Source organism: Mesoplodon mirus (genome assembly GCF_964341445.2).
Source record: "Mesoplodon mirus genome assembly, chromosome: 17".
Lineage (NCBI taxonomy): Eukaryota > Metazoa > Chordata > Mammalia > Artiodactyla > Ziphiidae > Mesoplodon > Mesoplodon mirus.
Window position 1 is genome coordinate 48,434,490 of NC_138993.1, and position 72,089 is coordinate 48,506,578.

The window sequence follows — 72,089 nt, forward strand, 5'->3', positions numbered from 1 at the left end:
GCCAGGAAAATTAAGATATTCACATGCAAAAGAATGAAACTAGACACTTATCTTATACCACTCACAAAAATTAACTTGATACAGATTAAAGATGTAACTATAAGACCTGAAACCATAAAATTCCTAGAAGAAAACATTGGTAAAAATTCCTTTATATTGGTCTTGGCAATGAGTTTTTGGATATGACACCTAAAGCACAAGTGAAAAAACCAAAAATAAACAAGTGGGATTGCATCAAACTAAAAAGCTTCTGCACAGCAAAAGAAATGATCAACAAAATGAAAAGTAACCTACAGAATGGGAGAAAATATTTTCAAATCATATATCTAATAAGGGGTTAATATCCAAAATATATAAGGGACTTAAACAACGCAATAGCAAAAAAACCCCAAATAATCCAATTAAAAAATGGATGAAGGACTTGAATAGATATTTTTTCCAAAAAAGACATTCAAATGGCCAACAAGTATATTAAAAGGAGCTCAACATCACTAATCATCAGGGAAATGCAAATCAAAACAACAATGAGATATCACCTGATACCTGTTAGAATGGCAATCATGAAAAAGACACGAGATAACAGGTGCTAGTGAGGATGCTGTGAAAAGGGAATCCTTGTGCACTGTTGATGGGAATATCAATTGGTACCACCATTATGGAAAACAGTATGGAGTTTCCTCAAAAAGTTAAAACTAGAACTACCATATGATACAGCAATTCCACTTCTGGGTATATATCTGAAGGAAATAAAATCACTGTCTCAAAGAGATATCTGCACTTCTGTGTTCATAGTAGCATTATTTACAATAACCAGGATATTAAAACAACCTAAGTGTTTATTCATGGATGAATGGATAAAGAAACTTGGTATATAAACAAAATAGAATATTATTCAGCCATAAAAAAGAAGGAAATCATGTCACTTGCAAGCACATGGATGAACCTGGAGGGCATTATGCTACATGAAATAAGTCAGACAGAGAAAGACAAATAATATATGTTCCCACTTACATGTGGAATCTAAAAAACCCAAATTCATAGAGAACAGACAGGTGGTTGCCAGAGACCAGGGTTGGCGGTTGGGAAAATGGGTGAAGGTGGTCAAGAGGTACAAACTTCCAGTTACTATAAGAGAAATAAATCTGATGATGTACTGTACAGCATGGTGACTGTAGTTAATAATACTGTATTGCAAGTTTGAAAGTTGCTGAGAGAATAGATTTTAAAAGTTCTCAACATAAGAAAAAGAAATTTTTTTGGTGACAATACTATTTTTTATATTTAAAAGTTGCTAAAAGAGTAAATCTGAGACATTTCCTCATAAGAAAAAATTTGTAATGGTGAGGTGATAGATGGTTAAACTGAATTTATTGTGGTAATCATTTCACGATATTTACATGTATCATTATGATGTACACCTTAAGCTTATATAATGTTACATGTCAATTAAGTCTAAATAAAACTGGAAAAAAGGGAAAAATCTAAGTAAAAAAATAAGGCAAACAGCTAGAAAATGCAAAAAAAAAAAGCCACGATAAGCAGATAGTATTCACTATTTCAAGAAATATAGCTTATACTCTTTGTATGTTATTAAAAGGCAAAGACTCTTAGAAAGATTTAAAATGCAACTATATGCTGTTTTACAAGGGATGCATTTAAATGATATAGAAAAGTTTAATATAAAAGGGCAAGAAAGCATTTTTACACAAATGCAGACAGAAAAGACAAGCATAACATTCTTTGTTTCAAGCAACAAACATTAAATAAGACAAAAGGCACCATTTAAAATTGTTAAATGGAACAATTCTCACTGTAGCTCTTGGAGTCACGATTATTATTAAAAATAATATAGCATTACACTACTTGAAACAAAAAATTTAGAAATGCAAAGGATAATGAAGAGAAATAGAGATATGAGAAAATTAACGGAACCTCCCCAGGCTCATTCACAATGATGCATATATGCCCTATTTTCTTGGGCAGTTTCGATGGAACATGACCCATCCAGTTCCTGACTGAGTTTTTGAGTGAACAGGCTCAGATACTTATCTCAGGTTAGGTTACATCCTGTTCTAATCATACTACCCTTATTAACAGCTATTGTAGAGTTACCAGCGTTTACAGAATGGAATTTTTCTCTCCAAAATCAGTTCTGTCTTGGGCGCTATAACCCATTTAATGGTAACAAAATTCACTCAAGCTACCAAACTATAGGCCTGACTGCCTTGACTTTGCTCATCCCTACAAATCTATCTATGGAATCTGGCTCTTATTCTCCTCTTCACTATCACTGCCTTATTTTGATCTTTTTTTGGCCGAATTCATATTGTCCCTGGCCCTGGACTCTTATAATCCTGATCACACCACCTTCTTTGGAAAGCTCTGTTGTTTTCCTTTGCCAAACTATAGGACCAAAATCCAACTTGTTATACTGTTATAATATCCTTAACAATTTTCTCTTCTCCCCAGATCTGTCCAGATTTATCTCTCATCATTCTTCTTCTAATCTTCAATTCATTAAGACGTATGTTATTGTTTTGCTAAAATTTTTACAATTAACCAAAACAACAGACCCACTTATAACTGTCCTTTCAATTGCTATTCTCTCCTTTTGGAATAGCCTTCTCTGACTCTTTTTTATTCGTTTTTATTTATTCTTTAAGATGCAGACTCAAATGTGTCCTAGTCTCAGAAACATTCTACAACTTTCCTGAAAAAATTCGGCTCTGTGCTGTTCATATTCATTTTAATATCACTTAATCAGCAGATTTATATATGATTTTATCCAGCTGCTGATCTGCCTCCTTCACTGGTAGTGAAACTGTGGAAGACAGCAGGGCCTTATTTACATCTGAATTATTAGGTACTGGCTTTTAGAAGGCCCTCAATAGGTATTTTTAAATGCATAATAAGAAATATGGAAATTTTAAAACTTAAGGGAGGTAGCGGACTATAATCTTGCAAATGCTGACCTTCTGTATTTATGATCTAAACACTGTGGACTGGAGAAGCCCAAACCACCAACTGTTGTTTACAGGTGAGGTGAGCATCAGTCCTGTTTGTTTTTTTGTTTTTTTTTTTTTTTGCGGTATGTGGGCCTCTCACTGTTGTGGCCTCTCCCGTTGCGGAGCACAGGCTCCAGACGTGCAGGCTCAGCGGCCATGGCTCACGGGCCTAGCCACTCCGCGGCATGTGGGATCCTCCCGGACCGGGGCACGAACCCTTGTCCCCTGCATCGGCAGGCAGACTCTCAACCACTGCGCAACCAGGGAAGACCCAGTCCTGGTTTTTATACCTACTATTCTGGCATAATTATGAGTAGAACCCCCTTTCATGCTCAAAAGTGTCCCAGTTTGAACAATGTTCACTATATGTATACACAAAATGAGTTTTTAAAGACAGTAATTTTATAAGCTTTCATTAAAAAAAATCCAGTAGATAATAGCTGCCACTAACTCAGACAATTTCTATCCATTTGTTCATTTACATTTAATGTAACATTGAAATGATTGGATTTAAGTCTCCCATCTTGGCTTTTGGTTTTTATATATCCCATTTGTTCTTTGTCTCAGTTTCCCTGATCCTACCTTCTTCTGAGTGAATCCTATACTTTTTAGTATCTCAAATGATTTTTAAGTTATATCTCTGTGAGTGTGTGTTTGATGGTTGCCCTAGACCTGACATGGTTATTACTGTAAGTAATAGTAAGCTGCCTTGATCAAGAAACCTCATGCCTGCATCCAGAATAATATCAATCAATCATTAGGAAATATTGCCCTCTCTTAATCCCCATTACCCTAGTCCCATTTCCCTCTTCTTCCCACTCGTTCACGCCCACCCACTGTAGTTAACAAATACCTTTAGTTCCTGATTTATACTTCCTGTATTTATTTTGCATAAGTGAACACAACATGTATAGTTTCTTTTTTTTGGCCATGCTTGTGGCATGCAGGATCTAAGTTCCCCCACCAGGGGTCGAACCCATGGCCCCTACGGTGGAAGCATGGAGTCCTAACCACTGGACCGCTGGAATACCCATATAGTATAGTCTCTAACATCCCCTTCTTTCCTTCTTGTTTTAATATAACAGCTTTGTCGACACATAATTCTCATGCCATAAAATTCACTCGTAAAGTGTACATGCCATTGGTTTTTAGTGTATTCACTCAGTTGTTCAACCATCACCACATTAACTTTGGAACATTTTCATCACCCCAAATAAACCCTGTACCCATTATCAGTCACTCATCATCCTCCCCGACTCCCAACCATAGATAACCACTAATCTATGTGATCCTTGATAACTAATTTCTTGCACTTAGCATAATATTTTCAAAGTTCGTCCATGCATGGATCAGTACTTCATTTCTTTTTATGGCTGAAAAATATTCCATTGTATGGATATACCACATTTTATTTATCCATTCATCAGCTGATGGACATTTAGGTTGTTTCCACTTCTGGGCTATTATAAATCATGTTGCTGTGAACATTTGTATTCAAATTTTGTGTGGCTATGTTTTCATTTCTCTTGAATACATGAGTAGGAGTGGAACTGCTGGGTCATTTGGTGACTTTATGTTTAATCTTTTGAGGAGCTGCCAGACTGTTTATCCAAAGTGACTGCACCAACTGCATTTTACATTCTCACCAGCAGTGTTGTAAGGGTTTCAATTTTTCCACATTTGCCAACTTGTAATTATCTTTATTATTATATAATAATAGTATATAACTTTATTATGGCCAAGCTAGTAGTCCCTTCTTTCTTACATGAAGTGTAGAACACTATAGCTCCTCCTTTGCATTTCACTTTTCTCATTTAACAATATACCTTAGCAAAACTCCAAATCATTAGAGTGGAACCTTCCTTATTCTTTTATACCTGCAGACTACTTTGTTATGTAAATATATCATAATTTATTGAATGATTCTCCTATGTATGGATATTTGGTTTATTTCTAATATTTTAAAAATACAGTTGATCCTTGAACAACATGGGTTTGAACTGCATGGGTCCACTTATAGGTGGATTTTTTTTTTTTTTTTATAAACACCACAGTACTACATGATCTGTGGTTGGTTGAATCTGCAGATGCAGAACCTCAGATAAGAGTGTCAACTGTAAAGTCGTGCAGATGTTCAACTGCACAGGGGTTGGTGCCCTATGCCCCCTGTTCAGGGGTCAACTGTACAAATAATGCTGCAATAAATAGCCTCATACATAGGTATTTTTATATTGTTAGAAGAGTGTCTTAGAATAGATTCCTAGAAGTGGGATTTCTGAGTCAAAAGGTAAGTGCATATGTGGTTTTGTTAAATATTGCCACATTTTTCTCCCGAAGGGATATAACAATTTCCCATGAGCAACGTATGAGAGTGTCTGTTTCCCCACAGTCTTGCCAATAGAATGTGTTGTCTTGTTTTTTGACTTTTGCCAGTCTAATACATGAAAAATATATCTTAGTATTGTTTATATTTCAATTTCTATAATTTGAGTGTGATCAAGAAATTTTCAAATTTAAGCTTCATTTTCAAATCTTTTTAGTGAGTTTTCTGTTCATCCCTTAATTGTCTTTTAAAGAGGTTAATAAATGACAAAAATGTCTTTCCTATTTATTCACATGCTTACCATTTCTAACACTCATCTCTACTTTCTATGGATCCAAGTTTCCATCTGTTAGCATTTTTTCAGCTTGAAGAACTAGCCTTAGCATGTCTCTTATTATAGGTCTGCTGGCAACACATTTTCTCGGCTTTTGTTTTTCTAAAAAAAGTCTCTTTGCCTTCATTTTTTTTTTGCGGTACGTGGGCCTTTCACTGTTGTGGCCTCTCCCATTGCGGAGCACAGGCTCCGGACGCGCAGGCCCACATGGCCCATGGGCCCAGCCGCTCCGCGGCACGCGGGACCCTCCCGGACCGGGGTATGAACCCGCATCCCCTGCAGCGGCAGGCGGACTCCCAACCACTGTGCCACCAGGGAAGCCCGCCTTCATTTTTTGACAGACATTTCTGCTAGATATAGAAATCTAGGTTGCCAGCTATTTCTTCTAGTACTTTATGTTGTTCTGTTTTCTGGCTTAATACTCTCTGACAAGAAGTCTACTGTTGTTCTCATCTTGTTCCCCTGTCTGCCTCTAGATGGTGGTATACAACCCTGGACCACTTGGTGCGATCTCTGGGAAAGAGTTTTCAGGTGGGTGTAGTCCTGTATTGTGTCTGTACCACCTTCAAGTTTTTATCTGTCATGATTGTCTACACTGCCATGAAATGCTTACTAATGGTTTGACTGGTTACCTTATCATCCTGCTATTTTTCTAGGGATGAAAGTAGACTCAGGTCTTTTCTTCCATGTGAAAATTTTGTTACTTTCCGGAATTTTGTTCATTTAAGTCTCTTTGTATACTCAATTTTGTGATGAGTTAAAACAAATAAGAGACTGTGATTTTGTAGCTTCCCCAGTTTGTTAGTATGGGAGCAATGCTGTCTTTGTCTTGTGATCTGGATCTAATGGAGCAGAAGTCCATGCCTTCCAATGAAAGTGTTTGTAGTTACTCAGTTTAGCTCACTTGTACACAGTCAATGTTTGCTTACTTCACAGGACTCATTAAGGCCTTCTGTTGAGATGTGACCACCTTTTATTTTATTATAGGAAATGTGAGTTGTAGCAAAAAGATGTAAATTGTAATTGTTAAACCTAGAGATAATTCAATCTATAGTCTCCTACTGGTAATCAAAGAGTGATTGACTTTTGCTTTCAAAGCTTAGTATTGTCAGAAGTGTGGTGCTCCAAGGACAATGATGCTTCAAGGACAAAGGATGACCCTGCCTGAAAAACTGTCAGTGTTACACCCCATACCAGCCTCTTAATTGCCCTCCCCGCCACGTTGCCATGGTTACGAAATTCCTGAGCCCACCTGGGCAATGCCCACCTGGGGAATGGGATCTCTACCAAATGAGGAAAGGCATCTGCCCTGTCCCACTCCCACCCTATAGAAGGAAGGTATATGTACCTCGACCAATCAGTAATGGAAATTACCACCTCGGACCATTCCTTTGTTTTCTGGCTATAAAAACTGATCAACAGCACATGTTCGGGCTCTACTCTCCCAGACTACTAGGAAGTCGGCCTGCTGTTCTGGCAGCAACCCTTACCTCTAATAAATTCTATCTCCTTTACATTCTGCCTTGTGTCTGGAAACTCTTCTCCAACCCACGTTTGGACCACGGCATTTGGTGGCCCGTACGGGGATCTCCGGGGAGATCTCTTTCCCCACGTCCTCTCCTCATTCCTTGGGACACTCTCTGAACAGGCAAGCTGCCGTAGAAGCAATGGAGGAACTGTGGTCAGGGCCACACCCTTGTGTGTTCCAAAGGCTCCGTGGCTCACTTCATCCCAGTAACTGCCTCCGAGAACGGGTGAGGATCCCTCTGTCTTCCTTCTGACTGAGGACTGGGCCGATTGGTATCGTGCGGGCACGGGTTATTTAAAAGCCATTAGGGCGCCTGCCTCTTTGAGGACTCCTGTGAAAGGATAAGGGGGTCACGGAATGGACCAGGCTATTAGAGCGTCTGCCCCCATCAAGACAACTTCCGTGCAACACGAGGCACATCGTGGACGAAGCAAAGCACAAAGCCCACAGTCCCTTGGCCACGGCCTCCTCTGTAGGGTTAGAAGGCGGAATCCTCAGTCCTCTTTTCTGTCACTTCTGCTTCTTTCTCCTTGGCTTGGATTGACTCCAAAGGACCTTGCCGCCTCTAGATGGTCCCGAGAGCCCCTTCCCATCCCTGAGAATCTTCTAATAGCGACTCAATTTCCGGCCGGCTTGCGGGAATTCCCCTCTCTGGTCACTGATGCCTTAGTCGCACTGTTCTCACTGGTGCCTTAGTCACATGGAGATGACACTGAGACAAAGTGGGATGCCCTTTTGCCCGTCAGTGATTCTCAGTATGCCTATTCTATGGCATTGAGGCTAAGAATGGGTTCAGGTACGTCTATTCCCTTAGACTCACTTCTTGGTTGTATTCTCAGGAATTGGAGGGAATTTGACCCAGACAATCTCAGAAAGAAGAGGCTCATTTTCTTTTGTAATACAGCTTGGCTCCCATACAAACTGGGGGACCAAGAACAATGGCCTCTTAATGGCACGCTAAATTACAACACGATCCTCCATCTTGATCTCTATGGTCGGAAACTAGGAAAGGATTCCGAGGTTCCATATGTCCAGGCCTTCATGGCCCTCAGTCAGAATCCGAGCCTGAGGGACTCCTGTCACATGTGTCTCTCCATTGCCGCTTTAATGCTTGTCCACCCCCCCTCTCCTCCTTCAGCTTCACTACCTCGGCCCTCCCCATCTCCCCATCCACCAGGTATCTTGGATGAGCCTTCTTGTCCCCGGTCTCCCCAGCCTCCTCCTCAACCTTCTCCCCAACCCCGACCTGCGTATCTGGAAGCAGACCTTCCCTCCCCTCCCCACACTCGGTCACGAGCAGCCCAACGCTCTGAATCGAGTCCCAATATGCTTCCCCTACAAGTCGTTGCTAACGGAGATCTAGGCACTATCAGAGTTCACGTCCCCTTCCCCATGTCCGACCTCTCTCATATTCAAGGGAAATCGGGCTCCTTTAGTCAGGACCCTTCCATGTTCATCAGGGAATTCCAGGCCCTAACTATAGCCTTTGACTTAACTTGGCCAGATATTCCTGTGGTCTTAAGTACCTGCTGCACTCGTGAGGAAAAGGCCAGGATCGGGGCCTTGGCTCAGGCCTGGGCAGATGAGACACACGCCCAAAATCCTAATGAGAACCAAGCAGGGGCAGAGGCAGTCCCATGGGCAGACTCAGGATGGAGACACCCGGCAAATGAAAATGGCCAGCAGGAGGGCTCACTAGGAGAAATTACATGATGACTTGTCTACTAGAAGGCATGAAAAAGGCAATCATCAAACCTGTCAATTATAAGAAACCCAGAGAAGTCCACACAGGAACCTCTGAGAATCCAGCCCTTTTTCTGGCCCGATTAGCAGAGGCTATGAGGAAATACAGCAGCCTAGACCCTGAGACCCCTGAAGGTCAGGCTATACTTGCAGTTCACTTTATAAGCCAGGCAGCCCCAGACATAAGACAGAAATTACAGAACCTAGAGCAAGGGTCACAGGCCCCATTTTCTGTCCTATTGACGTGGCCTTTAAGGTCTTCAAACAGTAGGGAGGAGCCTTCTAGGAACAGACGAGAACTGAGAGGAGGGAAAATTAAAACAGCACGCTCAGTGTATGGCTCTTGCTATTACTCAGTCCCGCCCAATCAGGGACCCACGGGAGCCCCTTCTCTGTCTCAGAAACCACCGCTGACCTGCTACCAGTGCAGTCAGCAGGGGCACACTGTCAGGAACAGCTGCACCCCACCACCCGATACCCCATGCCCTTACTGATGCCAAAAGGGCCACTGGAAGAGCAGTGGTCCCTCCCACCCTCAAGCAGATGGGCCAATTCCACAATCACTCAACACCCGGGGTATTTTGGGTCCCGGCCCCCTGGGCCGAGGTCAAGGCCGATTGCCCCTGTCGGTGGTTTTGACCATCAGGATCAAGAACCAGATTGTGCTCTAGATCTGGGGCTCCTGGAGGCGGATGACTGAAGGTGCCCGGGGCTCAGTCTACAGGCCCCTATGTTCCCCATAAGACCGGAGGAGCCCCGGGTAACCCTGGATGGGGCAGGGGCTACTATAAACTCTCTAATTGATACAGGGGCTACTTATTCAGGCCTGACCTCCTTCTCTGGTCCCACTCACCATTCCTCGTTCCTCCTAACAAGGATGGGAACAGGCTCAGCAGGACTCTTCAACTCTATTTTCACTGCCCGACAGCTCTCTCTTGAACTCACACAACGGACTGCCAACCTTGCAGCTCAAATTAATACGCTACTAAATTCTCTAGCAGAAGTGGTTTTACAAAATAGAAGAGCTCAGGACCTCCTAACAGCTTATCAGGGAGGGACCTGTGCAATATTAAAGGGGGATTGCTGTATTTTCGTTAACCAATCGGCAAGGTAGAGACCAATTTTGGGGCCATGTACTTTTAACCTCCTTGTTAAGTTTGTCTCTTCCAGAATACAACAAATAAACCTCCAAATGGTGATGCAACAAGAATACCGGCCAGACAACACTCGTACAACTCTTGAACAAGTTGCCATCACTTTCCATGGGGCCCACACTCCTCCCTAGATACACCCTGACAGAGAGCAGGCAATGGGAACCCAGACCCCACGATGACCCCACTCAGCAGGAAGCAACCAGAGCAAGTTCGTTGCCCTTTCTCCTAACAAAGAGGTTCCCGAATGCCTGAGAGGGAATTAGGCAGTTAGGTAGATATGAGCACGGTATCCAATAAGGCCCAGGAATTGGCCCTATAAATAAAAAGAGGGGGGAATGTGGTGTTCCAAGGACAATGGTGCTTCAAGGACAAAGGACGACACTGAGTGAAAAAGTTTCAGCGTTACACCCCCTACCAGACTCTTTTTTTTTAACGTCTTTACTGGAGTACAAATGCTATACAACATTGTGTTACTTTCTGCCGTATAACAAAGTGAGTCAGCAATATGTATACATGTATCCCCATATACCCTCCCTCTTGAGTCTCCCTCCCATCCTCCCTATCCCACCCCTCTAGGTGGTCACAAAGCTCTGAGCTGATCTTCCTGTGCTATGCAGCTGCTTCCCACTAGCTATCTATTTTACATTTGGTAGAGTATATATGTCCATGCCACTCTCTTACTTTGTCCCAGCTTACCCTTCCCCCTCCCCGTGTCCTCAGATCCATTCTCTACATCTGCGTCTTTATTCCTGTGCTGCCCCTAGGTTCTTCAGAATGATTTTTTTTTTATATTCCATATATATGTGTTAGCATATGGTATTTGTTTTTCTCTTTCTAACTCACTTCACTCTGTATGACAGACTCTAGGTCCATCCACCTCACTACAAGTAAATCAATTATGTTTCTTTTTATGGCTGAATAATATTCCATTGTATATATGTGCCATATCTTCTTTATCCATTCATCTGTCGATGGACACTTAGGCTGCTTCCATGTCCTGGTTATTGTAAATAGAGCTGCAATGAACATTGTAGTACATGACTCTTTTTGAATTATGGTTTTCTCAGGGTATGTGCCCAGTAGTGGGATTGCTGGGTCATATGGTAATTCTATTTTTAGTTTTTTAAGGAACCTCCATACTGTTCTCCATAGTGGCTGTACCAATTCACATTCCCACCAACAGTGCAAGTGGGTTCCCTTTTCTCCACACCCTCTCCAGCATTTATTGTTTGTAGATTTTTTACTGATGGCCATTCTGATCCATGTGAGGTGACACCTCACTGTAGTTTTGATTTGCATTTCTCTAATGAATAGTGATTTTGAGCACCCTTTCATGTGTTTGTTGGCAATCTGTATATCTTCTTTGGAGAAATGCCTATTTAGGTCTTCTGCCCATTTTTAGATTGGGTTGTTTGTTTTTATGATATTGAGTTGCATGAGCTGCTTGTATATTTTGGAGATTAATCCTTTGTCAGCTGCTTCATTTGCAAAATTTTCTCCAGTTCTGAGGGTTGTCTTTTTGTCTTCTTTATGTTTTCCTTTGCTGTGCAAAAGCTTTTAAGTTTCATTAGGTCCCATTTGTTTATTTTTGTTTTTATTTCCATTTCTCTAGGAGGTGGCTCAAAAAGAATTTTGCTGTGATTTATGTCATAGAGTGTTCTATTTTCCTCTAAGTGTTTTATAGTATCTGACCTTACATTTAAGGTCTTTAATCCATTTTGAGATTATTTTTGTGTATGGAGTGTTCTAATTTCATTCTTTTACATGTAGCTGTCCAGTTTTCCCAGCACCACTTATTGAAGAGGCTATCTTTTCTCCATTGCATATTCTTGCCCCCTTTATCAAAGATAAGGGGACCATATGTGCGTGGGTTTATCTCTGGGCTTTCTATCCTGTTCCCTTGATCTATATTTCTGTTTTCGTGCCAGTACCATACTGTCTTGATTACTGTAACTCTGTAGTATAGTCAGAAGTCAGGGAGCCTGATTCCTCCAGCTCCGTTTTTCTTTCTCAAGATTACTTTGGCTATCTGGGGTCTTTTATGTTTCCATACAAATTGTGAAAATTTTTTTCTAGTTCTGTGAAAAATGCCATTGGTAGTTTGATAGGGATTGCATTGAATCTGTAGATTGCTTTGGGTAGTATAGTCATTTTCACAATGTTGATTCTTTCAATCCAAGAACATGGTATATCTCTCCATCTGTTTGTATCGTCTTTAATTTCTTTCATCAGTGTCTTATAGTTTTCTGCATACAAGGTCTTTTGTCGCCTTAGGTAGGTTTATTCCTAGGTATTTTATTCTTTTTGTTGCAATGCTAAATGGGAGTGTTTCCTTAATTTCTCTTTCAGATTTTTCATCATTAGTATATAGCAATGCAAGAGATTTCTGTGCATTAATTTTGTACCCTGCTACTTTACCAAATTCATTGATTAGCTCTAGTAGTTTTCTGGTAGCATCTTTAGGATTCTCTATGTATAATATCATGTCATCTGCAAACAGTGACAGATTTACTTCTTCTTTTCCACTATGGATTCCTTTTATTTCTTTTTCTTCTCTGATTGCTGGGACTAAAACTGCCAAAACTATGTTGAATAACAGTGGTGAGAGTGGCAACCTTGCCTTGTTCCTGATCTTAGTGGAAATGGTTTCAGTTTTTCACCATTGAGAACGATGTTGGCTGTGGGTTTGTCATATATGGCCTTTATTATGTTGAGGCAAGTTCCCTCTATGCCTACTTTCTGGAGGGTTTTTTATAATAAATTGGTGTTGAGTTTTGTCGAAAGCTTTTTCTGTATCTATTGAGAGTCTCATATGGTTTTTACCCTTCAATTTGTTAATATGGTGTGTCACGTTGATTGATTGTCATGTATTGAAGAATCAGTGCATTCCTGGGATAAACCCCATTTCCCACTGGGAAGTTCAGGTGTTTTGTGCATTAGCTGCTGTGGACTCCGTGCTTGGCACCCTGCACTTTCCTTCACTACAGCCTCGTGTCACTATACTGGCTTCACTGCGTGTGGGCAAGTGGACCCAAGTTTGGTTCAGTAACACTTAAAAGGCTTTAGAAGGTATATCCCACTTTAAATATACTAAAAGATTATACAATTTAAGATTTTATTATCTGCCTCTGGTTGAACCTCTTTGCTTAATGTTTTCTGGAGGTCAAAAAGAGTGGTTAACTGTCTACATTGACTACAAAAAAGCTACTGCTCATTCTAAGCTACGTCTATAGGTTTTTAGGAGGGTATTCCTGGCATTTGCTGCGGTTGGCTTCTTCAAATTTAAATGGGAACCAAGATTCAGAACTGGTCTTGTTGGACCAGTGGGTAGACTCTGGAGCAAATAGGCCATTGGTAAAGCTAAATCTGGCTTTAAAGCCAGATACTTTAAAGCCTTGGGGGCATATTTAGAAGATCATAATTGTGGACTAAAAACATCTTAAAGCTGTTTTCTCATAAGCCAATTCATAGTGAACTTTCTTAATTTTTTCCCTGAAATATCTTAATAATAAGTCTTCCTTAAGGAAAGTTTATGTAATGTCTATGTTTTGACTTATTTTATAGAATGCCCAAGTAATGTTTAACAAAGACTTTCTCAAGTGCTTACTACTTTGAAATCACTGTATTAGAGGCTACCTTTAATTTCTTTCTCAATGTTGTCCATTTTGAAACCTCCACTATTAAATATTTTGGTGTTATTTCCAATGTCACTCATTTTCTCTCATAATAAGTTTGATAACAAATGTTGATTTTTGAGGTGTTACATTTGATATCCATGTGTCCACACAGAATTAATATGAGTATTGTGTGTACTCAAGGAATATTCTTTGTCCTTAATTCTTCCAAGCTTAGAGTACTTGCAAGAATATTTTGGTGAATGATTTAATCCACGGAACATATGGGTCTTAATAAAAATTTACTGAATGGGTAAAAAAATTAATAAGTTTGGACTGATTACCAGTGCATTAAAAAGAGTGGAGAATCAAGAATGGGAATATAACCACACTTTTTTTGTTATTTTTTCTTAAAATTATATCAAAGGAGTGAAAATGCAATAGTTCACAGTGTCATTATAATAGTGTGGGTGTATTTTCAGCATTTAAGAACTACTAGTTGAAATACATTGTGTGGGATATTATTTCTACAACTGGAGTTTTGGAGATAATTCAGAAAATAAACAAATATCAGAGACCTCATTTGATCACATGGAGAACAGTAAACAGGAGTTCTACATTTTCCCCAGGGCCTTTTTCATGATTAAACAGGAATTATCCATCCAGGGATCCTGAAATAAGACATTCAATTAGAGTACCTGCTAACTCATCATGAAACTGACAAAGGAGAGTTAAGCATAGTGGTTAAACATTACCTAAGATTGTTGGAAAAGTTTCTAGGCACTCGTTTTCACAGCAGAAAATGTAAACTATGATAATCAGTAACAGCACTATTAATGGTTAAATTCCTTCAATATTTTGCAGTTATTAGATTCTAAATAAGCATAATTTTGTACCCTGCTACTTTTTTTGTGTACAAAAATTTTACTTGGCAAGACAGTGTTAGGTGAGATAAATGAATGGGTTATTCTTCATTCTCTTTAACATTATGAAGCCAACAAATATTTTACTGAAGTATAGAATACCTTATTCATTATTAATCTGTGTCTTATGTTTGTGATATTAAAAATGAATCAAAGTGGTTAGCTTCCTGGGTATCCACTCAAAATTCTGCTCATTTAAACTATGCATTATAAAGGAGGTTTTGAACATTTCAATAATTCCTAGGAGAGTCACTTTCTAGTTAAGGTACAAGTAATTTATATACTAATGTGAGTCAAATCATTTGGGGGAAATCCTTCCTGAAAGTTTAAACTTGACCGTGAGTACTGCTTTGAGGACCTTAATTAGAGAAGTAGACCTGCATTATTTAAACCCTTCCTATATAGACCTGTATGCAAATATATTTTTCAGGTATTCAAAGGAATTAAGAAAAGTTCTTGCAAAAGCCAACTTCAAGAACTTTGGAAAATATTCATAACTGAGTACAAATCTGCAAAATTTGCCTTGATTTTAGCTTCATTTATGAGTTTCTAACTCATCATTTGATGGCTGACTTGGGAGGTGTTGGTGTTAGTGGCGTGAATGTGAATCTTTAATCTCATGCTGGGCATCACTTCCTGTTTTTAACCCAACCCTCAAGAAAAGGGCTTCAAACATCACTGTTCTGTTTTCTTATGCTTGCCAGTGAAAAACATCATCAAACAGACTAAATGAAAAACAAGATTTCCAAGAAATATTTTCTAAATAGAACAGCCAATTTCACTGATGGATTTAAAAAAAAATGGTAGCCAAGCTTTTCTCTTGTCATTATTTCACCACCATTTCCAGATATATTATTCAGTACTCTCAGTTGTAAAGTTCTTGAAGCATCTTTTCAGCTGCTAATATTTTATGTTTTCCTACACTTCTCAACTTGTGATTAATGAACAAAGCATGTACACATAATTCCTTTAAAATAAGTATAGCACATGGGGGATTTTAGAAAATTCAGGGATTTTCAAGTAATTGAGAGCTTTGAAAAGAGCACTTTAGAAGTCAAACCTTGGAATCAGTTTGTAGTGAGGGAACTATAAGCTTTCTGGTAAAGAGACAAAAAATGGAAAGCAAGAGAATTCTTAATATATCAAGATGACTCAAATCAGTCCAAAAAAGCGATTTCTTTCTTGAATTGAGTAACTCAATATTCATAAGAGAAAGATCTCTGTCTCTCCACCCCATCATGACCCACACACATATATCCTGCTTTTTAGCCTTAGCAGTGAACTCTTCTATAATTAACTTCTTTTATGTATGTATGAAATTAGTCATGTCTGAAATGGACTCCAGGTCTCTGGATCCTTGCTTCTCTTCCATGGAATTACTGGGAGACTATGAACTATTGTGCCATGAGGGAAGAATATAAAGGCCAATTTATTAACATGTGTCTGCATATATCTTGTTATTATTTGCAAGTCTTAATGCTAACCATTCACTTCAAGTTTTATAGGATGTAATCTGGTACATGTAAATAAAATTCAGGGTTCTTGAAACAAAATCATAAAAGTAGCATATTGCAATCAAAGAGCAGATGTTTTGTGATGTCAAGCTGAGTATTTATGGTCTTGCTTCAAGCCAATCACTGAAACTGACAATTTATCACAAATTATTTGACTATCTAAAGACGTGATTTCATTAGAAAAATGTTTAAAACTTTACTTTTCAAGCAAACAAATTTAAAAAACTCAGATTTTTATTCTTATGGAAAGGAAAGAAACCCAGTACAAGACTGAGGTAGAAAAATTCTACAAATATATTCAAGAGCCTCTGATTAGTAGTGACTAGTGACCCATAATAACTAGCTCCCAACATCTCTTAATTAGATTGTGCTAAATACTCCAATTTACCCGAAAGTTAAAAAAAATTACTCTCAATTTGGTTCTTGCTAATTTAAATGCTCAATCAAAGTGAGTTTAGTGATTACATTTGATATATAAAGCATGTTTGATGAACCTTTTGTTTATTACTTGATCCTGGAAGTGTTTCCAGTTTATTCCGGCTCTTTACAGAAGGGCTCAGAAAGGAACTTGAGAATTTACTTTCTGTAGACAAACATATCGCTTTTACTTTTTATTTTAAATGAGGTGGGAAAGATACTATTATTCACCATGTTTCTCTTATGTTAAGACATAGAAGTTCATAATTGAGTAGAACCATAAATAAGGTCACTTAAGTCTAAACGCTTATGTGAAACTTGAGCCCTCCATTCCACATACCTAGCACCTTGTTATTCTGTCTCTTCTGGAGTGTTCCATTAGCATATTAGTCTGATCCATCTTTAGAGAGTTGTATCATTCACAAGTTCACTCAGATTTTTGAGAGCCTACCACATGACACACATAGTCCTAAGAAATGGAGATACCACATTGAACCAAACACAATCCCTGTCAATGTGGAATGTATAGACTGTTTTTTTTAACATTGTGTGAAATCCAACCTCTCTTTGCATCTATCTTTTGTTGTCAGTTTTCATCATATCTACCTTTTGCTCCTATCATCTGCAAACTTAACCAGGCCTTCTTTTGTTTACTGATCTGTAAACTGATAATCTTTACATCAAATCTGATTTTTAAAATGTTTTGAAGGTGAAAAATTGAGCTAGCAGCGATACAGGTTACCTAAAACATTTCAACTAAAACATGCATGATTCTGAGCCATTAAAACAGGTGCAGTGAAAGTTTTGCCATTTTCCTTCCTCTGGTTCATGTTCCTAAGCTTGCTTCATTAAAGCTCAGTGAGTAAAACTGATTGATAAGTAAAGCAATATAAACGCAAATGCCTCAATCCACAATAGGGCAGCCCCTTTAGAAGGGAATTGATGGCTCTGTAAATACAATACTCACTAAGTACTTATTCATGTATTGAGAATCACCTACAAAAACCACTATTTTGTCCATAGAAATGTTCGGTTGTTGCTTTATAGATAGTCACCAAAATTATTTTTTAAAAAGGACATAAAATAGACTTTAATTATCTGCCAGTTATATATGAGAAAGAATTCAGCATATAATCTCATGCGCCAGAAGACCAATTATTCTTTGAATCAAACCTTCCACCACCAATACCAGCCATATTTTCTTAATTGGCTCATGAATATGTTAAAGGGTCTAGAGTTATGAGCTTTTGCATATTTATTAATCCTATGTTTTCCTATTTATCTAGAAAGATTAACCTTGACGAAGAAAGAATTTATATTGACTTATTTTTTAATTTACAAAAAACATATTTTATGTCTCAATTCACTATCTTCATAGTGTATACAGAATAATTAATGATTTCACCATTCCAAAGCATGGTAGATGGATTATTACCAGACCTGATCTTTATTTTATATTAATGCAAAATCTCCGTTTCAATATTTCTAAATGTTACTTCTACCTTGTCAAGTAGATCCAGATGTTGTAACTGTCCTTATAAGGAATATTCTCTGTCATCATTGTTTTCATCATAAATGAAAGCATCCGTTTTATTGGCATAATCCTCTATCAACACTCTGGTGCTAAATATGTTCTAGTTGATAAGTATTGGCAAAAGGGATCATCTGAATAGAAGGAGGAGAATATTTCTGGAATCTCTTTATTTCTGATTTCTGTTACAATGACTATCTTTTTGCTTTCAGACCAGGAAGAACCAGAACAAGTACGGTAGCATTTGTCATCCTGGAATAGAAGGACAGGCGCCAGTCATGAGGATAATTTAGTTAATGACAGAAGAAAAAGCAGAAAGGAGAGAAAAGTTCCAAAGCACGACCAGACCTAAGTGGGGAATTGAGTCAACCAAAGAATTCTTTGCTCTGTGATTACTCTTCAATCCAAAGCACAGTTGCCACATCCAGCTGTCAGAATTAAAGGACTGTTTCCTGAGGTATTGTCCCACGCAGGCTGAATCAATGGGAAACTGGCTTGTTCATATGGTAGGATCACATTTTTGCCTACTAGTGAGTGAGGTGTGGAAATCATCTGTCACCACTGTGCACCAGTACAGTGCTTCTCAACGTTTGTTCCAGTCATGGGCATTCTTGAAAATCAGATAAAAGATATAAACCCCCTTCTCAGAAAAGTGCACATACACACATGAATTTCTGTAAACAATTTGAAGGCGTTCACATACTTCCTGACACCCAGTTATGATTCTCCCTTGGGCCATAGATTTCAAGTTAAGGATTTCCTACACTAGAGAAGAGGGAAGTAGTTTTTATCAGTATTCCATGTGTCAGATTTAATAATAATAATAATAATATATTATAATAAGCACTTTATATGGACTGTCTTTCAATAACCCCATGAGTTAGTTTTATTGTCCCCATTTTTTAAAATGAGCTGGTGAGTATCAGTGACTTGACCATGGTGAAGCAGCCCATAACTGAGGACTTCAGAAGAGTCTGTTCATAGGTGCTTATTGCTACATTTTCCCACTCTCCTTTTTGTTTTCCATCCTGTGTAACTAATATTCCAAACTGTATTCAGCACAGATTCCTGGCTCTCAGCTCCCTGGAGTATTGCTTAGTTTCCCCTTGTCCTTACCTAGGCCAATAATTAGTCATCTTCTCCCCACTTCAAGCTCATACTCTGCTTCATGGCTGGCCTTCTGTGTCACATTGTCTCTACTTTCACCAGCTGCCCAGAAGCTAAATCTTCTGACATACAACCTCCATACCCTCATGTACCTTCCCCCCAACCAATAACCCCTCCAGGTTTAGTTCCACATCTGTTCCTAAGCCAATACTAATTGAGGCAGGAAGTAGATCTTGGTGTAGTGGGTCTTGGAATTAAATTACTTTAACAAGATTCATTGATCTAGCCTCCAACAGCTGGGCCCCCAAGTGTCCATGTCTGCCAACCAGATGCCTTTGTGTGCCTTTGTAGTTTCCATTTCAAGGTATTCCCTTTGACAGCATGTGAAGACTTACTATCTTGCAAATTGAATTAGAGGGAATATCCCTTGAGAGTTAAAATGTTAGGTAATAGACCAGAGCAGAGATAAGTTAAGTCATGGGAAAGGTAAAGAATAGTTCTCATGCCAACAGGACCTGATTGTAATCTGGTTGTCCAAATATAGATTTATTTAAATAAAGGCTATCTCTTTCAAAATCAGGATTGGCCAGTTATAGAAATATAGAAAATGAAGAGTTACAGGAGATAAATTTTGACAATGCTAATGCAAGAACCGTCAAGGGAATGTTTGCCTTCTAAATACCCACTTTGAAACTCAAATGCTTCCTTCCCAAGAAAGACATCCTTCTTATGAAGAGAGATGCAAGGAATTGCAGGCAATGAGCACAGCATGTTCTGGATCCATTCACAACCAGAAAATTTTTTATGGCAAAGTAGATGTATTTTATGTTATCTTAGCCTAATGTCATTAAACAATTTATACATCAAATCATCCCTGCACTGATCCCATGCTTACCTAGTTACCATCTAATTATGATTTGATTTTCCAATTAGTTTTTTCTACCGGCAAATATTAATTGCTCATATAGATGATAAACATCATTGGTGTCTATGAGAGTGATTTTTCAAGATGACCTAATAAAGTGGTCTTTAATATTATTTGATTTCTCTTAAAGCCAGACTGCAGCTGAACACTTGCTAAGACCAGTAGTCTGCTCAGCCTGGCAGTTAGATTTCTCAATGAGCATTTGCAAGTCAGGATTTACGTGTCTTCCCTAGTCTTAGGGGCATTTGAGTTACGATCTTTCAGGCTCTCATCACCTGTTTCTCTGACCACTGTCAAGAAGGCGAGGTTACACATTTATTGCAGAAAGCAGATCCCAGAAGTGACTTAACTAATTGAGGCAGTTCCCAGGGAGGCCCCACCCAACACCAGGCAGCCTTCCGTTTATGGTACCACAACCAATTTCATCCTTCTGAATAGATTTTTACAGTGTCTTCTCTAAGTTAGGGCTGCGTTTCTCTTTGCTTCCAACTCTTTGGTCAGTCTAGTTCTTTGGCTTATTATGTATCTAGTCCCTGGCTTTGCCACGAACTCTAGTCATTTGGGTGATACCCAGATGCCTAGAAACAAAGCTTTGGCTTGACAGTGAATTGATGATAAACTTCCCAAGTACCTGGTTCATGAACTGTGCTATAGCTTGTTCTTGTCCCCATGTACTCTTGGCTGAGGGTCTTTCGTATAGAGAAAAAATTGCAAATGATGCCTCCTGGCCACCTAGCATTTGATGACCATCTGGATCTTCCCCTCTGGTGTCCAATATTCCTAGAAAGGTGAGCAGGCATAGTGACCTGGTTTATGCCTTAAGTTTCTATACCTTTGATGAGTCTCCTTGAACTGTCCTTGCCAAAACCAGAACCTATGGGCAGATCAGTTTTCCCAACACTTTCTTTTGCTTGGTACCAGTTTTCTTTCCCTTTCTAACAGTCATCTTGTAGAGCGTCTTAAATGCCAGTCTGAGAAGGAGGTATATACTTAAGTCATGTCATGTCAGCAGGGCAAGCTATGCCCACCACATTTTCAAAATACAGAATTGAAAAGGGAAGACATTTTTAGATAGGGTCTAGATAGTTTAAAACAGGGCTCTGACTCCTGCTTGTTTTCGTAAATAAAGTTTGCTAGAATACAATTGTACTCATTCACTTATGTATTGGTATTTTCTATGGTGACTTTTGCCCTACCCCAGAAGAGTGAAGTAGTTGTGACAGAGGCCAGATAGTATGCAAAGACCAAAATATTTACTATCTGGCCCTTAACAGAAAAGGTTTGCAGACCCCTGGTCTACATGACTATTATGGAGACCTAGACTAATTAAAGAGCTAGCAGTAAGAATGAAAGAAGTAGGGCTTCCCTGGTGGCACAGTGGTCGAGAGTCTGCCTGCCGATGCAGGGGACACGGGTTCGTGCCCCGGTCTGGGAAGATCCCACATGCCGCGAAGCGGCTGGGCCCGTGGGGCATGGCCACTGAGCCTGCGCATCCGGAGCCTGTGCTCCCAAAGGGAGAGGCCGCAACAGTGAGAGGCCCGCCTACCACACACACACACACACACACACACACAAAAAGAATGAAAGAAGTAGTTTTGAGGGACATTGAAGAATTCTTATTGCAAATTCCTGATAAATGCCTAAGAGGTTTATATGTTCAAGTTTACTTCAGATATTACATTCAAGCTTTTGGGTAGTTTTCTCAGTGTGAGTTACAGGCACTCCACCCACTCCCATACCCCCTGCCCCCCATAAAAAAGAAAAAGAAAGAAGAAAAAAAGAAAAAGAAGAATCTATTCTGATATTCTACTATTCAGAAAATAGTAACTTATTACCTTTGAACCAATGCCTATTTTCATCGGGAATTCTATGATTTGGGGCATAAACAAGGTAACCAATAAACTTAATCACAGATAAAATGGAATAATAGTGAAGGCAGAAGAAATGTATTATGTGTTTGCTAAAGCACAGCGTCAAACAAAGTGGAAAAACTGGAACTTCTGAGAAATAAGCAACGGACATGTCTGAATTCTCTAGAGAAAAAAAAACACTCTCTAGAAAGATAAATAGGTAAGTAGGCAGACAGATAGATACATAGAATCCTATTATGTTAACTGAAATTCTTCTCTGTGCAATACAATCTATTTCCCTTTTTTGCTCTGACCTTTCCCCTATTAATTCATTAACACGGCAGTGTCTCAGGGGAGAGATTACATTGAATATAGAGGACAAAATGTCAATACCTTGGCTTCTGAGTTCCAAAATACCTTCTTGAGACTCATAGCAGAGACATATTTATGAAAGCCAGGGCTTTTGACCTGTAAGGGTCAGAATATTGTATTTCTAAAAGGCTAAGCCAGAAGACATCCAGTTGCTTCTATAACTAATAGTTTGGAAATATAATAGGAGCCTATCCCTGGACATTAGGTAAGTATTGTTCAAACTGGGGGAGGGACGAAACTGGAGAGGATTCAACTCTACTTTGGAAACTTGTACTGAGAAGCTGTCACTCCCCTGAGATAACCTAGAACTGAGCTGCTAGTGGGTAGAGCGCTCTAGAACCTCCAACCACATGTGGGGCAGGGTGGTGCAGGACACAGAAGGTGCCTGTGCCTTGTGTTTCAGAGAGTGACTGGGGAGTTGGTAAGCTTTGTAGAGAAGCCCTGCGTCATGCATGATCCCTAAGATGTTGAGTAGTAAGGACCATAGAATTTACCCGGCAGATGGGTTTCAGGCAGCTCTACAGAATTTGAAGAGAGTAGCAAATTAATTGTTTTCGTATCCCTTAAACAGGGTGTGGATATTGCTGAGAGCTGGAGAATCAACAGTGCTTGTAGTTAGAAAGAGGAGGATGTAGAAGGCATGGGCTTGGGAAGGGAAACTGGATGGCATATAGGATATCTCATTAAATACCAACAAGAGTAACTGTAAACAAACAAATGTAGTGTGAACAGATGATATGGGAGAGGACCATGGCCCCCGCAGTGAGCTGAACCAAAAACTGGATACAATTCAAGAGATAAAGAAGAGGGTGAAGACCAAATTGAGTGAAAAAATTCTAATTTGTCTGAGAAAATACTTCATTCATTTGCAAAACTCTGGTGGGAATGGTTTACATTGAATTGAATAAGATAAGGGTTTGGCCAGTAAACAAAATGATTACCTAGAGATGAGAAATACTATTTTAAAAATATATAGTAGAGATTTTGTACTCTGAATATTTGTACTGAGTATATATCAAGAGAATTTTCAAAATTGTTTGCCATTATGTAGTAGAATTATGACCATTTTCTGTTTCTGTATGTTTTGTATTACGCTTAAATTTTTACAATGGATATGTATTATTTTAGCAAATAGGAACACTGATATGTTCCAGAAGTACTGAGTTGGCTTTACAGCTTAAAAAAAGTGTACAGAGATTGTCCAAAGAGAATTTTGATCCTATCTGTATACACAGACCATGACTCTCATTAGCGGCTATATTCTGGAAAAGGAGCACAGCATCAACATTCTTTGAGTGAACACACATGAAGGTGTCTCTTTCCATTGAGCCAGATAATGGGGATACCGTGAGTGTGCACATACAGCCTGGCAACCTGGGGGAGGAAAGGTAATATAACAAAAGGGTGTTCCTTGTTATGACGATGTATTTTGTCATCCAAGTTGATTAATGAGAGAGAGAGACGTGTGTGTGGGGGTGTGTGTGTGTGTGTGACACAATGACAAGGAGCCTGGTAGTAAATTACACTCCCACCCAGTGCTACCTGACCAGAGGCAACCCTCACCAGAGGATACCTTAAACCCCAAATACATTGCCCTGATGAATCATCTCATTGCTTGTCTTTTTAGTGTCAAAAACAACTATAAACAAAACCAAAATCTTGTTTTAGCATTTTGCAGAAGACTCATACCTTTAATATCCTCATTTAAAAATGAGAAGAACTGGGAAGCAGCTGCATAGCACAGGGAGATCAACTTGGTGCTTTGTGACCACCGAGAGGGGTGGGATAGGGACGGTGGGAGGGAGACGCAAGAGGGAGGGGATATGGGGATATATGTATACGTATAGCTGATTCACTTTGTTATACAGCAGAGACTAACACACCATTGTAAAGCAATTATACTCCAATAAAGACGTTAAAAAAAAAAAAGAGAGAAGAACCTTGAAACTGACCTAGAGTTTCTTTTTATGGCTCAATGGGGAACTATTTTCCCAATAATCATAAAATGTTTTTATTAATATTAATTCTCTAGGCTATTGACGATGTGAAAAATTTATTATTATAGTGAGTATAAATATTTTGAGGACATAATTTTTTTTGACATGGGGCCGAAGTGAAACTATTTATATAGAACATTTGGCAACACATTTAGAGTGCAGTTTACTAAAATTTAATTTTGCTGTTTTTTAGTTGATTTAAAAATACAGTTATTAGAATAACTTAGTGTCAAATAATGACATGTAACATGTGCTTTATGATAATTTATTAAATTTGTTAAAAATTTATTAAAAATTATTTATTAAAATTAAATTTATTAAAAATTAAAATTGTGTGTGTGCATTTGTGTGTGTGCAGGGGAGGGTACTAGGTAAATCATTGACATATATCCTGGGAGGTGGAGAGGTTTATTTCTGTTGAATAATAGGACACTCAAGAAATACAGATATCAGTTATCATATAACAAAACGAAAAGAAGCTGGAATTGAGATGTTTTCCTTTCTTCTACTTAGGTGCATATTTCAGGTATAATTATTACACAAAGGGGCGACATTACATGGTTGATTTAGGTTAGCTAAGCAAAAAGAATTTTATACTTCAAAGTTGAACAGGAATAGGCAATGACAATTTATGTCTTTACTGCCAAAAAAACAAGGAGCTTTAGGGAGAAGATTAAATGTAATGACAGTTTAAAATCTTTCAGTGTTGCTAATAAAATTGTCAAAATTGAAAGCTAAGTCTGTATATAATCAACTCTACTTCAGTAAAAAATATAATGCATATGTAAGATACATAATTTATAGTACCAAAAAAAGGAGAAAAACAATGTTAATTCAATTGTGATATGACATTTTCCAACTAATTTTATTTTATATATATTGAAAGTTCCATTTAGTTTCAGACACATTTTATCATATGTCACTCCTGTATATAAATAAAATAAAGTGAGAAAAATTAGTTAAAGTAAAAAAAAAAAAAAAAAAAGAAAATAAGATCAAGAACGTTAGATTGTGATAACAGGTATGTAAGTATTTAAATATTTAAATCAATTCAACATATTGCTTCTATATATAGAGATGCAAGAAAATAAACTTTACCCAAAAGAACACATTATTTACATTTAATATGCTCATTTATCTAGGAGACCCAAAAGAACCCACAGATAAACTAGCAGGAACTAATAAGACGGTTCAACAAGGCACACACATACAAGATCAATAAATTTTAAAAACCAATCAGGCTCCTCTACACTGGCGATAACAAATTAGAAACTGTAAAAGAAAATAAGAAAAAAAGAAGATCTAAAAATAGTCACAAGAGCCATATAAATTATTTAGAGCTAAGCATACGTAGAAGGAAATATAACTAACAAACTGAGTACGAACAGTTAAACTCCGCCCAACCCAAGGTTAGGAAAAGACTGTTGTTACTTTATGAGAACAGACCCTCTTCTTAAGGAGCAGATCAGTAAGTGAGAGTGAATCAAAGAAACACAGCATTTGAAAAGTCAGCTAGGCCAAGCCTCTTGATCGCACATACAGAAGCTGAAGCCCAGATAGGTTGAGTTACTTGGTAAAGGGCCCAATGTCCTTACTCAAGGACTAGCATTTTTCACTAATTCGTAAGATACAATCAAATTCAGTACCTTGGAAAGAGATGGGAAAAAAATGAAGAAATCAATTATATAGTTCCTCATCTTTAAGTACAGAAATAGCTGTGACAAAATTACACGTATTGAGGGAAAATTGAAGTGCAGAGTTTAAAATGTCAATAATCCACAGGGAAACTGGAGACCATTTAAAATATTCATATTAAATCTCTATATGAAAGACATTAAAATATCTCCAATCAAAATGTTCATTTTATAATAGATATGCTATGATACAATTTATAATAGATATGGTATGAACCTTTCCCTTTCGCGGGAAAGGTTCGGCTGGGAAAAAGGAATTGTTCTTGAAAATGGGGCCTGTGCTATTGCAGACACTGTGCTCAACCTAGGTCCACCGAATGCTCTGATGTCATCACTGAGGTCACAGAATTCCGCTGTGCGCCTGGCAACCTTGCAAACATAACAGCCCTGGTGAGCACTAGGCAGTACTGCTGGTTCACTAAGTGGTACAAGTTTTTCAGCCATTTAGGAGACTTGACTATTTTTATTTGTATTGAATCATTTCAACGGATTGCCCAAGAGCCAACAAGGGCCAACCTGTAGGGAAGAGGAGGAGTTGGACATCTCTTGAGGCATCTTATAAGGGAGACTTCTAGTTGGTACGATGGAACGGCGACAAAAGAGGAAACGTCTGGAAAATGAAGAGTCCCAGGAAACTGCCGAGAACAGAGGAGGAATCTCGAAGTCACAAGAGGATCCCCCTCAGCTTGGATCCACTGTGGTGGCCAAAGGCTGCAGCCCAGGGGCAGGGGAGGTCTCCTCTGCCTCTAAATACTTCTTCTGTACTTCTACTCTGCGCAAGCTCATCTACACTGGAATCCGGAGATTTCATCGAGACACTGCCCAGCCTACAGCACCCCTAGCCCAGGTTCAGGAAGAAGGGGAGACCGCTCCCCCATCACACTGTGTCTCCTCCTCACCCTCTTCACCCTGTAAGAACTATCTGCACCCAGACAAAGAGGAAAGGGGCATGAAAATATACTACATGCAGATACAAGTGAACAAGGGTGTAGCTGTCTCCTGGAAGACAAAGAAACCCTTGGAGTTGCCTGAAAAGCAGCTGACGATAGAAGAAGTGACCCTTCCTGAGGATGCGTGCACAGTAGGCACTTACCCCTCTGATGTGTTCACCGAAAGCCTCCTGTCTGACAGTGAGCCCACTGGGGAGGAGAAAGAGTATGAGGAAAGGGCAGAGCCAGGCAGCCCATCAGGGTCACCTGCAGTCCAGGAGAGACCCAGGGCCGAGACAGCGGACTGGATGGTGACCATGGAGACCGGCTTCAGGTGCATGGCCTGCTGCCGGGTCTTCCCCACCTTGGAGATCCTCCAGCAGCACGTGAAGGGCGGCGTCCTGGAGGGCTTCAGCTGCCGTGTCTTTCATCTCACCATGGCCCAGCTGATGGGCAATGTGGAATCCGAGAGCACTCCTGAGGAGGAGGACGAGGAGGAGGAGGACGAGGAGGTGGAGGAGGAGGAGGAGGAAGAGAAGCAAGAAGAAAAGGAGAATGAGGGAGAGCAGCACACGGGGGAAGGCCCCAGCCCAAAGAGACCCCGCAGGCAGGGTCTTTTCTCTCTTTTGAGTTCCACACAGCAACTGAGATTCATGGGACAGAAGATCCTGGAAGACGGTGTGGCCGTCCCTTGGAAGAGGGAGAAGAAAGGACCCTCGGGATAGTAGCAGACAGAATGCCGTGGTCTGAAGGAGGATGAAGGGACCGGCACTCAGTCTAACCTCATATGACAATAGAAACGTCCTATGCAATAAAGGGCATTTTCCAAAAAAAAAAGAAAGAAAAAAAAAAAAAGACTGTATATAAGGGAACTTGCATAAACTTTAGAAATAAAATGCATAAAACTGGAGTTGGTAATTTATTTCTACCTTAAATTCATTGCTTCTATTTTATTAATCAAATATTTGCCTGTATTTTTTTCTTTTCTTTTTCCCTGTATTCCTCGACTTTTTATTTGATTAGCTATAGGTTGAAGCTTACTGACAGATGTATGTTTACAAATACAAACACCAGTGACACCCATTAGATAAATTCTTTGGAAATGTAACCATTAGCTATGCATATCAATAGTGTTTATGGAACCATTCTGTGTCTAACATTTTGCAATGTGTTATAAAATGAGAATTTTTACATTTTCATGATTAATCGCTTGATCTTTAAAATAGCTCTGTCAGTTAGGGAGTTGGGTGTTATTCCCATTTGATAGATGAAGAAACTGGGGCCAGAGTTATATACCTAACTGATGTTAGAGCCAGGGTAAGGGATTATATTTTCTTTCAGGGAGAAAAGAAACTGAAAGGAGAGACTGATGCTTGCTTAAAGCTGAGGAACAAAATATAAAATCATGTCCAAGCAAGGTCTTGGGGTGGATGAGAAAAATTATTCTGGGGCCTTTCAGTCAAGTACATCATTAAAATCAATTCCCAGATATTCTTATTTCATCAAAATGGTGGATGGGCTGAGAAGCTTTACTAGGTTTGCTTCTGAGAAACTGAAAAATTCTAGACCTGAAGATCTTCTCCATTTGTCATCTTTAAGCATGTAGGCAGATTTCACCTCTTGCTTAAAAGAACAATCCTGGCCTTGAAAAAGATAATTTAATATATTTGAGTGTTCTCTCTCTTTTTTTAAAAAATATTGTCTGTAGAGTTTATTCCTCTTTTATTTTTCACAGTCCTGTTTTTTAATATCCATTTCCCATGCCAGCTGCCTTTATTTGATTTTATTCCACTTAGGTCTTCATTGATGTTTCTTTTTTTTTTTTTTTTTGGCGGTACGGGGGCCTCTCACTGTTGTGGCCTCTCTCGCTACAGAGCACAGGCTCCGGACGCTCAGGCTCAGCGGCCATGGCTCACGGGCCCAGCCACTCCACGGCACGTGGGATCTTCCCTGACTGGGGCACGAACCCGCGTCCCCTGCATCAGCAGGCAGACTCCCAACCACTGCGCCACCAGGGAAGCCCCTTGAGTGCTCTCTTTAAGACACAATTCAAGTACTATTTCAAGGGCATCTACTTACGCATTCATCAAGTATTTATTACACATCCATAATACACCTATAAGAGGCCAGAAATTCTGTTAGAACCTTGGGACAGAGTACAACTCAATAGAAAAGCAATCTATGCCTTTATAGTATTTAAAAGTGGGGACGATCAATACTATACAAATAAATGATCAAACTAATATATAATTAGAAAGTACAGCTTTCATTGAAGACAGCTACAAAGTATGATTTAGACAGCTGACTTAGATCCTGGATCATAAAGGCTCCCCTGAGAAAGTGCTATTAAATTTAAAACCTGAAGGAAAATTAGGAATTAGGCAAAGTGGGGAAAAAGAATTCCCAGAAAGAGCAGGAGATGAGGCTGGAGGTAAAGGATGCATCAAGTCCCTGACAAATTTCTTTTTCCTTGAGAAAGTACTGAAGAATTTTAAATGGGAAGTTACAAAGTTACACTAGCATTTTTAGTTAATTTAACTGCTGGAAAGAAAATGGATTGAAAGAAAAAAAAAAGAAGATGTTGGGGGCCCAAATCAGAGGTTGTTATGGTGGATTGGACTAGAGCCATGGGGAGATAGAGACATTAACCTATTTGTGATTTATCTATCTTACCAAAAAAGAAAACAGAGAGCACTGCATAGACAAATACTGATTATTATCATTTGGTTAAACTTATATTTTTTCTTAATATGTAGAAACATTTTAGAATAAAATCTATAGTCGAAAATATTAATGGGATAATATTGTTCCTCTAACTTTGCGGATCTGAGGCCAAATCTATGGAAAGCTGTTGAAAAGAAAATGCTGAATGCATGAACTTTTTGAAAAATCTGGGTGCCTGGCATAGTGTTATAAAGAAGTATGTCCCATCCTATAATATTGTAAGTCAACTATACTTCAATTTTAAAAAAAAGAAGTGTGTCCCAGACTTGCTCAGTTGTGAGGTCTCACAACAATTAAGTGCCTTAAAAAAAAAAAAAAAAGTTTAAGTACCACCCTGCCAGTGTTCAGAAAGTCTAGTCTTTTACCAGTTTTATTGTCCAGGGAAAACTGACATGTTTCCCAAATCTGTCCTGGCGGCCATCTGCCACTTTAGTGAACCAAGGGTCTCTAGACCCCAGCATGGCTTTCGTGCACGTCACCACTTGTGGTCTTGAGACTGGATTCTCTCAACAGGCTGTCAATCCTTTCCCATCTACCCCCTATAGATTACATTCCCTGGCCTCTGATTCCCCACGGTGATAAGTGAGTCCATAATCCTTAAGTTTTTTCTGAAGGTTTGGGAAAAGCAGATGAGATTTGCAACTCAGAGAGAACAAAGCTGGAAACTATAAATAACCCTTCTCAGTCCACAACCCACCCTCCCTAGCAGGGACCACCCTTTCTCCCCAGGCTGTGGTATGTAGCCTGGGTACCTGCAGGTACTTCTTTCTTCCAAAGTGACACTCCTCCATGTATTCCTCCCCCACAGGAAGTCCACCCCTTCCCTTGCCTGCTACCAGAGAGAAATGCACGTTTCTCAGTGAAAACTATTGGCAAGTGCACAACTCCATCCCTGGTGAAGAGCGTCTCAATGTTATTTTGCAGAGGGATTTAGCCTCTTGACCTTGGGTCTTGCCATAGCAGGGTGAGATTTGTGCTGTATATCTGCCAAGGCAGAGAGATCGTAAAGTGATTACCCCATGGACAAAACCATAATGTCCCTCCAGTTTGTATTCAACCTTTAGAGAAACAGACACCTGATTAAGTCAAAATGCTTGGGTCTGTATTCGATTCCTAGGGCTACCAAAACAAAGTACCACAAACTGGGTGGCTTAAACCACAGAAGTTTACTGCTCACAATTCTGGAGACAATGAATAAAAATTCCAGAAGTCCATGATTGAGGTATTGGCAGGGCTGGTTCCTTTTTTTTTTTTTTTTTTTTTTGCGGTACGCGGGCCTCTCACTGTTGTGGCCTCTCCCGTTGCGGAGCACAGGCTTCGGACGCACAGGCTCAGCGGCCATGGCCCACGGGCCCAGCTGCTCCGCGGCATGTGGGATCTTCCCGGACCGGGGCACGAACCCGTGTCCCCTGCATCGGCAGGCGGAGTCTCAACCACTGTGCCACCAGGGAAGCCCCAGGGCTGGTTCCTTTTGAGGTTTGTAAGGAACATGCTCTGCCCTTGCTTCTTTGGCTTTCTTTGGCTGGTAGAAGCATCACCCTGCTGTCTGCCTTCATCTTCACATGGTGTTCTTCCTGGGTGCCTTCACCTCATCTTCCCTCTCTGCATGTCTCTGTGTCTAAATTTTCCCTTTTTATAAGGATATCAGTCATAGTGGACAAGGGGCACCCAATCTCACTCACCCCAATCCCAGTATAGCCTCATCCTAGTTTAACCAATTACACCTGCAACCATCCTATTTTCAAATAAGGTCATGTTCTGAGGTACTAGGGGTTCGGACTTCAAAATAGAACTTTGGGGGGACACAATTCAAGTTCTAACAAGTTCTTACCTCAGTTGGAGCACCCTGGTGGGGAGTTATTGAGAATCATGTTTCTCTATACAATGTTTTGGTGAACAAATCACTGGGAACCAAGCCTTTAAATATGTCTTTGCTCTGGAGGGAAGGAGAACCTGGGGAAAACTGCCTCCATCCTCTGAAAGAAATCAGCAAGGAAGTCCTTGTAGCACAGGGGCTGGAGTGGCAGCCACAGGCAGCAGGGTTATCCCAAGTTTAGCCATTTTCTTCCTTCTAATAACCACAATGTTTTCTTTTAGATTATGAAAGTATTATATGATTGTTATCAAACCCAAATTCACGTGCCTGATGCACTGTGAGGCCAAATAAACCAAAACGTTGGAGTTTGGAGTGAAGAAAGGTTTATTTATTGCAGGACCCAGCAGGGAGAACAGGGTGGCTCATGCTCAGAAAGACCTGAACTCCCTGATGATTTTCGGGGAAGAGTTTTTATAGGCAAATTTTGGGGGGAGGGCTGCAGGGTGTGTGACCTTCCTCTGATTGGTTGTTGGGGAGGTAACAGGATGGTGTTCCAGGAATGTCCATCAGCCTTCTGGTTCCAACTAGTCTGGGGTCCACGTGCCTGTGCTCAGCCTGAAGTTACCTTCCTTCACTTGAGTGGGGCCCCCAGCTCCTGTAGAAGAACTCAGAGATATGTATCAGATTGTTATGCACGTCTCGGGAAGAGGAACCAGGACCTGCCCAATTGCTGCACTATATTTTCTTTCTGTATTCCCTCACTCCCCTAATTAATAACTTTGAATCTACCCTTTGGAACTCAGGGAAGGTCTAGGAGGCTGAACCCTTTTTCCTACAAGCAAGAAATGGGGGACACAGAAAAGCTTCTGTGCCTGGGAGGGCCCTACAGGGTCCTGCTCGGTTCCATGATCATTGTAGAACATGTAGAAAATATAGGTAATTTTAGAGGAGAAAAATAATAGGTAATTGTAGAGGACGAATAATCCCAATACCTAAAATAACCATTATTCAAAAATGGAAACATCTTGTTTATTAAAAATTGAAATTATCTTGTATAAACAGTTTTCTATCTTGCCTTTTCCACTTAACATTATATTATGAACATTTAAAAGTATAATCATATGCTTCAATACTATGATTTTTTAAAATGACTGCATGGTATTTTGTTACTGGATACATTATAATTTATTTAACCATTTTTCTCCAGTTGGTTATTTAGATGATTTCTGTATTCATATTAAACGTAGCAGGGCAATGAAAACCTTTGTACATAAATCTTGTGTGCATCTCTAATTATTTCCATGTGTACATTCCTAGAAGTGGAGTCTCAGGGCATATTTTTGAAGCTTTTGATTTGTACTGCAGATATAACTACCCAAAAGGGTGATTTATATGTTGTATTACATCAAATAATATTCATTTTGCTGATCCTTTATCAACATTGGACAGAGAGTAACACAAATTCCAAATAAAGAGTAAAATTTGTTATAAAGCAAAAAAAAAAAAAAAAAAAAAGAGTAAAATACCTCATTGAAATAGAATAAGACCCTGTGGTGTCCAGGTACAAATCCTTTCTGTGTCCCCCGATTCTTGTTTGCAGGAAATAAGCTTCATTCAGCCTCCTTGACCTTCCCTGAGTTACAAAGGGCAGATTCAAATGATTGCTAATCAGAAAAGGGAGGGAATGTAGAAACAAAGGAGGAGCAGTCAAGAAACAACAGTGCAGCCTTGGGACAGTGTCCTGGTTCCTCCTCAAGAAATATGCATAACAATAGCTTTTGAGTTCTTCTGCAGGAACTAACGCCCCCAACCAGGTAGAGGATGGTAACTTCAGGCTGAGCACAAAATTCCTGAAACACCACCCTGTTATCTCACCACCAACCAGTCAGAAGGAAGTCTGCACATGGTGGAAGATAAGGAAGGCTCTGACTCCCTCCCCAAGTGATTCTCCCTTTAAAAACTTTCATGGTCATGCAGAATCTTCCCAGTTGGTTTTTGGACACCAGTCCACCTTCTCCCCAGGTTGTTGGCAACCTGAATAAAGCAGGCTTTCTTTTTCCAACCAACACTTGCCTCTTGAGTACTGGCTTTTGAGTGGCAAGCAGCTGAACCTGAGTTTGGTGACATCATTGTTGTTTTATTTGCTTATTTTCCTTTTTATAATGATGTTGAATTTTCTTTTTTTGACAATTCACATTCCTGATTTTGTGAAATGCCTTTCCATGTTATTTGTCCATTTCCATTCAGGATTATTACTACTATAATAATAATAATGCTTATTATTATTTTTACTGATTTGTGAAAGTTTTTATTCTGTCATACACGACACAGTATATTTTTCCCCAGGATGTTGCTTGCCTTTTAACTTTGTTTATTGTTTGTTTTAAAGTGTAAAAACAATTTTTATGCAGTTGACAATGTCAGTCCTCTCCCTGTGGTTTCTATCTTTGATTTATGCCTTGAAATTCCTTTCTCAGTCCAATAGCATATAAAAATTCATCTATATTTCCTTCCTGTTTTGTGTGTGTGTGTGTGTGTGTGTGTGTGTGTTTAACACATTTAACTCTTTAGATTGTCTAGATTTCATTTTTTGTGAGTGGAATGAGAAAGGAGGAACATTTATATGTTTTACATATATTTATACAGCTGCCCAACACATAGTTCACCTTCTCCCAACAACTTGAAATGACATTTTTGTCATATAGCAAATTCTTAAGTGACCAGAGTTGGATTTTGGGTTTTGCATTCTATTCCACAGAGTGGTCTTCAAGGTCTCCTATTTTGTATTTTATTTTTATATCTTAATATAGACATAAATATTTGAAGAAATAATTTCCTTGTTTCGTGCAGCAACCTTGGTACAAAACACTAACTCAGTTCTCTAGTGTTTCCTTCTTTCTGGGGAAGCCCTGATGCTGGGCTGCCTTTTAGCTATTGGAAGTTGGAAGTGCACCAAGGTTGAGGTAATAGGAGTGGTCAGCTTGGGTACAGGCAATAAGGGTGTGCATTGACTGCAGAGAATCCACAAACAACAAAATAACTGATGAATGTTGATATGCTTCTTATTATCCCTATGTACCAGCAAATTTAAACAATGTTAATGATAAAATACCCCTCTCTTAAAAAATCTGTTGGTTTAAGTTCTAAGCAATTGACACAGTTATGGCTGAGTTTTAATAACGTAGGCAGGGCTTCAAATTAGTACATTTTAAAATGACTTACCATTGGTTAAACATTATATTCTCTATGGAAGGTAATTCAGAGAACTCCAAATTATATAGTCAGCTCCTAATACACAGAGATTAGCTACATGTGCTTGTTTGAAAAGTAAATTTGTAAAGGTTCACAATAATTCAAGCTTGCTTGGGGAGCAGTTTTCCAACTCCTGAGGGACTGGATATTCCAGCATTTAAATAGTAGTTACAAAATGAACAAGTGAGCATAGTGATTGTAAATTGGAAGAAACAGATGTAATGAATTTTCTGGTGAAGCTACTTTAGTGGAAATTTTTTGACTGCAGAGAGATTTGAGAGCTGCTTGGATCGATTTTGAAGAAACAAAGACACAGGCAGTATTGCAAGTTCTGGAATTTATTGTAAAATGAGATTTTTGTAACTATCTGCAAAACTTATCTTTATGGTTAAGGTTTTTCCTATATGTATAGCTGTGGCTTTATTCAAAAAATATTTTTGAAATTAATATGAATAGGTTTTGGTCAACTATGAACAACTATAGCAACAAGGCTGCACTGTCTATGAATGTGAATATGTGAAAAATAAAACAGTTTTGAAGATGTCATTTTCTAATTTGTAGAAGTTAAGGCCTGTTACTGTAACAGACCAATATGTAGATTTATGTTTTATTTCCATTTACAATATTACTCCATTATTGACTTTCCCTCTGGTATTATAATACTTATTTGTTTTTAATTAATACATTTATTTTTATGGGAAAAATTATGACAAAATTAATAAAAAGGAATTTTCAATATCCTTGACTTTTTTTTTTTTTTTTTTTTTTGCGGTACGTGGGCCTCTCACCGCCGCGGCCTCTCCCGTTGCGGAGCACAGGCTCCGGACGTGCAGGCCCAGCGGCCGTGGCCCACGGGCCCAGCCGCCCCGCGGCACGCGGGACCCTCCTGGACCGGGGCACAAACCCACGTCCCCCGCATCGGCAGGCGGACTCTCAACCACTGCGCCACCAGGGAAGCCCTATCCTTGACTTTTTTCCTGGTCATTATTGTAATTTGCTTCCTTTCATGATTATTATTGAAAATATGCACTTGCATATGTATTGCATAGAAGAAAGGGTGTTAAAAACGTGCTCTGCTCTTCACCTGCCTCTAGGTAACACTCCTCTCTGGAGGAGACCCTTTCCCATTGTCAGCTTGTCTGGCCATTAGCTCAGAGAGGCGTCGCTACCATTTCTGTATTATTTGTACTTGTCCTGTGGTCTCCCCTCTCTCTCTGGTTTAGAGGATATAGGGGTATTCTGCCATGTCTCCTCTGTTAACTTTCAAGGCATGTTAGCTGGCTAACAATGACTCCTTCAAGCCATTCTAAACACGTCAAAGTTTCTGGTATACAGATGACATTCTTCTTAGTTTCCTGTGCTATTTTACATTTCTACCACCCTCGTTTCAACTTATATGTTGTAGGTTGATCCCATGATATTACCTTTCCAATGTCTTATCTGGAAGTCAAATACTGACCATTACCAATAGGAAAGAGATGATAGGGAAGCAAGAAACTATTTCCTATGTAAAAATGTGACCAGGGAACTCAATGTGCTTTTCTGGGCAAAAGCAAGTGGGCAAAGGGGAGTGACCTTCGGAAGGGTAAAAAGAAGGCAGCTCATCCTCCGCAATGATGCTTAAGCCTCCTGTGTTATTTCTATCTCTAGTAATAAGAATTCTAACTTTGAAATGAGTGGCTGAAATGCATTTTCTTTGATAAAAATACACACAGAATTTTAGAGCTGGAGCTTGCTGTCTAAGCCCTTCATTTTATAGATGACAAAATTAAGTCCCAGAGGAGCCAAGTCACTTGAGTTAATTCCTCAAGGTAGTTAGTGGCAGAACTGGAACCAGAGCTCAGAGCTACTTATTCCTAATTAAGCCTATTTTCTATTAGAGATACTGTTGTGCTCATATTGACGTCACTCTTAACCTTTCTCCACAATTCCAATTGTTGTGAGGATTAAATACAATAAAACCCATTAAAAATGGGCCTGAATCTCTAACAGCCCTAGAGAAACCTGGCAGCCTTACTGTTATTCTAATAAATGTTCCAAGTGATAGAGGTTTTTTAAAGGGATGAAAATCATGCCTTTTTTTTTCAGTTCTGTATGGGATACAGCCCTTTTTTTTTTCCTTCTAGAGTGATATTGACATACTTCTGCTCCCATGAACTAATGGTCCTATCTCAAATGACTGCTTTGGGAGGAAGAAAAATTAACATGTTAATGCAAAAAAAGGGATGGGGAATGGCAGAGTGTCTTAGAAAAAGTTATCAAGAGTCAAATGCCAGTGCCTCATTTTAATTTTAAATGAAAGCATTGAATGTCTATATAATAACCTGACATAGGCAGGTGATTGTCCATGACCATGATCATAACCTCTCCCCTTCTTCCTTCTACTTATCTACTTGAAGGTTTGCTAGTCTTTTTATTAGTTTCTACATCATCCACTCCTTCCTTTCCTCAAGCAACGATGTACTGAAGTACAATTATGGCCTACTTTGTGGTTACAACAACAAACATGATATAAGCACAGCTTAGAGAGAGAAACAGAGGCGATTATAATAAATTATGAAAAGAATTAGGTCAGCAGAACTAGAATGTTAGAGAAGCAAGGAAAACAAAATTTAGAAAACGTGCTATGTTCAGATCTGCTACAAATAAGCAATGTTGTTAAAAGTGTTTATGGGGGATACAAGTGAAACCAAAGACTTAAAAATCATTTTTGAAATCTAGCGACTCAAACTTTTTAGTCCATCCTAACTGAGGATAATTGGGAGATGGGAACTTTTGAACTCACTTGAAATGTAGTCTCTGAGAGATTCTTCACTTTGTGAATGTGACTCTGGTTTCTTTGATGTGAGACATAATGAATAAGGAGCTGGATTCTACATAGCTTAGGTTTGAGAGCTCATAAAATATTTTCCATTCCGAAAACATTATCTACTGAAACTGAGAGGCTTGAGATGGAATCTTTGGAAATATCAACAGTATGATCAATGGTCAACAGTGACAGGATAAGGCAAAGACTGTTGATAAGTAAGGATTTGGAAATAAGGAAACTGCATTGCAGATAGGCAGATTAGATAGGGGTGGTAGAAAGCATTTTTATAAGAAATTATTTTATTAAGATGTGATTTTGACTGATACACTAAACTGGTTTGCTCTTCCTAAAGATAGTACATAAAATATCTTTCCAGCTGGTTAAGAAAAAGAAAAAGGTAAATAATCATCAGTGATTATCCTCAATTGTAAGAATGAGGACCAGAGGGAATTATGGTGTAATACTCAATTATGAACTAATAAAAAGGGCATAATTTGGCAATGAACAGATAATTCCTTTCTGTGGGTGAATTCCACAGAATAATAAATTTTGAGGATATGCAACCTTAATGTAGATGAATAAGAAATACCAGAAAGTAATCGAGAATAAAAGCAGAAAAGAATTAGAAATGCAACATCATAAAGGGAGGAAAGGGAGGGATGAGTGAATCTAAGGAAAGGTAACTAAGGGCACTCAAATCTGTCTTATGCTCCCATCGTGTACAATATAAATGAACAAAGTCACCAATAAAGACAATGTGAACACTGGGAGATACTGGAGAATATTTTATGTCCTGTGCACAACTAGTTATTCAAAAATATAATGAATATATTACCCATTAAAAAACGGAGTCAAGTGATATAACTATAGATGACTAGAAATGAGTAAGACTTTCCCTAAATAAAAATTAAAAATTTGAAGTAAATTGTATAATATTAATATATATTCAAAGATTTAGGCTGCAGATTTAATCCTTGAGTCTATCATAAACCAAAGCAATATAGCAGAAGACAAGTGAGACTGAATTTTCCATGGAATCTCAAGTCCTATTATTTTGAGGTCTGAATGCAGACATAAGAAATTAAATTTAGTTGTCTGTTTAGGAGGACCACTTCTTACATATTTGAACAACTTTATCATTTACTTTGTGGCATCGCTGGTGATAGATGGGGAAGGAGTTCAGAGGGAAAGAGAGAAGAATGTCTTCTATGCTCTTCACAGTGTGATCATCTCTGATTTTCACCCTCCTCAGATACACATACACACAAACAAGTCATATACTTCATTTTAATTATCCTGCAGAACTGTAGAGCCCTATCACTTTGCTAGGTATAAAATAAAGATTATCACTCTAACACAATGTTCATTGCAGCACTATTTACAATAGCCAGAACATGGAAACAACCTAAGTGTTCATCGACAGATGAATGGATAAAGAAGATGTGGCACATATATACAATGGAATATTACTCAGCCATAAAAAGGAACGAAATTGAGTTATTTGTAGTGAGGTGGATGGACCTAGAGTCTGTCATACAGAGTGAAGTAAGTCAGAAAGAGAAAAACAAACACCATATGCTAACACATATATATGGAATCTAGAAAAATGGTACCAATGAACCTAATCGTAGGGCAGGAATAAAGATGCCGATGTTGAGAACAGACTTGAGGACTCGGTGGGGGGGGGGAAGGGGAGGCTGGGACGTAGTGAGAGAGTAGCATGGACATATATACACTACCAAACATAAAATAGATAGCTAGTGGGAAGGAGGTGTGTAGCACAGGGTGATCAGCTCAGTGCTTTGTGACCACTCAGAGGGGTGAGATAAGGAGGGTGCGGGGGAGACGCAAGAGGGAGGGGATATGGGGATATATGTATACATATAGCTGATTCACTTTTTTTTCTTTTTTCGATATGCGGGCCTCTCACTGTTGTGGCCTCCCCCGCCGCGGAGCACAGGCTCCGGACGCGCAGGCTCAGTGGCCATGGCTCACGGGCCCAGCCACTCTGCAGCATGTGGGATCTTCCTGGACCGGGGCACAAACCCATGTCCCCTGCATCGGCAGGCGGACTCTCAACCACTGCGCCACCAGGGAAGCCCTGATTCACTTTTTGTACAGCAGAAACTAACACAACACTGTAAAGCAATTATACTCCAATAAAGATGTATGGAAATATTTCAAAGTATAGAGGTCATATACATATAATAATTATAGGTGACAAAATATGCCAGTCACTGTAGCCACGTATCTGTATTAAATCAAGTAATCTTCACAACAGCGTATAAAAAAAGGTGCTATTTTCAGATGAAGAAGGGGAAACAGAGAGAGAGAGGAACTTGTCTGCTATCACATGGCTGGTGCAACATGGGACCAGGTACAAACCCAAGCCATCTGATTTCAAATCATGTCACTATAATGCCTCTCCTACATGAGCAAAAATGGAATGAAATATTGAAGAAAATCTTTTTATATGTATTTATCCATTATTTTCAAATACAGAGCAATGTAGAATCCTTTTTAATTTTGTAATCTGAAAACAATGTAATCCTTTCTGCTAATTCAGTGCCTAGATTTTTTCTTCCATCTTACACCATTTCTTTATCTCTTTCAAAATCTGAAAATTTTCAAATCTATTTTAGACATTCACCAAAGAGTTTGTGATAAATGTCTAATCTGAGGGCAGACAATCTGTATCAGCTAGAATGTTTGTTCAGTTAGAATTGTTGAAGTAGCTTTACACCCAGGGTTTATTTTTTTTATGTAAACAACCACAATAACAACAAAGTTCAGAGGAGATTGTCTGGAGAAAGCACAAAATCACTAGAGACCAGGATCCTGCCATCTTTCTGCCCTCCTTGGTTTCCATCAGCAAGATAATTGCTCTAATTCCATCTGCAACAATGAGGTAGCAAAAGGGGGGGGGGGAAGAAAAGAGGAGGAGGAGGAGGAAGCATTATTTCCCTTTTAAAGAACCTTCCTAGAAAATCTGCAGGGTACTTCTTCTATTTGACCAGAAATTAGTTACTTGGCCACATTTAACTGCAAAAAACAAACCAACAAAACAAAACAAAAAACCTGGGAACTGTAGCCTTTTACCTGGACATGTTGCCATTCTGAATAAAACTGGAGTTCTGTTACTAAGGTGGACAGTGATGATGGATGTTGGTGGAAGGAACTAATAGCCATTGTGTCATAAGGAAACTTATGTGACTCTAGCGTTCCATGAGAAAGAGGACTGGGAATCAAAGCCTGGTTCAGAAATCCACACTAATCCTAAAAGTGTAAGTGGGAGGCAACTGTGTGCTGGGGAACTGGATTAGGTTTATTTGTACTCATTTATAATGGATTAACTTTTTTAATGGCTGAGAGTCAACTTCTACCTAAAGGGTCTTCTTATAGGTTGGATTTATGTAGCAATAGTTACTTTAAAATTCTTTTAGGAATGAAAGAAAGCCCCAATTTAATTATTCTAAGTCTGCATTCCCTGAAATCAATCAGACATGGACTCAGCCGTCCCCTTTCTCCTGAGAATATAGCACAATGGCTTAAGAGGCAAGGGAAGAGCCTCCCTTCCTTTCCTTTGTTTTCTTTGTCTTAAACCACCATCTCTGAGTTCCAGGGTACAGTGGAGATACATGCCAAAGAAATCTTTAGATAATTACACTCTATTCATTTCATCTTATTTCAAATTATAGAAGTAAAACTACCACCCGATAAAGACATTTTCATAAACATTTTACTTCTGTGTTCCAGTGGATGTTGATGAGAGAACATATGCACGCACAGCCACATTCACAAACATTTATAACCTCCAGCAACTATAAAGTCTCATCTGTTCTATAAAGAAGGGCTCTGTTCCCAGTGCCATTTGCTGGCAGACGCTGATCACTTGACAGTTACATTTAAAGGCAGCAGGCTCTTGACTCTGGGTCCTATGCACCAAACACCTGTTCCCTGTCAGACGTTGCAGCTGACATTTTTTCCAAGAGAGCAACTTATTTTGTTGGGACAGTTCCTTGCCCCATGAACCGCATGAAGAATAGGCAGTGGATTGCCTGAGATTTCAACAGGCTCTAAGTTGAAAGCAGAGCCCTCAAGCCTCTCGACATGTGAAAAGCATCACCAGAAGGTCCAAGTTTACCAACAGACAAAGTCTCTTTAGCTGCCTCACCCCCATTCCTGCCACGTAGACCAGCATCCTCTGACGCCATTATTGGCACATTATTGTGACGTTGCACCTGGCTTTCAGATTCTTTTAAAAAGTAACATTAAACATCTGGTTCTAAAGTTATCTATATTTATTGTAGTAAGATTGCAATGTATAAAAAAATCACAAATAAAACAACCTACATTATCAAGAACTGCAAGCTGCAAAGTTAGCCTGCAATAGTTTTATAGATGCTGGTAGAAGACACGAGACTTCTTGGTCAGAGATATAGGACAGTTTAGTACAACAATAGAGTATAAGCATGTTTTGAAGTAGTTCCTGAGCCCCAATTCCCACAGAGTGACACAAAGAGGGCCCACTGGCACCCATAAACACAGTGAGCTGTATTACAGGAGAGGGACACTGAGCTTAGGGAACTTGAATCTTTTCTTACGCACAATAGCTTGTCTGAACTTTGTCTCAGAGGAGACACCATCTTTATTAAACTGGAGAGTAAACCAATGTACCCTTTGCTCCAGAAGGAGACCCTACATCTTCCAAGGCTGTTCACAATACAAACAGTCTTGGAAAGACAGTCTGAAAAAAATAGCAGTCAGTGTCTCTACTTGCAAAATAAGTAGAAATGCAAGAGACCCATGGAAAGTTGTCTCCTAAAATGTATGAACTAACTTCAACTAATACATGTTGAAAAAACAACAACAATGACATTGGCATCTTAAGGGGCATATGTATAGACAAACATATATTTATTTTAAAACGTTTAACCCTTCAGTAATACTATGCTATAAACTTAACTTGAGAATATATTGTGCTTTTTGCTCCATAATTTTATAGGATATTGTGTTCCTAAATACCGATTTACTATTAAAAAAAAAACTCCTACTTTTGGACATTTTAAAAGTTTCTGAAATTTTACTATTATAAGAAATACCTACAGAAATAATTTTTGTACATAAATTTTTGTGCACAGGCATAATGATTTTCTTAGTATAAATTCTAAAACAGGTGTTGCTAGGTGAAAGTTAGTGGCTATTTTTGAAGCTTTTGCTAAATCTCACCAAATTATTCTAAGAAAAGGTTGTATCAATTTACACTCCAACCAATAATGTATAAAGGAATTTCTATTTTTAAGAAGACATTTTAATTTGAAAACTAAAGCTAATATTTAAGTAATATTTGTGATTTTAATCATTAAATAAATGATATATGTTCATAAACAAACACAACTAAGCACTAGCTTCCTTCCTTTTCAAAGTGTCCTGTCAAGGTTCCCTTTAAATCAGTTTCAGAATTCAGGATAATTGGCATCTGCATCCAGCAAGCACTCAGTTAGGAGAGGCCTGGGGAAGCTCCTCCAAATCATCAACCTGTTTATTTTAGCAAATAAATGTAAATGCTAAGCTATATCTTAAGCATAAGAAAACCAAAAGGAATAGGTTTCCAACTCTATAATTATAGAGTTTGCAGTCTAGGGATTATTGGGCATAAAAGAAACTCCAAATAAACCTTGATGTGCTATCGTACGTTGTAATCTGACAATGTACTTTGTGTATGGAATATGGAAATACATTTACACGCAGACAAAAAATACAAAACATGTACACTCACATGCAACAATCCAGTAAATGTCAGATTGCTTCATTTAAATGAGCATCTATATAAAATTGTTCTGTTAAGAAGTAATAAGAAGCATTCATGTATTTGTCTATCAGTTTACCCATTCAACAAATATTTTTCAACTTGTCCTCCCTCCCTCCCTCCCTCCCTCCCTTCCTGGATTCTAGTTGTTCCCATCAAGCTTTTGTTCCTCTAATTGACATTTTACAGGGAAGTTAATATATAACGGTTCTTTCCTACCCCCTCAAGTTTAGAAGCAATGAAGAGATAACCATAGGAGTCAGGCAAATGAGCATCAAAGTACCCACTTTATTACCTAATCTCTGCAGAATGTGAAGATACACTTACACTTTACCTCAGAATTAAATTTACTCACCCAGTCATAGTCTGAGTTAGAAAACAATAGGCTTTGCCAGCAGAGGTCTGTACTGGAAAACTTAAGGCATAGAAGAATGGAGGAAGAATGCTTCTTGGGGTTAGGCTGATGCCTACACAGGAATGGACTTCCAAATTCGTTAATTAGGAGAGATATGAGGGCGAGGCCTGGAATGATCCTTTTTGGAAGTTCTTCCCTATGGATACGTAGGAGGAGGGAGTTGAATGCTCGACCCTGATGTCCATGAGATATGAAAGCAGGAAAGGATGTTAGAGATCTATGTAACCAATCGTCTCATTTAATGGAATAGGAAAAGAGGGAGAATAAATTGCTCAGGAACTCACAATTAAGAAGAGGTAAAACCAGGATTAGATGCCAGTTTCCATGGATGTCAGTACAGTGATATTCCAGAACACATTTGGCAATCTGGCAAAAAGGAATCTGCATTTGAAAAGACTAGCCAAGGGCTTCCCTGGTGGCGCAGTGGTTGAGAGTCCGCCCACCGATGCAGGGGGCACGGGTTCGTGCCCCGGTTCTGGCAGATCCCACATGCCGCGGAGTGGCTGGGCCCGTGAGCCATGGCCGCTGAGCCTGCGCGTCTGGAGCCTGTGCTCCGCAACGGGAGAGGCCACAACAGTGAGAGGCCCGCATACCGCAAAAAAAAAAAAAAAAAAAAAAAGACTAGCCAAGATTCAGGCTTAGCAAAATTTCTGATTTTTTACATTTCCCACCACTCAGGTGGCTGTTTCTGTCGTTGTTATTAATAATGACTATTTTTACACAATTTAGAGTTAAAGTACTTACATCTAAAGTGTGAATGATGTTCTTTATCCTTATCCAGTTTTTCAAAGAATAAATTTATTTTACAAGGAACTTACATTTGTATTATTTCAGAATCCATTGTTGTAGGATTAACAAAGATGAAACTTGTCCCGAGGAGGGAGAATGGAGGTTGGTTCTCATGGGCTAAATTCTACATTTCTGACCATTTTGATGAACTGACTCACTGTTGTTTATACTTTGGTGGAAGATGCTTAGGATAGGGAGAAGCATGCAGGCAGCATCCTGGGATAACAGCTTTGAAGAATTCACAGTAGAGTGGAGAAATTGGCTAAACCACCCTATAATTTTTGTTTAATGATTTTGCTCCACACTCGGAGGAGAAAGGCGATTTCTCAAAAGTTCTTTGTTAGGAGAGGAAGAGGGTGTGGTTCAGGAAAAGAAAATGACAGAGGGGATGCTTATTATTTATGGTTGCTTGTTTCATTGGTTTCATATGCACACTCGCCACACACGTGTGTGCGAAAAATGGCAAAAGAAAGGGAAGAGCAAGAGATCACCTTGGGATTATCCTATAAAACAGAAACTGGATAAGAGAAGAAAATGACTGGCAATCAAACCTCTGAGTGATTTTCCATTGCCTTTAATACTCCTCTAATCAAAGGGCAGCATGCGGTTGTGAGAGCTGGCCAGAGCAGGGAAGATTATGCAGAGAGTGACTCCATTCAGCGAAATCTTGGCATGATTCCTAACCTCTCAGCCTGAGGGAGCATTTCTAAATTTTATTGTGTTCTTCACCTGAGAGAACTGATGCCTTCTAGAGAGCACAAAACAGAGGCTAAACAGACATGAAATAAAATTATCCTCCTTGGATGAGTCAGGAGCTGCCTGATAACTTAGTCTACGCCTACATCAATCCCGGAGCAGAAAGGAGCATCCACCGTCAAGGAGAGCTGAAGGTAACAGGGTTTACAGCGGCAGATCTCCTGAAATAAATATATAGGAGGCAGACGCTCAAAGAAGAAGCCAGATATGGAATGATTAATAATGACCTCTGTTTATCATTCTGTATGGTTTGCGACCTTTACCACAAGCAAGTGTTGTCTTCTTAAGGAAAAGCAAATAATAAGCTAATAAAGATATGAGACCAATTTTCACTGACTACTCTCAGAGGAAGCCGTGATTTGTCTGCCCTTTTGTAAAGATCACAAGTGGATTTCTTCCTTCTTTTTCTTTAAAAGAGTACATTCAGGCTGATCAGTGAGTTCATGCATCTGGGTTAATGAGATAAGCAAATATTAAATTTGGTGTCACCGTTTTCATTATTCCTTGTTTTAGAAATTCAGGTTTATAAAATGTATTCTAGCAGAGTTTTAAGGATATCAGGCTATCTTGTGGTCATCAGAATTTATGGAACTCTGTCCAATACCCTCTACTGGATTAGATTTTAGCTCTGCAAACAGTCTTATCTCTTAAGAGCTAGGGCCTGAAATTAAATTATAAATTGATACTATCAATAGCAGAAATGTTATCTTGAGCCTGGAAGGCCGGAAGGCTGACTGAATCTCATTCATCACAGATGCACTTTGCTAGTGATGGCTGTGTTTGGGTGTGAGGGTGTGTTTACGTGTTATAACTAGTGGGCTGGTTAGCTGAGCTGGTTAGCTGTGCTAATGGGCACAGCAGGAAAAGCTCTATAGCTCCATAAGCCAGTTAACTCTGCTTTGTTTAGTGATGATTGATGGTGATTCAGATCCTATATGGCAGTCTCATATCCTGCTGATGATCCCAATAACAGAACCAACTTTATGGATAAAAACTTAAAGCTGTATTTTCTTTCTAGATTCAGAGAGGTGTGAAAAGTCAAATGGGTAAGCCAGACAATGTGCTTATAGTCTGTTTTCGAGAATCTGAGGAGAACCTGCCATGCCCACATTGGCTTCTTTGGGATTTCTACACATAAGATGTATAGAAACTATGCCTTGCTCCATCTGACCTGGAAATGCTGGACCTGAAATGAACGTCAACTAAAACCCAACCATTTGTAGACTAGTCAGTAGACTTAATGAGGGTCCTACCATGAGAGCTGGACACCAAAATTAAGTAGAAAATCTGAAAAAAATCCTCTCTTTTAGGGGTTTTAATATAAAAGACACAGAGAGGGACACAAACACATAAGTGATACAGAAATGGAGCCTGATGAGAGAGAAGGTAGTAAGCAGTGATAATCCAGTAGAAATTATGAGGTAGCAGATGTTGTGAATAAGCAAGCATTGTGTGGCAGATTGCAGAGCAGAAACTATTTCATCAGGAGCAGTCAGAGCACAGGAAGCAGCGGCAGAGAGTAGCTGAATAACCATGCTGAGCAGTGCATAAAGGAAGCCTGCTACGGGGAGCATAAAATGACCGCAAGGTCTTTCCAGCCATGTTGTATTCTGAACGGCATTTCTTTCCTCCATGAGGCCCAGCTTTGTTATTGTGGAAGGATTCTGAAAGTTATCCTAGTGTCTTGGAAACCTGGCTATGCAGCTGTTTGTAATCTGTCTTACTCCCTTGGGCATCCTTTAAAATAAAACTCTATCATGTGAGGTAATCTGAAGGTGGCTTTGCACATGCTATCTGAAAGGTCGTAACAGGCAAACATTATTTACCTTGACAAAGATATTTTATTGCTTTGGGAATTGGTTTTTAAATCTCAGATTCTCATCAAATTCTACCAGTCTACAATTGTCACTAGCCTCTACCCCCATTTGGGGTGCTATTCAATGGTTTTATATTCAATCATCGAGAAACAACATACTCATCAAAGTCCTAAAATAAATTCAAAATATTATTGAAAAAATTCCATCCAAATATGTCATATGTATTAAGTTACAGCCTTTCATTGTGTTCTTGAGCTCTAAGAAACCATTCCTCTTGACTTTGGAATATTATATAACCAATAATATTTTGACAATGGCTCTGAGGTGGTATTCAGAAAGATTTCATAAAGAAATACAGCACACATTCAAATTGTGTGGGGACAAGCCATGAGTAGAAGTGCTTGAGATATAGATTGCTACTTAGTTTACTGATTATGACTCTCTATTCCTCCATTGGAAAGGTATTGGAAATCAAAGCAAGTTATTGTGTCAATCCACTATCATGAGGTTGATCAAAGCTTTCTCCAATTGTGCATATCATTTGAAGGCTAAATTTTGTTCTATAGGGACACGTACATTACATAAAATGGAAATCAATTAAAACAGACTTGGTTTCATATGCAGAAATTCATTTTGCACACCACATGTTTACATACTTTAATTCTGCATATGTAGGAAGATTAGAATTGAGCATTAATTCAGTAAAGAAGAATAGAATAGAATAGAACAGAATAGAATAGAATAAATAAATAAATTTATTTATTTGAAAATACCATTTCTTTGGCTAATTGCTGTTTCAATTAGAAACTGAGGCATAGAATGAATGGTTGTTTGTCTTAGTAGGTGTCTTACACTGTTCAGGGCTGCTGTATCAAAAATACCATACACTGGGTGGCTTAAACAACAATTTATTTCTCATAGTTCTGGAGGCTGAGAAGTCCAAGATTAAGGTACCTGCAGATTTGGTGTCTGGTGAGGGCCTGTTTCCTGGTTCATAGACAGCTATCTTCTGTGTGCTCAGATGGTGGAAGAGATGAGAGAGTTCTCTTATGTCTTTTTTATAAGGGCACTAATCTCATTCATGAGGGCTCCACCCTCATGACCTAATTCACCTCCCAAAGGCCCCACCTCCTAATACCATTACTTTGGAGGTAAGGATTTCAGCTCACGAATTTTGGGAGAAATAAACATTCAGTCCATAACAGCAGGTGTAGCTGTGAATGGAGCTTGGTGGGGTCACTTAAGGCACCCAGACCTGGATAGCAGTGATGTTGGCAGTATCACTTAGAGAAGCAACAGCACTCTCCCCTCTCTCTTCTTTTCTTTCTATTCTAAATATTTTTAAACTTTTTATTTTGAAATATTTTAGACATAAAGTAAAAATAATACTTGTGGGTTTTCATATACCTCCCCAAAATGTTAACATCTTATAAAATTAGAGTGCAGCTATCCAAACCAGTTAACACTGATACAATACCATTAACTAATTGGCATACCTTTTTTGAAATTTGCCAATTGTCCCACCAGTATCTTTTTTTCTGTTTCAGGATCCAACCCAGGATCTCACATTGCATTTAGATGGCATGTCTCCTTTGACTTCAATATGGTGACTTCAATAACTCTTTTTCTTTGTCTAAAGAACCTTACACATTTGAAGATTACTGGCTAGTTATTTTGTAGAATTTGAGTAGAATTGAAGTTCTGCATTATTGGCAAGAATATCACAATAGTGATGCTGTGCCCTTTCCAGTGTATCACACCAGAAGATACATGATTTTGATATGTCTTATTAGTGGTGATGTTAACTTCAATCACTTAGTTAAAGTGGCATCTGCCAAGGTTCTCCACTGTAAAGTTACAATTTTCCCTCTGTTATTAATACGTACCTTGCAGGAAGATAATTTGAGATACTACATCATCATATTTTTGTCATCTCATTTTAACATCCAAAGATGATTCTTACCTGCAACAGTGATTTGTCCAAGGTTTTGGACAAATGGTGGTTTTTCTATGTCCTTTATTTATTAAAGATTTTTTGATGTGGACCATTTTTAAAGTTTTTATTGAGTTTGTTACAGTACTGCTTCTGTTGTATGTTTTGGTTTTTTGGCCCCAAGGCATGTGGGATCTTATCTCCCCAACCAGGGATGGAACTGGCACCTGCTGTATTGGAAGGAGAAGTCTTAGCCACTGGACCACCAGGGAAGTCCCCATTATTCTTTTATTTTTATTAATTGGAATACTATTGTAAGAAAAGAGTTACTCTATTTTATATATATATATATATATATATATATATGGATTTGCTTTTATTTCAACTCAAACTTTCCCTCCATCCAGAAGACCACCTTTCTTAGGCAACATCACTTTTCTTCAGTGGGTGCCCCAGAGTTGGTCATGAACATAGAGTCTTCTACATGTTATTCCATTCTCTCACCTTATTTTGTCGTAGATTGTGTCTTCACTGAATGGCCGGAGCCATTGCCTTGGGTTTCCAGGCTAATTCACTTAACCTGGCATTTAATTCTTATCTTTCCTTAACTTTGTTGGTCCTGGTTTTCAGTACTACATTTTTTAAAATTTTATTTTATATTAGAGTATAGTTGATTTACAATGTTATGTTAGTTTCAGGTGCACAGCCAAATGATTCATTCATACATAAACATATATCCATTCTTTTTCTGATTCTTTTCCCATATAGGTCATTACAGAATATTGTGTAGAGTTCTTCCCTGTTCTATAAGGAAGGTTCCCATTGATCATTTATTTCATATATAGCAGTGTGTATCCATCAACCCCAAGTGCCCAGTTTATCCCTCCCCCTCCACGTTTCCCCTTTGGTAACCATAAGATTCAGTACTACATTTTCGACTATCCACTGCTCTTATTTAAACCCGACTCTTACCACAAAGTGTCTCCTACTGTTAGAAAAGTAATTCTATTTAATTCAACAAACTGGAGAGTGTGTTGCCATGACTCTTGTTGTGAATATTTTGTCTGTCAGCTTCTATTCCTTCTTATTTTAGTAATGAATTCCATTAGGGAGTGACCTCTTCCTGTTGTGTGTGGGTGAGGTGGGGTTACCTGAAAAAGTCACCTGTCTTCCCCAGGCAGGGATGGGCATCACCTTTCAACTGATGCTGCCCACACTCTCTCTCCCAGGACTCCAAACTCTGAGTGGGATGAGGCAAAGACAGAGAAACTAAACAGAACAAAAGCAGTTGGAACACATTCTTTCCCATGGTGGGGCCCTAAAGGTACTGTCATTTAAATCATGCTACAAGGCATCTGAACCTTTCTTCGTTTATGGTATTTTTAGAGCCTTGTTGTCCAACCTCCCTTTGAATTTGTGAGTTTCATGAAATTCTCCCAATAAAAACATTTTATGTACCTTAGCCAGAATCATTTTCTGTAGCTCTGGCAGGGAAAACCCAGTAATCCATTCTTCTAAGAGAAATATAGGAAAGATGACTACTTTTCTGAAGTAAAGACTTCAAGAAGGATATATTAGGTGCTCTGTTGATGGGAACTGCATTGACATCAAGCTCAGGAGACTGACCTTTCCTCACAGGCATAGCTGATTGTCCTGGGCCATGGGACACTTAACCATTATACATGACAGGCTTGGGAAAACAACCAGTGAAGACTTACATGCCTCAGCCATCTAAAGATCTACACGTGTCTCTCCTGGATCTGCTTTTCTGGTTTCCCCCACATTGCTCCCAACCCCTTTGTGTGCCTGTTGAGCTTGGCTTGCTTCTGCCACTTCTACCCTTCCACACTCTGGCCAAGGCAAGTTTCCGCTGTTTTTCTCTCCCCAGCTCCCCACCTGGGAACTCCACACCACTTTCAAATTATCCCAATTCATCAGATTGTAACCTTAAACTCTCCACTGAGAGTGGAATAGAAAATACAAGCCTCTAGCTTGGTATTCTCTCCCATCTTTACTATTTCTGGAGGAAAGAGGATATTCTTAACAAATTCTGTGGTGACAGGAGAAAATCATGATTCCTTTACTAATGTTGTCCCTGTGACCCTGAGAAAGAGGCCTATGCTGTAAACCAGGTATCTGTTCTTTTTGTACACTGTGCCACTCACTCTCAGGGCTAGAGTGGACCTCACCTTTGAGGTAAATTTAGGCCAATTTACAATTCCTTTTAGCATGTTACTCCTTCACACCAAACGAGGGAATGGTAGCATGACGATGGGATAAAGACACAATGTGTAAAATATGATAGTATCTTGAGGGGATTATGAGGTTCAAGAGTAAAAGGCAAACTTTACACAGGCTTATGTGGGTTGCAACTCTGCAGATTCCTGCAGTGTGCATAAACTAGAGTTCTCCAAACAAAGATATTAAAATAAGTGAAATAATCTTATGACTCAATACTTAATAAAACATGTTATGCTCACATCATTTTCAAAATATTTTCCAAAGGCCAAGAGAGAAAACCATGTCAAGATGGGGTCAAAGTAAAGAAATGATTACTGTAATAATCATGTTCCCAAATGTCCTAATGTTTTATTTTGGAAAACTGACAGCTGGTGTAGAGGAAGGGAAATGCAAGGTGGGAGTAGGGGTGGGCATGCTCCTTTGTACATCTTCTTTTCTTTCTGCTCTTCCTCTCAAAAGAACGTGCATGGCCAGTTATCCCAACATTTCTGGAGTTGACACGACCAGGACAGCTCAGAAACAGCGCAAATAAGATGGTGATGATATACTAAGTGGATATCCTACTTTTCTCTGAACTCTTGTAATACCAATTTCCTCCTTAAATGGGAAACGCCATAGAGACCTTGAGGAGGGCTTTTAAAGCGATGAGGTCTAACAAGACACCATACCTAACTTGACTGAAATCCTGCCCTGCGTGCCAGAGGCAGATTCACGTGGAGAAATGACTGCCAGACAGAAAAGAGAAGTGTGTCTCTGTGAGATGTTCTCCCTAAGCCCACAAGCTGAGCACTTCCTACCTCCTTCTCTGCATTGCCCTAGACTTCTGCAATCAGCACTGTTCATGATGTATTATAATTATTTATACATTTTTCTTCCCTGATAAGCTGTGAGTTCCTGAAACACAAACTGTGGCATTTTCAACTTTCTAGCCAAAGTGCCCAGCAAAGATGGTCCCTATATAAGATGAGTAATAAACAGATTAAAAAGAACTTTCTGACCTCTGGCCTTATATTACCCTTAATTTTCTGTAATGTCTTATACTGTTATTTTTATTTTCTTATGTGCAAATTCTTCAAGAAGTCCATGTTCATTGTGAAAATTTTTAAATTTTATGTAGAATAGGTAACTTTAAAACAGAACTCCTGGGCCTCCCTGGTGGCGCAGTGGTTGAGAGTCCGCCTGCCGATGCAGGGGATACGGGTTCGTGCCCCGGTCTGGGAGGATCCCATATGCCGCGGAGCGGCTGGGCCCGTGAGCCATGGCCGCTGGGCCTGCGCATCCGGAGCCTGTGCTCCGCAACGGGAGAGGCCACAACAGTGAGAGGCCCGCATACCGCAAAAAAAAAAAAACAACAAAAAAACAAACAAACAAAAAAACAGAACTCCTCCCATAGTGTTTTTATTTCAAATTCTGTAAAAAAAAAAAAAAAAAAAAGGAAAATTACTACTATAGAATCAAAGTTTATATCTACTGTGAAAAAAATTTCAATGCTTATTTCTAGGAATGGTACAGATTATTTCTCTCATTATAACATGAAGGACAAGCCAGCACAGGAAGGAACTAACTCCCCAAGCTTGCCCTATCTGCCCTCCCTGGGTGTTCATAGCACATCTGTCCATCCTCGCTTCTGGAATTTTCTGGAATTGACTGTCACCACAGTCAGCTGTGGGCTGATGATCACCTGACTGGAGTGCGGAAAATATCTTTCCTGGTTAATTCAGCAGAGATAAGGTCACAATTCTTAACAATAAACTTATATTAGAAACTAAGAGTAAATGTACAAAACAGAGATGAGCAAATACATGGAGAGTAGTTGCCTTTTCATGGGTTAAGCAGTCCTGGATCACTGGGTGTCTTGACCCAAATCCATACCTTTTCTACACTTCTGGGGTTTCTATCGCATATTTCCCAGGGACATACTCTTTTATCCCACACTATTGGGGCAATAAAGCTACTGCTATTGGACTGTAAGAATCAGTGGTAGCAAAAGCATTTTTTTAAGTGGTGACAAAGAACCTCTGGAAACCACTCCTCTGTAAAAGCAATGAGGACTCTGGCAGAACTCTCAAGATCAACTTTTTCAGAACTCTGAAAATTAACCAAAAGTTTGCAATAATACGAAGAGCATTTATTCAAGAAGAATGACTGAGTATCAGTAAGAACAGTGAAGTTTTTGGTATTTAAATGTGTCATATTCCCACACCCTCTACCCAGCTCTGCAGTACTTATGAAAACCAGTATGCTCACAACGAATGTATCTGTGAAAAATAACAGGTTAGGAGCTACTAGAGGGGATGGACTAGGTTTGGAGCTTCCTTCAAAGGCCCATTCCTAGATAACTGTCATTTGACCCGTCTGGCATTTCCCTGGAATTTCCTACTTGCAACGCTCATCTTTATTTGACTTGACTCAAAACTCACTCACTATGGGGCAACTGTTGAAAACAATCAGTGGCTATCATTTAGTATTGCACTTGAGGCAGAAATAATATTTTGGGCAAACAAGAGGTAGACCAAAAAACTTTAAGGCAGAATCTGGGTGTGAAATATCCAAAGGGGACTTTGAAATGCTCTGATATAATCCTGCAATGCTAAAAGATCATGCACAAGTACAGGGCTGTGCACGTGCCCAAGAGAAACCTAAGACATCACCATCTTTCACCTCTGGCTGACCTTGAAGCTTAGCACAAATATAAATGAAAGATTAAGGCATGTTGAACATGTGCTCTAATACTCATACAAAACACATTAGCAAAGGCTGTGAAACTTATGGATCAAGGTATTTAAGAAGATTTCTGTTCAAATATTAGCTGACCACTAAGCTAACTGACCAGAGTCTTCAGTGGCCACACATGTCAAAGGAAAGAAATTTAAGAGAATTCGCTTGGGAAAGTCACTAAACAACCAAGCAGCAGCAGCGACAATAGTGACAACAAACAGCAATAACAACAAACCCTGGGAAAGAGAGGAAATCTTATTTCTAGAGTTGTCACAGTATATTAATTAAAATGTCCAATTTTCAAAGAAAATTACGAGGCCTCTGGAGAAACAGGAAGGTATGAGCCACCCACAGGGAAAAAAGGCAATCAATAGAAACAATTCCTAAGAAGGCCAGATGTCAAACTTACTAGACAGTCTAAATCGGCTATTATAATTATGTTCAAAGAACAAAAGAAAATAATGTCTAAAGGACTAAAAGAAATTCTGAACAGGATTTTCTAACCAAGTGGAGACTATCAATAAAGAGATATAAACTATAAAGAAGAAATTTGGAGTTGAAAAGTACAATTTACTAAAGAGGTTCAACAGCAGAATTGACCTGGCAGAAAAAGGAATCAGAGAACTTGAAGATAGTCTGGTCAATTGAGATTATCTGGTTTAAGGAATAGAAATAATAAAGAACAATGAAAAAATAAACAGCTTGATAAAGAACATCTACAAAAAGTTTATGGATAACCCCAGACTCAAGGGTGACAAGATAAATGCTTTCTCTCTTAAGACTGGGAAAAAGGTAATGATGTCCCCTCTCACTACTCCTATTTAATATTGTACTGGAAGTTCTAGCTAATGCAGTAAGATAAGGAAAGGAAATAAAAGGTATATAGACTGGGAAAGAAGAAATAAAATTTTGTTTGCAGATGACATAATTGCCTATGTAGAAAATGTCACATAATTAACGAAAAAACCTCCTGGAACTAATAAGCAATTACAGCAAGGTTGCAGGATAGGAGATTAATATATAAAAATCAATTGCCTTCTTACATAACAGCAATGAACATTTGGAATTTGAAATTAAAAAACACAATAACATTTATATTAGCACACAGAAAAAAGAGAGAAGCACTTGGATACAAATCTAACAAAACATGTAAAAGAGCTATATGAGGAAAACTATAAAACTCCAATGAAAGGAATCAAAGATGATCTAAATGAATGGAGAGACAACCCATGGACCTAAACATAAAAGGCAAAATTATAAAACTAGAAGATGACATAAAAGAAAATCTACGTGACCCTGAACTTGGAAATGGACTTTTAGATACAAGACCAAAAGCATGATTCATGAAAGAAAAAAAATGGTAAGTTGTTTTTTTTTGAAGTTGGACTTCATTAAAATTAAAACTTTTTGCTCTATGAAGCATGCCATTGGGACTTCCCTGGTAGTCCAGTGGTTAGGACTCCATGCTCACAATGCAGGTGGCCCAGGTTCAGTTGCTGGTCAGGGAACTAGATCCCACATTCTGCAACTAAAGATCCTGTGTGCTGCAACTAACACCTGGCACAGCCAAATAAATAAATAAATAAATAAATAAATAAATAAATAAATAAATATTTTTTATAAAGGGATGCCATTAAGAGAATAAAAAGGTAAGCCACAGACTGAGAAAAACTTTTCAAAATTCACATATGATAAAGGACTGGTATCCAAAATATACAAAAAAAACCTACTTAAAATTCAATAATTATAACAAATGACCCAATTAAGTAATGGGCAAAGAATCTGAACAGATTCCTCATCAAGGAAGAGATACAGATGGTGAGTGCACATATGAGAGGATTCTCAAATTCATATGTCATTAAGGAATTGCAAATGAACACAACAAGATATCACTACATACCTATAAGAATAGCTACGACCCAAAAACACTCACAAAACCAAATGCTGGTGAGGATGTGGAGCAACAGGAACTCTCATTCATTGCTGAGGAAAGTGCAAAATGATAAGACAATTTGGAAATTTCTTACAAAACTAAAAATACTGTTATCATGTAATTCAACAATGGTGCTCCTTGGCATTTATCCAAATAAATTGAAAACTACATCCACATAAAAAAAATGCACACTAATATTTATAGTAGCTTTATTCATAATTGTCAAAAACTTGGAGGCAACCAAGATGTCCTTCAGTAGGTGATGGATAAATAAGCAGTGGTATATCCATACCATGGAATATCATTCAATAATAAAAAGAAATGAGCTATCAAGCCACAAAAAACTCGGAGGAATCTTAAATGTACATTGTTAAGCGAAAAAGGGCAATCTGAAAATGCTACGTAGTATGTACTATGTGATTCCAACTACATGACTCTCTGGAAAAGGCAAAACTATGGAGACAGTAAAAGAATCATTGGTTACCAGTGGTCTGGGGAGAAGCAGGGAGGATGAATAGGGAGATGAAACTATTCTGTATGATACTGTAATGCTGGATACATATCACTATACATTTGCTAAAACACTAAAATGCTCAGTTCAAAGAATGAACTCTAATGTAAGCTTTAGTTAATAATAATGTATCAATATTGGCTTATCAGGTGTAACAAATGTACACACTAATTCAAGATGTTACTAATAGGGGAAACTGTGTGTGGGAAGCAAAGATGAACAGATATATGGAAAGTCTTTATGCTTTCTACTCAATTTTCTGTAAACCTAAAACTACTCTAAAAAAAGAAAATCTATTAGTTTATAAAAATAAACAGATCTCAGAGACCTGTGGAAAACCATAAAGTGTATCAAAATATATATAATGGGAGTACCAGAAAAGAGAGAGAAAGCAGCAAAAAGAATCTTTGAGAAAATAATGGCCAAATATTTCTCAAATTTTATGAAAAATACTAATCTACACATGCAAGAAGCTAAATTAACCCCAAGTAGAATAAACTTGTAGAAATGCATACACCTACATACATTATAATCACACCATCAGGGCTTCCCTGGTGGCACACTGGTTAAGAATCCACTTGCCAATGCAGGGGACACGGGTTCAAGCCCTGGTCTGGGAAGATCCCACATGCCACAGAGCAACTAGGCCCATGCACCACAACTACTGAGCCTGGGCTCTAGAGCCTGTGAGCCACAACTACTGAGCCTGCAGGCCACAATTACTGAAGCCTGCGTGCCTAGAGCCTGTGCTCCTCAGCAAGAGAAGCCATCACAATGAGAAGCCCGCACACCACAATGAAGAGTAGCCCCCGCTTGCCCCAACTAGAGAAAGCCCACGCACAGCAACAAAGACCCAACGCAGCCAAAAAATTTAAAAAATTTAAAAATTTAAAAAAAAATCACACTATCAAAGAGAGAAATGAAAGCAGCAAGAAGAATGTGTCTGATCATGTATAAATCATCCTTGATAAGATGAAGAAATAATTTCTCATTGCAAACTATGAAAGCCACAAGGCAGTCAATGACATATTAAAGCTGATGAAAGAAATACTGTCAACTAATAATTCTATATATCCTGCAAAATGATCCTTCAAAAAAGAAGGAAAAATTAAGATATTCATTCCCATGTAAACAAGAACAGAGAGAATTGGTTGTTAACAGACCTGCCCTATAAATAATACTAAAGGAAATAATTCAGGTTGATATGAAAAGACACTAGACAGTAACTCGAATCCAAATGAAGAAATAAGGAGCATTGATCAACCTGTAATTGTATAAGTAAATATAAAGGACAATTTAAATGTCTGTCTTGCTTAAAAAACTTTCCTTCTCCTACCTGATTTAAAGGAAAATAGCGTAAAGGAGTAATTATAAAAGAGGGCTGTACACATGATGTATAAAGGTGTAGCTGTGTGGCACTCATAGCACAAAGGTGGGGGGAAGGAATGGAGCTATACAGGAGCAAAGTATTCATGTATCACTGAAATTAAGTTGTTATTAATCCAGAAAAGATTGTTATAAATTAAGATGTCAATAGTAATCCTCAGCACAAACACTAAGAAAATATCTCATGCCCATGGAACATCTCTCAGGATAGACCCTATGCTAAGCTATAAAACCAGATGCAATAAATATAAAATTATTGAAATCATACAAAATATGTTATCCAACCACAAGGGAATGAAATTAGACATCAATAACAGAAATAAATTTCGGTAATTCACTAATATGTGGAAATTAAACATCCAGTGGTTCAGAGAATAAATCACGGGAGAAATTAGAAAACATGATGAATGAAAACAAAAATACAACACACCAAAACATATAATGTAGCAGAAACAATGCGTAGAGGGAAATTTATAGCTGTGTACATCTATATTTAAAAAAAAAGAAAGATGTTAAATTAATAACCTAACTTTCCATCTAATGAAATCAGAAAAATAAGAAGAAACAGAACTCAAACAAGCAGAAGGAAGAAAATAATTGAAATAGAGTATAGAAAAATCAATAAAACCAGAACTTAGTTATTTAAAAAAATCAATAAAGGTGACAAACCAAGAAAAAAAAACAAGAATAAAATATAGATGACTCAAATGATTAACATCATGAATGAAAGGGGAGACATTATTATTGACCTTACAGAAATAAATGAACCATAAGGGAATATTATGAACAGTTATATGTCAACAAGTTATGTGACCTAGATGAAATAGACAAATGCTTAGAAAGACATAAACTGCTAAAACTGATTCAAGAAGAAATAGAAAATCTGAGTAGACTTATAACAAGAGACTGAATTAATAATCAAAGAAAGAAAGAAAGAAAAGCTCATTTCATTAATGAATTCTACCAAAAGTTTAAAGAAGAATTAACCCCATCCATGACAAATTCTTCCAAGGAAAAGAAGGCAACACTTCCTAAATTATTTTCTAAAGTCAGCATTAGCCTAATACCCAAACTGGACAGTTATATCAAAAGAAAAGTAAACTCCAGACCAGTATGCATTTGCAAATGTAGATGTGAAAAGCCTCCACAAAATTCTATTAAACTGAGTCCAGCAACATACAAAAAGGATTATGCACCATGACGAGTGGGATTTATCCCAGGAATGCAAGACTGGTCCAACATATGAACATCAATGTAATATACCATATTTATAGAATAAGGAACAAAAAAAAAATCACAAGATCATTTGAATAGATGCAAAAAAAGTATGTGACAAAATCCATCGCCCTTTAATGATAAAAGCACTTAAGGGCTTCCCTGGTGGCGCAGTGGTTGAGAGTCCGCCTGCCGATGCAGGGGATGCGGGTTCGTGCCCTGGTCCGGGAAGGTCCCTCATGCCGCAGGGAGTCTGGGCCCGTGGGCCGTGGCCACTGGGCCTGCGTGTCTGGAGCCTGTGCTCCGCAACGGGAGAGGCCACAACAGTGAGAGGCCTGCGTACCGCAAAAAAAAAAAAAAAAAAAAAAAAAAAGCACTTAAAAACTAGTAAAGGAAGGAAAGTTACTCAACTCAATAAAAGTCATTTATGAAAAAAATCACAGTTAATATAATTAATGTTGAAAGACTCCTCCTCCTCTTATTTCTCTTCCTCCTCGTTTCACTTCTTCCTCCTTCCTCTTCCTCCTCGTCCTCCTTTTTCCCTCTCTCTCTCCCCATTCCTTCCCCATCTTTCCCCCCAATATATCAAACTCAAAATTACACAGCAAATGATTTTACATAGTTTCATCTAAAACTTTCTCGTAGTTAATCAAGCTAATTCCTAATTCCTTTAAGAATTAATTTATGAGCTCCCATTTCTTATGTGTTCCATAAGCATCCTGTGTATAATTCTTTTTACTTATATACAATATTGTCATATATTATTGATATGATTTATTTAACAGTCTATCATTCTTACTAGACTTTAAGCTTCTCAAGGTCAGGAACACATGATTATATTCCTGACAGTAAGTAGGTCTTCAACAAATGCCTATAGAATGGCTCCTGACTCTTAAAAGCTTAGTTTCTCATTTATGAGGCTTCCATTTTATCCTCATTTATAATCTAGTTTATAAGAGATTTTATCATTTTATCATTTAAAAATTTACCAAGTACTAAGGACTTCTTGAAATCTCTATTAGGTGGAGACTCTAAATGCTTGGGGGAGGAACTGTGCCCATTTCTTCTTAGCAACGTGACCTTGGGCAGAGTAACCTATCCATGCCTTCATTTTCCCATGTGTAATGTGGGGATGATAATCATACCTACCTCATAAGATTATTGGGGAATTAAATAATTTAATACACATTGATGTGTCTGGTACATGGGAAGTACTCCACAATTATTTGCTATCATTATTACAATTAAGGAATCTTATCTAGGCAGTCCCCTGCATCAACACTGAATCTGAAACTTCCTAGGGAAAATGTTTTATAATGTGGAAGAGGAACTTATACCACATTGTGATGACAGATCTCTACACACTTTATCTTGCATGATTCTCAGCAACTCCAGGAGGTAGACCAGGCAGGAATTATTTATTGGTATACTCATTTTATAGATGTGGAAACTGACCCCGTAGCTCAGGAACTAGGTAATTTGTTTGAACTATATCCTGAAGAAAAACAAATGCTGATAAAAATCGTCTGTTTTGTTTTAATTGGTAGACGTTCTCTTGTCGTGGTTTAGGGGTGTGAGGTTTGTTTGCTATATCTCCTTTTAGTCATTTATATGCTTGAATTCTCATTCTTTTTTTTTTTTCTTCTTCTTCTTCCCTCAGTTAAAGAAAAAAAGTAAAATGAAACTGTGGAAGTCAGCTTCAGGAATCACTGACTTCCAGATATCTCTAGGCACAGCACCTTAGTTAATAAGCATCATCTAACCTCTCTGTGTCTCAGTTTCCTCATCTGTAAAATAGGAATAACAAGTACCCACCTCCTCGAGGTTCATGAGTGCTAAGTGAATCGACACAAAACACCTGGAAGAGTGCTTAGCACATAGTGCTCAGACAGCATTGGCTGGAACCTTTAAGGCCAGCACTCTTCAGAGAGGCACTGCCTGCAGAAACACATTCAGGTAGTCCTCCCTTTTCTATCTGCTCTCTTTTTTTTTTTTTTTTTTTTTTTTTGCGGTACACGGGCCTCTCACTGTTGTGGCCTCTCCCATTGCGGAGCACAGGCTCTGGACGTGCAGGCTCAGCGGCCATGGCTCACGGGCCCAGCCGCTCCACGGCATGTGGGATCTTCCCGGACTGGGGCACGAACCCGTGTCCCCTGCATCGGCAGGCGGACCCTCAACCACTGTGCCACCAGGGAAGCCCTGCTCTCTTTTTGGTGCCCCTTCTCTATGTCAATGAAAATTACATGTTACTCAGGGCTTGAGGCAAAATGTCAAAGAAGAAACCATTGCTAATAATCACGGAAATGCAAAGCAAAACCACAGTGAAATATCACCTCACACCTGTCAGAGTGGCTGTCATCAAAAAGAACACAAATAATAAATGTTGGCGAGGACGTGGAGGAAAGGAAACCCTCCTACACTGTTGGTGGGAATGTAAATTGGTTCAGCCACTATGGAGAACAGTATGGAGAGTCCTTGAAAAACTAAAACTTGAACTACCATATGACCCAGCATTTCCACTCCTGGGCATATACCCTTAAAAAACCCCCACTAATTTGAAAAGATACATGCACCCCAATGTTCAGAGCAGCATTATTTATAATTGCCAAGATATGGAAGCAACCTAAGTGTCCATCAACAAATGGATGAAGAGATGTGATAAACACACACACACACACACACACACACACACACACACAATGGAATGCTACTCAGCCATAAAAAAAGAATGAAATTTTGCCACTTGAAACAACAGGGATAGACTTGGAGGGTATTATGCTGAATGAAATTAGTCAGACAGAGGAAGAAAATACTGTATGCTATCACTTATATATGGACTCTAAAAGATACAACAAACTAGTAGATATAATTTTTAAAAAAGCATACTTACAGATATAGAGAACCAACTCGTGGTTACCAGTGGGGAGAAGAGAGGGAAGAGGGGCAAGATAGGGGTAGGGGAGTGAGAGGTACAGCTATTAGGTATGAAATATGCTACTAGGATATACTGTACAACATGGGGAATATAGCCACTATTTTATAATAACTATAAATGGAGTATAACCTTAAAAATTGTGAATCACTATATTGTACACCTGTAACATATGATACTGTACAGCAACTATACTTCAATTAAAAAAAACTAAAGTGACATTAGATGGAAAAAAAAAGCAGTTTTTAAGAGAAACCAAGAGAGGAAGGAAGGAAGCTGACATATCTTCCTGGTGGAAGAGGAGGAAGTTTAGAGGAAGCCTTTGAGGGACTACAGGGAAATCTTAGGAAAACGCTAGGTAGAATCACTATTGGATGATTTGAATTTAAAACACAGTTTCCTCTCTTATCTTTTCCCCTTACCATTTTAATGGGCAATACATGGACTTCTGGTAAAACTTCTCATTTTTGCTACAAAATTGTGAATGTGCATATGTGGGTGCGAGGTCAAAATTATTCCTTTTTTTTTTTAAGTCAATTATCCTTAGCCATAAAGATTGAAACATCAAATACACCCAGGGATATGGTCTACAATAAAGATTTAGATTCACAAAAGTAAGAAAATTAAGCCTCTGGGGAAAATTACCATACCCAGCCACTGTTTTATCTCACTTTGCCTTATGAAAGTATTTTTCATCTCTGTTATGTACCAAGCTACTGTTAAGAATTCTTAAATACTTTCAAATGGTTAGTGGTTCATACTGACACATCAGTGCTTCTAGTAAAGCCTCCCTCTTCCTTCTTAGTTTCTGAAGCAAGTTTCTCTTTCACAGAAATACTTTATGCCTATTAGTCTCATAAAATTTTTCTATTTCAAGGGGATGACTAGAACAAAACTTTTTGAGCTGCTACAAAATGATTTATGCGTCTTATTCTAAAGAAATGTTCCCATGTGCTTGAACATTATTTATGTACTATAAATTCTCAGAACTCTAAACTTGGCTGGGCACCATTAATGACTTCCTTTTGCTTCTTCTGAGTCACTATCCTGCCTTCCATGTGGTTCTCAAACTAAGCATAACTTTATGAGTTCTTCCCCCTAATTAGAGGGAGACTGTATGAAGGAGTTAGTTAGGGAGACAAAGGAAATATACAGAGATGAATTCATAATACAACATTTAAATATGTAAGCTCCAGAGCCAGGACTCAGGAAACCTACTGCAGGTAAGTGAACATCTTTAATAAACAGAATGGAGAATTTTAAATGTATCCATACCTTTGGGATAGGGTAAGATCGTACTCTTAGATCTCTTAATTGCAAAATAACCATAGCCTAAAATGTGAAGCTTTATTGGTTGCATCTTAGCTCAATACTTTTGCTTAACGGCATTAGACATGTGGCAACATAGAGAAGTTACCCTGAATTCTCTTTATAATTATCATAAAATTGCATTGTGTCTATTAAAAATTAAGTTCAAGCTTGCTATATTGATATGTGTGTAATGTGTTTAAAATTAAATCCTATGGATAACTGTGAGCTCTGTGCTTTCATTAACAAAATATTGAAATTCCAAGGCAACCTGAGTTTGGTAGCAGCTGCAATTCAGGACTTGCTGAGTTTCCAGTTGTCTGGACACCTCTACAATGCGCACATGCCCACAAAGGAGGTGGAAGCTTTTTTGGTACCCATGGTGTGATTTTCACGGTAAACAACATATGAACATGGGGATTGGTTGCGCACCGAATAGAGATCTTCCTGGAGTTTTACAGTAAGGGCTTGATGGGAGAATTTGATGCTGTTTTGTCCATCAGTTGAGGACCAAGTTTTTGTCTCTAAGTGAAAGAAGTTTGCTCCTGCAGAAGAAATGACTATATTTTTAGGAATGTCTTACAAAGGAAAACACTGGTCAAAGTACCATTTTCATGTAAAGAATGCCCATTAATATTGACCCCAAAATTATAAATTCAGAGTTTTAGTAGCCACAGTGAAACACTCAGTGTATCTGCAGTAGGGGTGGGGAAGTGGGCAGGAAGTCAAAAGGGGGTGTATGGCTGAATAAAAGGCTGGTAGACTGGGGTGTCTCCCTTCTCCTTTACTCAGCTCTTCATGCTGATGCCCCTGCTCTGGTTCCCAGGGAGGTTTCTGTGCCAGTAAATTGTGATTCTCTGTCATCGCTTGTCAGTCTCTCCAATTTGGGGCCAACGGTTTGTACTGTGACCTCACTTCTTTTATGGATCTAAGAGGAGTTGTTTTTTTCAGTTTGTTCAGCTTTTTCCTTGTTGTTAGGACAGAGTTGCGACTTCCACATTCTGGACCAGAAACTGCTCTTCAAGATTATAGGGAAGGAGGGTAACGTAACTATGAGCTATGAATTCACCGCTCCATGTTAGCAAGAGAAAGCTTCATTTGATTGGTAGAGTCACGTTTACGAAGAATCTGAAAGATGGGAGCCTATGAGCAAGGTGGCTGCATAGGAACTTTATCCCCACCCTCCTGGGATGAAGGGTGTGATCAGAATCTTAGCAGTATTGCAGAGAGGAAGAAGAATGAGACAGAGACAGGAAAGGGGCCCCCGGCTGTACCGCTGGGACTGTGCCGTATCGGGCATGCACTGAAAGGGGCCCAGAGACTGAGAAAGACTATTTATTAATGTTTTCTCTCCAGAAATGGATTGTATCTCTCTGTACACCCTTTGCAAAATTACAGGGGAGAAGAGAAAGGCATAAAATAAAGTCCGAAGTGGTTTTCAAATGTGAATACACTTGGAATTCTATTCCTCCTTTTTTATTGTTACTGTTGTAAAATCAAATTTCAAAAAAAGGCGATTTAAACATCTGTATCCCACTATATTAAATTGTAAGCAATTTTATTTTAGGTGCATTTCTCCAATTTACTCCCACTTTAAGGAAATTTTGTTAAAGTTTCCAGCAGAGGAGAATATCATGAAGTTGGCCCAAACCCCGAGTTGGGGTGTAGCCCAGAAACAGCTGCTCGGGTAGTTGTTCCCTCCCTGCTGCTTTTTCCTCATTCACAGTCCTGGGGTTTTGCTAAATGCTGCCCGTAGAACAAAATTATCTCAGTGCTCGTTGCCAGCCAAAGAAAGGCAGTTAGCTGATTAAACAGAGCAGAAGATGTCTTCCTTCCTCCCGAAGGGGTGAGAAATCAATAGCATTTTTTTGAAAGAAATAACAAGAAGCAGAGGGCATCCAGCAGGTGTGAGCCGGAACCACAAATTCCACCTTCGAGTCTTCGTTGTAGAACCAGCCATGGCCATCCTACAGGGTGTGGTGCACAGGGATGCCTGGGACATTTGTGAGGGGGGCAGTCTCTCAGGGGCCCAGCCTGGGCTCCAGCTGTTCATCATCTTCCACGCTGATTCCTATCGAACAGAACTGTCCGGCTTGTTCACTCCCTACCACCCCCATCATAAATACACTTCCCTCTCCCTCTCCCTCTCTTCTCTGTTAAATATGGTCCAAATTGAACTTGTCATTTCTACCCTTCGAGTCCTACTTTAGACTACACAAAAATTTTTACTGGCAATCGTGCCTTCCCTGGGGCTGCCCAGCTGCCATTGGGGTGATTAGGGTGTTTCCTGCAGCTGAAGTCTCTTGTAATTAGCAAGCCCTTCAGGCAGTCTGGACTCTGAATTTAGCTGCCATCTGGTATCATCTGTAAATGACAACGGCACTGTATTTTCTCTGTTGACTCAGTCCTGTCTGCACACACCCCCGTACCTCAAGAGACCCTCAGCTTCTCTTGTCAACCTATAGCCATCAAGGCACCTCAGGCTCTAGTTAACTTGCCAGGAGTTTCCAGAGCCATGAGGAGGCTAAAGCAAAAGGCCCCCATGGGCCAAGTAGTATCTCCCATCACTCTGTACCAGTGTTTTTTAAAGTATGGCTTCAGGACAGGCAGCACTGGAATTATCTAGGGGCTTACTAGAAACAAAACTCTTAGACCTTAGACCTTACCCTAGACCTATAATCAGAAACTCTGGGAGTGAGCACAGCGATCTGCATGTTAACAAGCCTTCTATGTCATTCTAATACATGCTAAAGTTTGGCTTCTCGCCAGTGTCCCATTAACATTTTGGGCAGTATAATTCTTTGTTGTGGGGACTGTCCTGTGCCTTGTAGGATGCTTCACAGTAGCCTTAGCTTCTACCCACTAGATGCCAGATTCAGGAAATCTGAGTTGGATCCTAAGATGGTGCATTTTTAACAAGCTGTAAGGTTTGCCCCTGTTGCTGCTCTGTAGACTGCACTTTGATTAACCAGGTTCTATAGGACCTTGAAAGATTTCTTGAATGAAGAAATAAATAATGAAAAGACAAGGATGTCTTTTTTTTAGCATGTGTAAGCATTGATTTTCTTTGTCATTGAACTCCTCATTTCTGGAATTTCATCCCTTTCCTTATTTCTATGTTTTAATATTGAGAAAGATCAGCTTTATTTTAGTAAGTGCAGTTGATAGATACAACAAAGTACCAAAGATCTTTGCTTATGAATTATACTACATTTAGCGATACATACAAGTGAATGCCCCAAATCTATTTCCCAGCCAGTGAAAGATACACCATGCTACTCTAAGTCCTAATTCACTCAACTAATATCTCTAATAACACTTTCTCTGCGCAGGGCATGCTAGTCAATTGCTCATCTAAACATATATGAATGCCACTGGTAATAAACGCATACCAACTGCTGTATGCTTTCACTATATATAATTCCAAAATGTCGTGTTTACTGGGAAAGGTTAATGCCTCATGGCCAAATATCCACATAAAAGAGAAAATTAGCCAACAGGGCTAACTTGTTTTTATTGTCATCTCAGTTAGTGAGAAACGGTTTCAAATGATCTTCTATCACCATAGGAGAATGATAGCATTTGCAATTGAAGAAGTGGCCAGGTGATTTCTTTCTAGAGCTAAGGAATTCCTGGTGCTTTCTTTGTTTCTCAGTTAATCCTTTGACAGATGTGGCTTTGAGGTGCAAAGAAGTCTAAAATCTTGGGGATGGAGAGCCATTGCTTTAGAAGTTAAAGGACTTTTGGGGGGGACTTGGAATTGGAAAACACAAGAAGAAAGGCACACTACCAAATATCCCTGCATACACAATGATGCTGCGTGATGGATAACAGGGAACATATCAAACGTGACATGCTGTTTTGTACTAGGACTTAGAACTATGTTGGGTGCCTCAATTTCAAGAATATATAAATGAGGGCTTCCCTGGTGGCGCAGTGGTTGAGAGTCCGCCTGCTGATGCAGGGGACATGGGTTCATGCCCCAGTCCAGGGAGATCCCACATGCCGCGGAGCAGCTGGGCCCGTGAGCCATGGCCGCTGAGCCTGCGCGTCCAGAGCCTGTGCTCCACAACGGGAGAGGCCACAACAGTGAGAGGCCCGCGTACCGCCAAAAAAAAAAAAAAAAAAAAGAATATATAAACGGGCTCGGTGGACGTATTTTCATTGCAGCATCTCAACATGCCATTGCTTTTTTTAAAAAATGTATTTATTGGAGTATAATTGCTTTACAATGTTGTGTTAGTTTCTGCTGTATAACAAAGTGAATCAGTTATACATATACATATGTCCCCATATCTCTTCCCTCTTGCATCTCCCTCCCTCCCACCCTCCCTATCCCACCCCTCTAGGTGGTCACAAAGCATAGAGCTGATCTCCCTGTGCTATGCGGCTGCTTCCCACTAGCTATCCATTTTACGTTTGGTAGTGTATATATGCCCATGCCACTCTCTCACTTTGTCCCAGTTTACCCTTCCCCCTCCCCGTATCCTCAAGTCCATTCTCTAGTAGGTCTGAGTCTTTATTCCCGTCTTGCCCTTAGGTTCTTCTGACCATTTTTGGGGGGTTGGAAATAAATCACTGGCTGCTGATGAACACATTATACTTAAAGTGCACTCTTTCTAGAAGCACACACATTCTCATTTTACAATGTGTGTCAGAGACTTACTAGGTGTTCAGTTAGCTGTTTTCCTTTCCCTCCTGGGCATGTGGTCAGATTATATTTCCCAGTCTTCCTTGCAGTTAGGTCCAGCCATGTAACTGAATTTTGGTCACTGAGATGTGTTCCACCTCCACACCTGGCCCACAACATCTTCCCAGGCATGAGTTTCCACACTCTTATGTTTTCTGCTGGCTTGAGGCAGATGGGCACAGCGAACTTGGAAGCCATGTTTTGAAGATGGAGAAGCCAAAATATAAAGAAGCGTGGGTCCCTGTTTGAAGGGGGCTGTCCTTTAGACAGGAATACTTGTTTTGGTCTTTACATAAATGAGAAACAAATTTCTCTTGTGCATGAGCCATTATACATTTTGGAATTCATTTGTTCCAACTGCTGGCATTACCCTAATTAACACATAATGTACTTCTCACATATAATTGGATACTCCAGCAGAGATGCCTTTTTACTATTGCAGATGCTGCTTCCACAAATTGATTTTGGTTCCTTTTCCTCCTTTTCTTTTGCAGATCCTAGATCATATCACCCTCTTTTAGCTCCTTATCGCTGTTCTCTACTTACCTAGCTTACCTGTTCCTGGTCCTTATCTATAATTATTATCTCTTTTTTAGAGCTCATTGGTGGCAAGGTGTGTGAGACAGCAAGAGAGAGGGAAAAGGCAACATAAACCCCTACCTCACTATTCCTGTTCCTGCCAGCTCTGCCAATCCTTCCTCCTTCTCTTCCTTTATCTCCTTCCTCTTTACCCACCTTGGATGCCATTCCTATATGTCATCATTTCATAAAAAATTTATTCTTATTTCTCAGCATGCTAGAGCCTCATTACTACTGTTGGTTTTATAATCTTAACTTCCTCTGCTAAACCAGTCTCTGGCTATACCATGTTCCCTCCATCATGGGGCATCTCATTGTATGAATATATAATTTTAGATGTAACAGAAGGCACGAGTGTAGGAAGATCACACAGAGAGAGTAGAGAACAAGAAGAAAAGAATCCTGATACATTTCAATCAGGGCAGTGTTGGGTCATAAAAGCCAAGGGAAGGGATCATTTAAAGAAAAGGGGAACAGTGGATTATCTTGGGTGTGCCTGAGATGTCAGCCCCCAGAAGAACTGAAAAATATCTTTTACACTTTGGCGTTGGAGGTCATCAATGGCCTCCATGAGAGCAATTCTAATGAAGTGATCAGAAAGAAGTTATCCTGGAAATGTGTTAGAGAGTTAGTGGGAGACGTAGAAAAAATAAGTGCATGTAGAAAACTCTCTTGAGAATTTTGTGAAGGATAAGAAAATTCAGGACCTAAGAAAATGGAGCAGAAAATAAGTAACTTCATGGAAATGAGGAAGTGATGAAGGAAAGGGTCCAGAAAGACATGGAGGTGCAGAGTTATAGACCCAGGTTGAGGGTGATAAATGGCTACAGGTAATGAAGATGGTCCTGATCAAAAGAGTAGACACATGGAAGGGGAGGGGACAAATGGAAAGTGTATATTGAGGGGGCAAACCACAAACTTTTTCTACTAAACAATTATGCCTATGAATGAGTCTGGTGGCAGTTTTCCTCTAAGGAAGTCATGTTCTCATAAATAAAAAAACATTATTTTGAATGATTAGAGATAGGAAGAGGGAGATGAGAATCGTAAACAATATTTAAATTTATATATACACCTGTTTACATATATTTATTTACACAATAGAGAGATCCAAAGCCTATCGAAGTGGAACTGAAATGCTGTTGGTCTCCAGCTTTGTCAGAATATGAGGGGAGAAGAAAAAATATCATTTACTTGTTTTTTGCATAACTGAGCATTCCATTTCTAGTACCACAACTGTCTGCTATGTTCTGGTCTTACTTGTTTTAAAAGTTACAGGACATTGACATAATCAGCACTTTACAGCACAGGGATGCTATGTAACTTTAGCTCAACTACACAAAAATGGAGATCAGAAAATATCCAAGGACTTTGACTTTCATTCTGATGAGCAGACTATATAATATGCATCACTTTGATGTCAGTAGCTAAAAAAAGACATCACCAGGGAATAAAATAAACTTATCTTTAGCTGCTAAGATTCTAACATAGAACAATGATGAAGTAACAGGATAGCAATGAACAGATCATTTAATAACAGTGTGTCCATGATAAAAACAGAAAAAAAAATATGGAAGCGTAGAGTCCTAACCACTGAACCACCAGGGAATTCCCCCAAACAGAATATTTTTTAAAGTTAAGTTTTTAATTCTATTCTATGGCTCACCTTCACCAAATAAGTGAAGCATAGTTCCACAATTTAATTTGATTCAATTTGGTTCAATTCAATCCAATTCAGCTTTATTCAGCTCAAGAAATGTGTATTTATTTAGGAAGCCAAAGTCATACCAAATATTAGGTTTTGAAAATAATTGATTTTTTTCACAGTAAAATGTATATAATAAAATATATATGTATATAATATATATAGCACATATATAAAATATTTTATTGTATATATGTATATCTGTGTATATATGCACATACACACACACACATATATATGGCTACATCATATTCATATACATACATATATATATATATATATACACACACACATATGGTTACCTCACTGGAGTATGAAAACATTATTTTGAACTTGGAAATTTTGGCATTATTGTAGGAATGGCACCAGTAAAGAAAAAAAAAGCATGTGCCAAAGTATGCTTGGGGATATTTTGGAGACACTAAAAATTTTCTTAATCACAGCTACCATACAATTGGTATTTTTTATGGTTGTTAGCAACTTCATATAAATGAAACTTTAGAAATTTTGTCTCAGAATTATACAAACTGAAATGGCATTCTGGAATCTCTGTTTTCTCTTTGCTATAGAAGAACACTGGGGAGTTGGGAAGACAGAATATTTTGGGGAGAGACAGGAATGGCATCTTGATGAGAGGCTTAAGGACATTAGGAAGAAAATAGCTGGCCTGGGAGACACTTCTTGTGGCTGTGTAGTAGTTTACCAGGCCTGTCATAGCAAAGTATCACAAACTGGGTGACCTGAAACAATAGCAATTTATTGTCTCACAGTTCTGGAGGCTAGAAGTCCAAAATCAAGGTATTGGCAGGGTTATGCTTGCTCTGAAACCTGTAGGGAAGAATATTTCCTTGCCTCCTTCCAACTGCTAGGATCCTTGGCCATCATAGGTGTTCTTTGGCTTTCAGCTATAACACTGCGATCCCTGCCTTGGTGGTCACATGGTGTTCCCCTTGTGTGTCTGAATCTCCACATAGTGCTTTCCTCTTCTACAAGAACACCAATAATGTTGGATTAGGGCCCACCCCAATGACCTCACCTTAACTTGATTACATCAGCAAAGATCCTATTTCCAAATGAGGTCACATTCATAGGTACCAGGGGTTAAGACTTCAATATTTCTTTGGGCGACACAGTTCAGTCCATAACAGCAGGTAAGACTCGGATACTTTCACACAGAGAGTGATATATAATATTCTGTATTGGGCTCTCAGCAGAGCTGTTCTGTGTCTAATGTGACTAGTGCTGTTATCCCCAAATCTTCTATCAACTTCTATCACATCCTGTTTGAGTAGCATTTTCACAAAATCAATGTAAAGGATCTTTTTTCCATGCCTTAACCAGTATGGGACAGAGAGAAGAGAACAGGCATAATATAGAATACAAGCTAAGTTTCTGTAACAAAGAACACACACAGTGGCTTAGATAAAACAGAAGTTCAATTCTCTGTCATCTTACAGTCCATGGGTCAGCCACCAGTCCAAGTCAGGAAGGCAACTCTGCACAAGGCCATGAAGGGACCCAAGTTAGTGAGCATTTATGGGTCCAAGTTGACTATTCTATTATTACGAACTTCTAACCAGCAGAAAGTGAAAAAGACAACAGAAGGCAAACAGCTCCCTTTTTGAAGGACATGATTCAGAAGTTGCAAACATTGTTTCCTCTTAAATATCACTGGCCAGAACTAGGTCAAATGGTCCCACCTGGGTACAAAAAAACTGGGAAGTGTAGTCTCTATCTGACCAATGGTGTGCCTTGCTGAAACCTGGTAGGAGGGGATTCTACTTCAAATAA

At 38.9% G+C, this 72,089-nt stretch overlaps 1 protein-coding gene across 1 annotated transcript; it reads left to right on the top strand.

Moving 5' to 3' along the window:
• Positions 1–26,614: 26,614 nt before the first annotated feature.
• Positions 26,615–53,006, top strand: LOC309792472 (protein FAM170A-like; the record flags this gene model as incomplete). Its single annotated transcript, XM_082602140.1, has 2 exons — positions 26,615–27,498; positions 52,823–53,006. The coding sequence occupies 2 exons, from the start codon at positions 26,615–26,617 to the stop codon at positions 53,004–53,006; spliced, it is 1,068 nt and encodes a 355-aa protein (XP_082458266.1).
• Positions 53,007–72,089: the final 19,083 nt, after the last annotated feature.